We start from the raw sequence: 72,089 nt of genomic DNA, 5'->3' as shown, positions 1-72,089 counted from the left end.
TTTAAGTAATTTGGATATGTAGAAAAAAAAAAAATTCAAGCACGACCGTACATCCGTGATCGTCAGATTGGCCCTGATTCAATCTGGGTCGCTGGGCTCATATATTCATATGAGCTAGAGGCCATATATATATATATATATATATATATATATATATATATATATATATATATATATATATATATATATATCTATGAAAAACACTACGCAGCGCCTATCGGCAAAAAATGAACAGTGATTTCGCCCATGCGCAACACCGTCCAAAATTCGATCGCATGGTCATAGTTGTCCAATAGTGTTTTATTTTTAATTGTTTTTCATAAACTTGATTGATTTGAAAATTGGAGCGCACGTTCATCAAAAATAGGAGAATCTAATAAAAAATAAAAAAAATAATTCAAAAAATATAAATTGATTAAAATACCCCTGAAAAATTATAGGGGTATTTTGGTCAATTTATATTTTATGAATTATTGTTTTCATATTTTTATTAGATGCGCCTCACTAAGATGTACACATACTCCAAATTTTAGATTATTTTAATTTATATGAAAAAGAAAATGAAAATTGAAATACTATCAAACTCTTGTGAACCCATGGGCTCATGGAACAGTGTAAGCCCAGCGGCCCAGATTGAATCTAGACCGATCCAATGATCACAATTGTATTTCGTAATTGAATTTTACGTTTTTTTCAATATATCCAAGTTACTTGAAATTTGTAGCGTCTATTCCTCAAGAATAGTAGAATCTAATCAAAATATAAAAAATTAATTCATATAAATTAAATTGACCAAAATACCTCTGAAAATTTTCAAGGTAATTTGGTTAATTTATTTTATATGAATTTTTTTTATATATTTTTATTAAGTGCGCCTTGATGAGAAGAATTTATTATCCAAATTTCATAATATTTAGATTTATATAAAAAATATTAAAATTATATTATCGATATACGTCTTTGACCATCTAATTGGCCATAATTCAATCTTGGCTATTGGGCTTATACTATTCCATCAGCTAGTGGGCTCACCCTAGCATCTTCCCAATGCCTATAGGTGAAAGTTTATGAAGGTATTTTGATCAATTTATATTTTGTGAATTATTTTTTTTCATATTTTTGTTATGTGCGCCTTACTAAGATGTACGCATGCTCCAAATTTCAGGTCATTCGGATTAGTAAAAAAAAATGAAAATTGAAACACTACCGGACAACTGTGACTGTGCGATGAAGTTTGGATGGTGATGAGGGTAGGTGAAATCACTGATCATTTTCGCCTATAGGTGTTTTGTAGTTTATATATATATATATATATATATATATATATATATATATATATATAGCAGTAATTTCATGCAACCGTTGTATCATAGTATAATGCAATGACACTTCTAGAAAACCATGTTTGTGGTATTTGTATGATAAAAATTTTGCACACACACTCTCTTCATCTCAATAATCAATCTTCAAAAAAAAAAAGTTCAATTTGAACCCTAGATATGGTCAAAATGAGTTCCCTCCAAAAACGAATCTAGACCATCCATTTGGTGAATTTCAAGATCTTAGCCTTTATAAACTCAAAATCATTTTTTTCTTTTTCAACACTATTCATATGATGATAATAAAGCTATCTAAAAAAATTGGAAATGATAATATCATTCTAAGGCCTAGATCTAAGTATATTACCAAAGTGAACTGCCTATATCAATTGGGAGAAAAAAATATTTTTAAGTAATTCATTCTAATATTTATTTTTTTTTTATTGTTCATTAGAATGAAAAGAGTCTATATTTCAAATTTTGGATCAAACAAATAGCCATAACATGGTTTTTGAAAGTTGTTGCATCATATTACTATATAACAGTTGCATGAAATCATTGATTATATATATATATATATATAAATAAATAAATATATATATATATATATATATATATATATATATATATATATATATATATATATATATATATATATATATATATATATATATATATATATATATATAAAACATATGGTGCGCAGCCTAGTGTAGATAAGCTAAATGTACCAACGGTTCGGATTGAATCTGGGCAGATCTGACGATCATGGGTGCCCGGTAGTATCTAGTAGTGTTTGAATTTTATGTTGTTTTCTATAAATTCAAATCACTTGAAAGTTTAGATATGTGTCCTTAAAATATAGGTGAATCTATGAAAAATATTAAAAATTTTACGTGAAAAACATTGACCAAAATACCCCTACAAAGATTCAGGGGTAATTTGATCAATTTTTTCATGTAAAATATTTTTTTTTAATATTTTTTATAGATTCGCCTATTTTTGAAGAACACGCACCTAAAATTTTAAGTGATTTGGTTTTTTTAGAAAAAAAATTCAAATTCAAATTCTACGGGGCATCCGTGATCGTTAGCTCGGCCTCGATTCAATCTGGGTCGTTGGCGCATTTAGCTTATCTACATTAGGCTGCTCACTTTATCTTTTTCCATATATATATATATATATATATATATATATATATATATAGTAGATTTTGTCAGCCCACGGGCTGACTGCTACAGTGTCAGCCAATGGCCCAGATTCAATCAGGGCAGATCTGACGATTACAATCTTATTTCGTATTTGAATTTTTATTGTTTTTCTACAAATCCAAATTACTTGAAATTTTAAACTTTCATTCTTCTCATCAAGTCGCACTTAATAAATATATAAAAAATAATAATACACAAAATATATATTGACAAAAATTTTCCCGAATTGTTTAAGGTATTTTGGTTCATTTATATTTTATGAATTATTTTTTTATATATTTTTATTAAATTTTTCTATTTTTGAATAATATACGCTCCAAATTTCAAATGATTTGGATTTGTATAAAAAAAATAAAAATTCAAACCCAAAATGAGGTCGTGACTGTCAGATCGGCCCAGATTCAATCTAGGTCATTGGCTGACACTATAGCTATCAGCCTGTGGACTGACAAGATCTTTTCTCCTATATATATCAAGAAATTTTAAACTTCATAACCCTTTAAATTATAAAGGTTAAATATAGAGAGATTGTGAATGGTGGTTTTATTAATTTTGTAGTCTATTTTTTAAAAAAAAGTTACTTTTTGTGATATCTTCATCATTAAGTGAGAGCAATTTTGTAAATTTTACTAAATAATAACAAGGGGTACTTTTGCTATTTTCATAAGGCGTAAAGTTGAACTTTTTACTAAAAGAACGGGCACTCTACAAACAAAATTCGAGGACACTTAACTTCAAAACTGCCATTGTATATTTCTAAATTTTAAATTTGCCCCAGCTTAATAGTTATGTTACCTATTAAAATGATTTTTTAAACAAAAAATAATGATCTTTTTGATAATTACACCCATCACCCTTTTTAAATTTAATCTTTGTATTTTGAGGGGTTGTTAACTCTAGACAAACATATATATATATATATATATATATATATATATATATATATATATATATATATATATATATATATATATATATATATATATATATATATATATATATCGAATAGAAGAGATTAGCACACTAGTTCATGTGAACATATAAGCCCAACGGCCCAGATTTCATCTGGGTCGATCTGACGATCACGGATGTCTGATAGAGCATAAATTTTTTATTTTATTTTTATACAAATCCAAATCACTTGAAATTTTAGGTGTGTGTTCTTCTCATAATGGCACACCTAATAAAAATATAAAAAATTTATTCTAGCAAAGTAAAATGACCAAAATACCTCCTGAAACATTTCGATGGTATTTTGGTCAATTTATTTCATGTAAAATATTTTTTTGATATTTTTTCAAAGATTCATATATATTTTATAAACACGCGCCTAAAATTTCAAGTGATTTGGATATGTAGAAAAAAAAACTAAAACTCAAATACTATCTGACATCTATGATCTTCAGATCGGTCCAAATTTAATCAGGAACGTTGGGCTCATATGTTCAGATGAAGGAAAGATGAGATTAGCCCACTAGCTCATATGAATAAATGAGCCCAACGGCCCAGATTGAATTTGGGCCGATCTGACGATCACGTATGTCCGGTATTTCTTGAATTTTATTATTTTTTCTACGCATCTAAATTACTTAAAAATTTAGATGTGTTTTCTTCTCATCAAGGCGCACCTAATAAAAAATATATATATATATCCGTAAAAGTAAAATGACTAAAATCCCCCCAAAATATTTTGGGGGTATTTTGGTCAATTTATTTCATGTAAAATATGTTTTTGATATTTTTTCAGAGATTCATCTATTTTTTATAAACATAGGCCTTAAATTTCAAATGATTTGGATATGTAGAAAGAAAACTAAAATTTAAATACTATTGGACATCCGTGATCGTCAGATCGACCCAGATTCAATCTGAAACGTTGGGCTCATATGTTCAAATGAGCTAGTGGGCTAATCTCATCATTTCCTATATATATATATATATATATATATATATATATATATATATATATATATATATATATATATATATATATATATATATATATATATATATATATATATATATATATATATATATATATATATATATATATATATATATATATAAAGAGAGAGAGAAAGAGAGGAGATTCCAAATTTCCCTCTCAACTAAACAATGAACAAAAGCCCACGCAAAATTCTTTCATCTATGATCTCTCTTTCTAAAAGTGGGTTATGGGGGTAGATGAGGAGTAAAAAACAAGTTCTTGAGGTATTTGGTTAGGACTCTTTCAACTGGGGTTTCATTGTGGAGTTCTTTTCTCGTTGGGGTACCATGGTAATTTTCCCTCTAATTTTTTACTCCGATTTTCATAGAAGAGCTTGTATACAATGCTCTTGTACTCTGATTTCTTTGGAAGAGCTTGTATACAATACTCTTGTACTCTGATTTTTATGGAAGAGCTTGTATATAATGCTCCCACAAGAGCATTGTCTGCACCTACTCCCTCCGTCAGAACACCCACTTGGAGAATTTTTGTTTTTATCTGAAATTTTGGAAATTAATCAAGAACAAGTAGATGATTTTTATTTAAAAAAAAAAAATTGATTTTTGAGTTTTCTAACACTAAGATCTCATTCTCTAAAAATTGGATGGTCAGTGTTTAGTCTTGAAGAGGTTATATCCCCAAAATTTGGGATCCTAAAGTTTATATTAGATTGGGTTTAAGTCGAGGAGTAAATGATATCGTATATTCTAGTGGGAGTATAAAATCTTTCGACTTCATAGAATCTCACTTTGCTTTAGACCTATAACGGGGTTGTCTTGAGTGGGCACTAGAAGTAGTCTTGTAAATGCAAGAAACATGTCTCATTCATCTTGTGGTATAGTTGGCGACACGATGAGGGAAAGTAAACTTAAGTGGGCTAGCTATGTGCAGTACAACACCAGTTAGGAGATATAATTTGGTTCAAATAGAGAGAAAAACCTAAAAAGATATTGGTGGATATAATGAGAAAAGTTATAAGGACATATCCTGTCATAGAAGGTATGGTCCTTGCTAGAGTAAATTAGTAGAACAAGATTTATGTGGTCGATCCAAAATGATATGCGTATGATAACGATGATGATAAAGACTCATCTTGTCGGACAATGCTGCATGCATTCAAGACACAGTCACTATAGGGAGCACATTGATCTCTTGTCGGGAGAGAAGGCTGCATAGTAGAAGGGTGAGCATTGAGGGACTAAGGTTTTCATGTAAATGGACTTGAACATCTATATAAGTCATACGCGTTTCTTGTCTAATTCAAGCTAGTGACTCATATAAATAGATTTAAATGAAGAGCCCACAAGGAATTATTTCATGCATTGAGATTGTCCATCTACGAATTGATTAGCAACAGGTATTGAGCCTTTGGATGCCTTGATTCGAATGGTTCTGGGAGCCTCTAAATTCCTATAGGATTCGAAGTGAGATAATGATACTGGTGGCAACAGGTCCGGGTCCGGGTTCGGGTCCGACAACCCAGACTCGGACCTGATTAGATCCATAGTTATCGGATGCCGACCCAGACCCAAACCCAAACCCAAACGCAACCAGACCTGACCCAAAAATTAAAAAACATATATATGTAAATATATTTAAATATTGTGTTAAATATATACATGTATTATTTATATCATCATCATTTTAGCTTTTTTCCAATTAATTAGGATATGCTACACGAATCCTAGTTATCCATTTTACTCTATTAAAGGCTATTTCTTTAGTGAGGTCATAAGTCTTCATATATTTTCGGAGTACTTCTAACTACGTCCTTTTGGGCCTACCCCTTGCCATTTTTTAATCTTTCAACTTGAACTAACTCACACATCCCAACAAGTGTTGTACTTGGTAAGCGCCACACATGGCCAGCCCACCTAATCAACTCTCTCTCATTTTATCACCTATTGGTGCCACGCCTAAATTCTCTCAAATAGATTCATTTCGAATTATATCACTTCTTGTCTTACCACTCATCTATTTCAACATCCTCATCTCCCCAACACTAATTCTATGGGTATATTTTTTTTTTTTTTGCCCAACATTTTGTTCTATAGAGTAAAACTAGTCTTACCGTTGTCCTATAAAACTTACCTTTCAGCATCATTGATATGCGACGATCATATAAAATTTTAGTTGCACATCTCTACTTCGCCCACATAGCTCTAATTTTGTGTGCAACATCATTTTCAATCTTTTCATTTTCTTGGATTATCGACCCAAGATATCAAAGTGCGGTTTGTTTTGTACTTTCTAACCGTCAATCTAAATTACTTCATCGTCTCTACTCCTATTATTACTAAACTTGTACTGTACATATTATGTTTTAGTCCGACTAATTTTAAAACATTTGGATTTTAGAGCATCCATCCAAAGTTCTAACTTTGTGTTGACGCCTTTTCGGGTCTCATCAATCAAAACTATGACATTTGCGAACATGCACCACGATATCTCATCTTATATGTGCCTAGTTAAGTCGTCCATAACTAAGACAAAGAGCTACGAGCTTAATGATGACCCTTGTTGTAGACTTATAGTCACTAAAAACTCATTCATTTCTCTACTAGTTGTTCCTACACTAGTTAGAGCTCCATCTTACATGTCGATCACCAAGTTGATGTAATGTCTAGAGATACTTTTTTTTTCCAACACCCGCTAAATCAAATATCAAGGTACTATATCATAAGCTTTCTCTAAATCAATAAAGACCATGTAGAGGTCTTTTCCCTTCGCCATAAATTTTTCAATCAGTTGCCTAAATAGAAAAATAGCCTACGTTATTGACCATCCTAGCATAAAACCAAATTGGTTTTGAGATACACTCGTTTCATGCCTTAATCGTTGCTCAATAACTCTCTCCCAGAGCTTCATAGTAAGGCTCATAAGCTTAATCCCTCGATAATTTGCACAATTTTGTATGTCTCATTAGTTCTTGTAAGTACTACAATACTTTTCATCCATTCGTCTGACATTTTCATATGTATTATTTATATATTAGAACTAAAAAATTATATCTGAGAATGGGATTGGGGTCGTGGTGGTAGCTCCACTTGTGCCCCAGCTAAGGTTAGGCTTCCATTCTCACCTAACGCATTCACAAACCACTAACGATTTAAAAAACGGTTAGGGGCTCATCGTCCCCACTGAATTACCAAAAAAAATAAAAGAACTAAAAAATTATAGGAAAAGTTTATATAGAGTCGAACCTCTAAACAATCAAATTAGAGTCTACCTCAAAAATTTCACTAGAAGAGATTGTTTTGATGCTCAGATATCCTCAAATTTATCATCTTGACATCAAGATGCATGAACATAAGAAAAAAAATGGATTTCAAGTATTGAAAACAATGTATTTTGTAACAGATTTTTTGACTGTCAATTTTCAAAATTTTCAAGTTGTCATAGGTATGTTGATCTACACTATTTTTTAAGCTTTAAAATTTATAAATAAAGATGAAAATATATTTTTAAGCTATTACAAAGATTTCCAGTATTAAAACTACATTTTTCGACACTATTTGAAGGTAGGCTCTAATTTAAATCATACCCAAAAATTATATAGTTATCTTTATTTTTCACATGTATTATGTATATATTAGAACTAAAAAATTATGGGATTGTATACAATAAGACCGTTAATCTTTGATACAAGGTGGTCACAATTCCTTATAACCATTTGATGTAAAATTTGATAGCTTGGATGTGTCACAAAATTCGAGAAATTTTTATTTTAAGTTTGAGCTTGGTTAATGGAATAATTACAACCACTCAATTTCACATCCAATGGTCAAGATTAATGTGGCCACCTTGTATCTAAGATATGGTTTCATTCTATACTTTCTCAAAAATTATATAGTTATCTTTATTTAAGTAATAAAGATTATATATTGAGTACGATTTGAATTTTAAAACTATTCGAGTTGGATTCAGGTTTGGTTTACATGGACTTGGACCCGGACCCGGATGTCATTCGATTCCAAATCTTGGACCCGATCCAACCTGCCGGGTCCAAATCTTGGACCCGGATCGGGTCACGTCCGGTCGTTGGGTGCCAAGTTGGGTCTAGATCATTTGTCCCCTCTAGATAGTGAGAGTTGTTAGGTCCACCAAATTCCACGAGCAAATTGTGGTCTTTATGCTAGAAACGAGATTCTATAGTATTTTTCTGGGTTCAATTATAGTAAAGACACTATAATATTTGTGAGCATGAGTGCTTTAGAACACTTTCCATCTCTTGCTTTAGAACACTTTCCATCTCTTTACTCCATCTTTTTGGAAATAAACAATTAATTTAATTAATAAATTTCAGGAAAAGGGAAAATATTGAGAAATGATAGGCGAAAAACCTTGTCTTTAAAAGGAAAGTGAAAATGGAGATCATATGATTATTAATACAAAATAATAAAATATTGAGTTAAAAATATCCATCGCAATAAGTTGCATCATCTTTAAACTTCATTTTAACTATAAAATGGATATAATTGACAACAAATACAAAGACATAAGATATGTTTTCAAAATTTATATTTTCGATAAAATAACGAAAAACCATAATGCAATTATTTTTTGAAAACTGAAAGATCTCGATTTTAAGTAAATTTTAGTGATCTTTGAAATACTTTTGGGGCCAGATTGGCCGGTCAAACAATATGCCGATCCGACCAATTTTCATGATGAACAATCAGAGTCACCGATTCATATTTTTTAACATTGGGTTATATGTAATATCTTCTTATTGTGATGTCAATATTGCTTTTTTTTTTAATATTATGTATTTTTACTGCTCTAGAGAGACTACTACATTTTGCAATATTACACCCCTTTTGGCCAGACCATTTGCCAATTTGTTAGCCTCCCTATACGAATGCCTATCAGCCTGATTTGCAATAACACATCCATATAATCCTTCAAAAAAAATGGTCTCACCCTCATAGTTCCTCACAACTCATCCCAATCTTGCTAGTCCCTAATTTTCCAGAGAACTACCATCAAAATTTAACTTTTTTCCCATTGGCAACGGTGGTTCCCATCGTTCTTTCCCCTTCCTCATAATATAATTTTGCTCAATCAAACTAACGAAATTCAAATCCACATCTACCTTCGACACTTCCACCCTCTCCTTAATACTAGAAGACCAATTCTATACAGAATGTCCAATAGTTCAGCATTCAATCCCACCTTTTCAAAAGTTCTCCTATTCCTCTCTATCATATTTCTCACAAGATGGCAGCACAAAATATCTTCTAAATCACCTTCCCAACTTTTTATAAGCAGTCAAAGCTGAAATGCTCCAAAATATCCTTCTGACAATGTGGTATGACATATGCAATTCTTATCATTTGAAATTCCCAGCACCAAATACTACACGTAAATCTCTCAACAAGTTAACTGTAGTAAATTGTCATCCGAGACTATGTTATAGAAGCATCTAATATTCCAAAAACCTCTCGAACCCCTATTGCCATACAACTCATTTACTTTTGCCATATAATTCTGTGAAGAAAATAAGGAAAAATTATATGAGAAGAAAAAATAGATATGGAGAGAGGAATGTTGATGTGAAGCTTATAGATTACTGGAGAGATTAGCAGATGGCTCTGAGATTTTTGTGCATCCTAATTATTGGGTGAGTGCGACCATTAAAAGCCCCATAAGTACTATAAAATGAAAATATATAGTAGAACATGAACTCGGTGGGAGTGTGGTCCCATGTAGACCAGACTAAGAAAACATAGTTTGCTGATACTGGACTGTACTTGACGTGCTAAGTCGGTCTAGTTGATGAAAACCCATATTATCTGGGCATAAAGAAACAAACTGATGAAGGTTATATGGGTTATCCATTGATGAGATTAAAGTATGTCTGAATAAGTGAGCCGAGGGACTATGTGACCCTTGTGTGTGGTGGAGACCTTTAGAGACGGGGTCAAAACCTCATCATTTGTACCATTACACAGCATACACATCGATATCTGTTTTTGGGAAAGCATACCACATTTCAAGGTGAAATGTATGCGTGTACAAGAGATACCCCATGTGCACCATTGAATTATGGATTACATCATATCAGGATGACCTTGGTTTCGCCTCTAGGATGACCTAAAGTCCATATATTGGGACTGCGACTCCTTGCCTATTAGCTAGACTTTCATGACCCATTAATGATCCCCTGTATAGACTGTGGGTCATGGGCAACGCTGGGTCGATTTGAAAAAGAATGTGTGGTTCGTAGTTCGCGGTTGGACATGGAGTGCTCCAATAGGTATTTATTCATATACCATATTGAGCATTTTCTCATCAAAGTATTTAATTTTATTTATTTTAATAATATATTATTTTTAAAAATTTTATTATTATTTTTTTTAATATCTAGATATTTTATTTATCAAATTTGAATTTATGAAAACAATGATATTGCTTTTATAATAATTTAAATATTCAAATAATGATTTTATATTTTTAAATTATAAAAATAATATAATTGCATAGGAGTCTCAATAGATCATTTGGACCCACCATTGTATATTGGGTGGAGCCCATTATGTGAGCCAGTGGGTGGTACGTACCACCTATGGAGACTTTCTATTTTAAAACATCAAGCTCTAAAACCTTGTGGGATAAGATTGTGGTGTTTTAGAAAGTTTAAGTCTTGAGAAAATTTTAAATGAAATTTTGGTATATATGGGAAGGTTTATGTATAAAATAAAAATTGATAATATTATGATATATTAATTTTTTATTTGAACAAATCGATGGAAAAATGGTTTAGAAAGTAGGGGATTCTAGCACCTTTCATAGGATGTTGATGGCCTATTTATAGAATAGAGAGCTCATATATCTCATCCTACAAGTCACACAAGATCATTGGTGCATATTCAATCACATATGAGTGGCAAGCCAAATAAAAGCCTAAGAAATCCTATTATTGTTCAAGCACTATAAAAAAGGGTTGATCCCTACCCAAATCTCTACACTTCTGAATTTCCATATCTCTCTTTTAACCTACCAAAGGGGGCATGCCCCACTGAGAATATATCTCTCTCTCCATTAGAAACTTTCTCTCTCTCTCTTGAAAGACCTAAAGGGGGGCACTCCCCACTCTCTTTCATCCATGGTTTCTCTCATGGTGTCTCTCTCATGTTCTCTCATCTTGCTTTGAGGTTTAGATTATAGGGTTGTAGTAGAAAAGAGAAGCATCTCTTTCAAAGTAAGTTGCTAAGGATATTCACCTAAAGATTTAAGTTTATGATCTAAGGGTTCATGTTCCATTAGTGTGACTTGTCCAAAATTGTTTTCTCGATTGAGATTGAAGGTTCACTATTAAATCCCACGTCATTCGAAGGTAGTGACTCAGTGTGGGGCGTAAGAAGCCGGTTGAGGTAATCTCCAGCACCCTCTTTTGTTTCTTGCTTATTTGTTTTATTGCATTCTTCATTCACAAGCATTGGTTATGTCTTTTCTTTTGTTAATGAAAAGTATGGTTTTAAATAGCTTCAAGTTTTTGAGATCCTATTGTATTCTTTTCTTGTATTTTATTTTATTTGAAGTTATTATATTGTAAAATGGCTACTTGTGAGTGACCTAGACCGTGAAGAAAAGAAACGAATTGAAAAAGAAAGAAAAATTTATTATATACTCTAGATCAGTGTTTAAAAAAACGTCGAGTCGAACCGGACTCGCCCGGTTCGACTCGGGAATCGCCATGGACGGATCGAATCGGCGAAAAAAACGGGAATCGTCCGGTTCTAGAGAGAACCGGACGATTCTGCATAGTGACTCGCCGATTTAACTGTACGGAATCGGCGAGTCACGTAAGGATTTTTTTTTTTTTTTTTTTTTTTTTTTTTTTTTTTTTTTTTTTTTTTTTTTTTTTTTTTTTTTTTTTGATAATCCATGATAGATTTTTTTTTAATACTTGATCGATTTTTTTGTAATCCATGATCGAATTGTTTTTTTTTTTTTTTTGTAATCCATGATTGAATTTTTTGTTTTTTTTTTTTTTTGTAACCCATGATAGAATTTTTTGTAATCCATGATCGAATTTTTTGTAATCCATGATCGAAATGTTTGTTTTTTTTTCTTGTAATCCATGATCGAATTTTTTTTTTTTTTTTTTTTTTTTTGTAACCCATGATAGAATTTTTTGTAATCCATGATCGAATGTTTTGTAATCCATGATCTTTTTTGTAATCCATGATCGAAATGTTTGTTTTTTTTTTTGTAATCCATGATCGAATTTTTTGTTTTTTGTTTTTTTTGTAACCCATGATAGAGTTTTTTGTAATCCATGATTGAATTTTTTGTAATCCATGATCGAATTGTTTTTTTCTTTTTTTGTAATCCACGATCGAATTTTTTGTTTTTTTTTGTTTGTTTTTTTTTGTAATCCATGATCGAATTCTATGTAATCCATGATCGAATTTTATGTAATCCATGATCGAATTTTTTGTAATCCATGATTGAATTTTTTTAAAATTTGTGATTTTTTTTTTTTAATCCATGATCGAATTTTTTTTTGTAATCCATGATAGAATTTTTTGAAAATTTGTGATTTTTTTTTTAATCCATGATCGATTTTTTTTTTGTAATCCATGATAAAAATTTTTGAAAATTTGTGATTTTTTTTTTTTAATCCATGATCGATTTTTTTGAAAATTTGTTTTTTTTTTTTTTAATCCATATTATTCAAAGAGAAAATGAAAGAGATGATGATTCTGAGGCCACCCTATCCCAGCCATATTATTCACATATCGAGTCCCAACAACAACAGTGTAGGGATGAGCACAACAGTGCAGGTGAGCATGAAGGATGGTCAATTTTTAGGGATTTTAGATTGGGAACACAACAAAACACTAACACTCAGGGATTTGGGAATAGTTAGACGCCTACTAATATCGATGATTCGTTTTTAGATCGAATCAATGAATTGTTAAACGAATTCAATCAATGGCACCAGCGTGACCAAGAAGAGCAATAACGTCGTCTATCATTTTATTTTTAGATCATATGTTACTAATTTTATGCTTTATTGTAGTCCATGTATGTTGATATACTTATTCTATGATAATTCTATGTTTATCCTTTTGTGTGATGTAAATTAAATGCTGAATGGCGGTTCATGCAGGGAAAGAACATATCAATATTCGCATATTCAATCAAAAACATGGAAATTCTTAATGGAATACCCTCATTTCTTATTGAATTCCTAAAAAACAATATTTATAATGAATTTTAATATTTTTTTCGGATTTTTTTTAAGCTTTATTCTGACCGATTCACCCGATTCCCTATCCGGATCGTCGATTCGTCGATCCGGATCGGTTTTTTGGGAGCCCGATCCGGGTCACCGATCCGTTTTTTAAACCATTGCTCTGGATAGATCACGCGTGTTCTTCTTTCATTGGTATTAGAACTATTGATACTTGTTGTCATTACTAGTATTTTCTCTTTATTGCGTCCAGGTCTAACTTGGGAATAAGATATGGTTGTCTACACCTTTCTCTCCGAGATCCTAATATCTGAAAGGTTTGATAGGACCAACTATGTTTCTTGGAAAAGAAAGATGGGTATGTGCTCCATGATGAAAGCTTGCAAGAGAAACTCCATGAACAATCTCCTTTTAGTCCAAGTGACGACTCATCTCAAGAAATTAAAGATGTGTACACACTTGGAAGCACAAAAACATCAAGTGTGGAAACATCATTTTATGTGCAATGATCGACTCATACGCTTCCGAATATGAAATCTATGAGAGACTTGAAAGGGAGTTCCAGAAATGACGAAGATTAAGCAAATCTATAAACGTTCGAAAATCTTGAAAATAGACGATCCAGATAATGTGTTTGAAGATGAATTATTTTTAGGACTAAAAATCTCTCTTTTTTACATGCCTATGAATCTCAAGGTTGAGATAATCGATTTGAGGGTTTTCTAACTTATATAATCTTCTCTAATTGGTTTTTTAGGTGTACCTTAAGATTGACACCTTATATAAACTTTTTCCCATATTATAAATCTTGCTTATTCAACAATGATGGCTGTCTAGAAATTACCCAAAATAAACGTCTTTCTTTTTTAGATTTCACTATTAGTAAATCATGCAATTTTACTTCCAGTACAATGGGAGCCCTAGCAAAATGCATTACTACATCACTCCAACACTAAAGGATTCTTGGTTATAGATGCCATAGAACCTCCCATCTGTTTGGCCTGACCGGACTCATTCCTATATAATTTTTGCGTAGTTCCCAATGGTCGGAGTAATGACTCCAAAGTAGAAATTTCAATTCCAATGGGTGTGGTTTGTATAGAGCTGACGATCTAAACCATCAAAGTAAAATGCACCTTCAAATAGTGTCGAGAAATATGGTTTCAATCCAGAAATCTTTGTCATAGTCTTAAATTATATTTTCATCTTCAATTATAAAGTTTAAGGCTTCAAAAATAATGTAGATCGCGCAGATCTATGAAAACTTGAAAATCTTGAAAATTGCCTGTCAAGAAATGCGTTACAAGATGCATTATCTCTAAAACTTAAAATCAATTATTTTTTTCCATTTCCGTACATCTTGATGTCAAGATGATCAATTTGAGGATATTTGAGCATCAACACAACCTCTTCTAGTGAAGTTTTGAGGTGGGCCCTAATTTGATTGTTTAGAACCTCGGCTCTATATAAACTTTTTCCATTCCTAATATATATATTATACAAATGATGTCATCTATCATCATACTTGGCCATTTCCAAATCCTAAAACATCTAGGGCTGGCAATGGACCTGAATCCGACCCTGGACCCACCGGATATACTTGACACGGGTCCGAGGTTTGGACCCACGAGTATGGTCCGAGTCCTTCAAAATGGACCCAAAGATTTTCGGATACGGGTCTAAATATTAGTGGACAATATACGACCCAAGACCTGAAATTCCCCCTTGTGTTTTCTCACTCTAGCTATCCTTTGTTACCTCCACTCTCACCATCATCAAGGTAATGAAACTCAAGATTAAGTTCGCTGGCTTTCTCAGAAAACCCAATTCATTTGTCTACTTAATCTTCACCACTGTTTCAAATATTTCTCGGATAATCAGCCTTGAATGGAGCTCCTCAAACGGTTATATAAAAACCAAATCAGTTTTTTTCCACTCGACATTTTTGCTCCTATGCTCAGAGATTCCTCTGCAAATCCGTCATCAGTGAAGCTCCAAGTTGTTTATACAAAACCCCGCTTCCTTCTTTGCAAAAAAGGCAAGATTGGTCCCTTTTGTTCAAAGCTTCCCATGTAGCGGTGAGAAAAACTTGGAGTTAGATTTGAAACCCTTTTCGGACCGTATCTAGATCTGGGTATGGATCCAATTTTGGATCCAAAATCCAGTTTCAGATCAAAAGAATCAGGTCCAAATTGAAATTCGGATTGGATCCAGATACATGTGGATATGATTTGGATCCAACCCGATTTTTTTTAAAATAAGATATTTTTATTTTATATATATAATTTTTTTAAAGGGTCCGGTTTGTATAGAGTCGAGGCTCTTAACAATCAAAGTAAACCGCACCTTTAAATACTGTCGAAAAACATAGTTTCATATTTAATTATAAAATGGAAATCTTTGTGATAGCTTTGAAATATATTTCATATTTAATTATAAAATTTAAAACTTCAAAAATAGTGTAGACCAAGCATATCTATGAAAACTTGAAAATCTTGAAAATTGACGGTAAAAAGTGCGTTACAAGATGCACTATTTTCAAAACTTGAAATCCATGTTTTTCTCACGTCCATACATCTTGATGTCAAGATTATCAATTTGAGGATATTTGAGCATCAAAGCAATCTCTTCCCGTGAACTTCTTTGAGGTGGTCTCTAATTTGATTATTTAGAGCTTCAGCTCTATATAAACTCTCTTTTTCTAAAAAGTATACATATACACACACACATTAATTCAGATCCAGGTACGATGTATACTATTCAATCCCGAAATTGAATATTCAAGATCTAGATTTGGGTAGATACAACCCCAATCTGACCCATCTCATGACTATTCCCATGTAAATCCACCGTTAATGGAACTCTAAATTGTTCTAACAAAACCCAACGCATTTTCTACAACAGAACAAGATTGATTGCCTCTGTTCAAAAATTCCTCAAGAAAACTGCCATTATTGGAGCTCAGCTTCTCCGCAATGCAATCATTGTCTATGTTTTAGTCTTGCCAACTCATCATTGAAGTGTATAGAGACAGGGGATTAATCCCACAAGTGGTTTTTCAGATATAGGTACGGGTACTGGTGGACCTTAACCAGACCTTGATCTCCTCTCGAGTACGAGTATGGATACAATGGTTTTGGACCCGTTAGGTATGGGTTCGGGTGCAGGTCCACAAGTGGTTTTTCATATACAGGTTCGGGTACTAGTGGACCCGACCCATTGCTACCCCTAAAAACACCGCCACTTCCTGCAACTTCCAACAACCATGACCTTAAGAAAAATGCACATGATAAAACTTGTATAACAGTTAAATAAATAAATAAATAAATAAATAAATAAATATATATATATATATATATATATATATATATATATATATATATATATATATATATATATAAACGGTCATTATGAAATTTGATATATACCATCTTCTCATTGGGACACACCTATAAAAAATATTAAAAATAATTTTTCGATAAAATATAATAACCAAAAATAGTTTTTCAAAATATTTTTTTTATATTTTTCGCTAATGTGAATTTAATAGAAGAATGGACATCCAAAATTTAGTATCCAAATAGTTTATAAAAAATAAATTAAAAAAAAATAGTATAAAAAAATGACATTATGATTGAAACAATCTTAACCCTTCATTCAGAATAAACAGGATAAAAAGGAAAAGAGAACTTTGTTATATGGAAAGCTTGCCTTATAAATATAAATATATATATATATATATATATATAGAGAGAGAGAGAGAGAGAGAGAGAGAGGAAAATAGAAAACCATGAATGAAATTTGCGATTGAAACACCATTTTTCCATTGATATCTCTGTTCAAAATTCGACAGAACAAATGACCCCCGCATGCATAGTTTATGGATACGAAATAAGACAGCCTAAAGAACGAATCTGACAAGTGCGGGCAGAGAGACCCACTTTACCTTTACACCAACAAAAAAATAGAGACCCCTCTCTCTCCCCGCCATCTCTCTCTCTCTCTCTCTCTCTCTCTCTCTCTTTTCTGTACATTTTCATGACTTAATATTTGAAGACAGTACTACAAAAAGGAATGTAGACAAGGCTTCACTCTACTCAAGCCCACCAAAAAGAATCTTGTCTCAGCTACCATTTGGACCACGCCGTATAACACGGCACTTAGGAACAGCTTTTTGAAGCATTGAGGTCCCTTGAAAGACCATCATCTGGCGATCCTTTGTGTACCTAGACACCTGCAAGCAAGGCATGCTAAGCTCAGTAACCTAAAAGGAAAAAGAATGTATTATGCCAGAAAGCTATTTCTCAAATTTAGTTCCAACTCATCAAGCAAATCAAAGAAAAAGGACAACAATAAAATATTTATGCGCATGTGTGAACTTGAAATAAAGCTATGTAACAACCCATCCGCAATTCCTTGTGCGAACTCGAGAAAATTCTCGAGTCTTCTGGTTGGAAAAAGAACTTAAATTTGTCACAAGAACTCATAAAAGACTTGCCAAAAGAACTTATGAGATGATCAAATATACTTTTGAAGATTTTTAAAAGAATTCCAAATAAAAGAAGAGATTCTTAGATATTTTGTGTTAAATTTTTCTCTTAGAAGAGACGAGGAATCTAGTATGGAAAAACCACAACTTTTTCGGATTCACCAAGAACTGGTCTAGATATTGCCATAAAACACATTTTGGCACTTCGAGGCAGAATTTAGGTGGCACTGACCTCCTGGTTGAGTGGCTTCTATGAGTGCCACTTTAAAACACCAGTTTGGTGTGGGCAAACACTCGTGTGTTTTATTGAAATAAAATTTGAATATAGCAGTTTTCTCACACTTGCAAAATGATAGTCTTCTCTTTTGGACTCAAAACATACATTGATGAAAAAGTGTCTTCTTAAAAGAACATTTATGAACCAGTTCCTATATAAGAAGATTTTGTGGAGTTTTTTCTTTGTTGTGTATGGACTTGGGGGACCTTGGATATTTTAAAATGTCTCATGAGGATTCATGTAATTGAGGTTTCAAAAGGGAAACTTATCAAAATACACCAAACTTATCAACTGTTTAACATTCTACCAATTCTCAAATATTTGAATTCAGGACCATGCGTAATTTGATTGACTTTTTGAAATTAATGTAGAAATGGGTAAAATATTAAAAGTTCGATTACGTGCATTTTTATAAATTCCCTTTCAATTAAAGATGATGGCCACTACCTGGTCTTGACTCATCTTTGTGAACCCAAATTTCTCTGTCCAAATAGACTCAGCTTCATCAGCAGCTGGAAGCACAATATACTTGACATTCAAGAAGCCCAGCAATCTCTCAATGCACGAAAATAATGCCTGGAAGTACCCCTGATTACACAAGAACACGCGCAGCTTCATGCTTGATCTCAATCTTGAAGTCCAAACTCTAAATATCAGATAATGTTCAGATAAAGCAACAGCTGAAGGCTAAAAATGATAATAGCCATCCAAAAGGAAAAAGGTTAAATGGTAGCCACAAATTAAGTCTAAGTTGTTTCCATAATCTCAAAAAGGGTCTCATCAGTATGCCATGACCAGGTATTTCCTAGTATGCTGCAATCAATGGTGAATCCCATCATACTAAAAGACCAAATGCTTCCTAATACAAGGCATATAGTTGCATTTGAAAATTGCACCCAGAAAATAGAGAATAATGAACCTTGATGGCCCATAAAACAGATCAGTACCACGAATATTAACCACTTGTCAAACTCTCGACGTTAAGTTAATTTGGAATGTTCTTGCCCCAATGGTTCACTACAAGTTTCAAACATATCAAGGGCATAACTAGGACATCAAGATATAGGTAGACCATATCAACTTTCTTGCTCCAATGTAACATGAAATAGAGAAAAACAACATATGCAATAATACTAGATTCCAGTTAACAAATAAAACCCAGTATGCCGTGTTCAACCTGTCCTTGACAATCAAGACTTGTAGCAACTAAGGGAAGTTCGGCAACTTCCTGTCCAAAAATTCTGAGAATTCCAGCAGATACAACTGATGAGCTGCATTATGCAGAAGAAAGCCAAAACTTTAGCAAAAACTTCAAAAAAATTAAGTGAAGATAAGAACAAAATTGAATGCCAACACAGTCAACTTGTTCATACTTTACAGTTAACACAGCACAATAATTTCCGCTGAACTCTTGGTCTCTCATGCTCCTTCTGCAGATGTTGATCACAGAAAGAGGTTATTTTGTGGAGTAGAGTTGTGTTAAGAGAAGAATACAAAGCATAATCATGGTACAAATGGTGGAAAGAAGTAAATTAAGAAGTGAATAGCAATTGCATCTTTCCTCACCCAAAGACCATAGTTGGAATCAAGTCACGGCCTGTTGTTATCTCAAGGATAGGATCAAAGCAGTCCTGCAAGTACATGTACATAGACAGTAAGCAGAAAAAGCATTGTTCATTTTAGATTTCCGAGTACATGGCACCTCAATATGAACAACTAAATAAAATAAAAAAAAAGGAACAAACACAATAATAAAACTCCGCTCCATAAATCTCATATGGCAGCTTCTAAGGGCAAATAACGTAAAACATAAATTGGTGGAAGCACATACTATAAAATTTGATAACAGTGTCCCAAAAAGCACCAGCTTCGGGCCCCTCAAGGCAGTGCAGATTCCTAGGTGCATCGCCAATTGCAAGGCAGACCACCTAGGTGAGACAACCAAGGAGGGTGTCTAGCTCTCATGGATGCACCTAGCACCTCAGCTGAGGCACCCACTTTAAGCTACCATATGCCCGCAGCCATAGGAATTTTGGTCAATCCCCCATATCAATGGGGGAAAGGACATTTGATTTTGGTGGGAGGGTATTTGCACCGCACCCATTGCTCCCTAACTACTTCCGATGAAATGAATATAAAAAAAAAACCATATTTTTTTAGAAGATATGAACTTTGAGAAATCATATGAGATACAACTTTTTTGGATTTCATTCTTTGTGAAATATCAAAAGAGGTTAATAGAGGCAATTTTGGCTATTCAACATTTACCTAGTTAATTTCAAACTTAGGATTTCTACTATCATTCAAATTTTTAATGTTTTTATGAGACTAATATATACTTTACAGTTTATAGTAAAATAAATAGTTTGTTAATTATTACATATTTACCTGCATTATATGTAATTTAGTTACAGACTTAAAGTCATAATATATAGCATCATGTCCTACATACATATACATGCACTGGGGATCTCGAAACCTAAGTGCCTGCCTAGGCTGCCACAATGTGCCTAGGCAGCCAGCATTATTCCCCCCCACCCCCCCACTCCCAAATGCTGCAAAATAACAAATAAAAAGATTAAACCCAAAGAATCCCACAGGAGCATGGGACACTCTGGGACTCAGGGTACCTGTGTTTATTTGCATATTTGATTGATTATCATTTAAGGCTTCAGCCATAAAACATCATATAGCACCCATTTCTCACTTCTTATGAGCTCCATATAATGTGAACATGTCCCCTTTGAGTCCTATTTTTTATCACATAAGTGTTCATGGCTTTGTTGCAGCTCTAGGCTCCAAGTCATTGCCCTAAGCTTCTAACCCTGCAGACTCTCAGATGACTATACCATTTTGAAGCTCACCTAAGCCTCGCGAAAAAAACTCATTCCTCACCTCCAGACAAACTGGTTCAAAAGAAAATTCCAAACAAATCTCTAGCCAAGATTTGGAAAGTCTCACACCCCACAATTACATAAGTAATTTGGCTAGAAATTGGAGGGCTAAAGAAGATGCGAGCAATCCTTCCAAAGTGTTCCAAGGGACATCCCTGAAAATATGCTTATTCCTCTACAAAATGAAACAAGAGAACCATTTATAGAAGATGGGAAGTAGTATCTCCCAAACCCACTTGAGTGACAAGTGGTGATGACCTCATGTACCTAAGAATAGAGTGCAATATAGAGGCCAATATAATCAGAACATATAAGAGACCAATATAATTATATACACTGGGTGGGGACCCACAAAAACCCCTTGCAAGTTTAAAGGGAAAAAAACAACTACTCTTCATCATGACTACCCCATTCCAACACACGTGTGACATCTGAAATAGCATTTCCTTCACAGCCATCCCATTGAAGAGGGATCTCCAAATACGTGAAAAAAATTTCCATCAATAAAAGATTAGCACCTCAAGTTCCTCTAATTGGCCTAGTCAAAGACTGAAATTTGGCTAACGCAAGGATAGTAATTTACTCCAGCTCCCCAACCATGTTTGCTAAACTATAAATCAATTCGTAAGGACTGTCATCCAATGGTAGAAACATTCCCATTCTTAAGAAAACCCTTGACAGTGCCTATTGAGAGACGACCTCACCTTTTCCTAACAATAATCAATCAGCAAACTACAGAACAAGGAACATTCGATGCAAAATACAATGCAGGTAAAAAAAAAATTTACTCAAGCCGTTACAGGCAACTCGGGTTTCCAGTCACTATTTTGTCCAAATGCCTCTAGGCTGACAACTGGGAGCCAAGGAGGAGGCTTTTGATCTACAATGCTTCAATATGGTCTGGATAGTGAAGCCAAAGAGTTCAACCTTACTGGCTAAGAGAGAAGCATTTCTTGTCACTCCACTTAACTATCACTATATATTAAGTGTTACAATATATCTTTCTGCAGTTCTAGAATAGTGAAAACCCCTGATGTACAGACACATGACATACATTGAGAAACAATTCAATCCTCTTGATTATAATTTTAAGAAAACAGAAAGGTCTGCCCAGTAGAAAATGACGCCATTTGAGTCTGCATCTCCATATAGTAATTCATCAACATTGAAGTTGTAAACATGAAATGGAAGCTATGAAGGTCATAAGACAATCCAGTATCTCAGTTTAACTAAGGGAACACTCACATGAAACAGAGCAACAGCTTTAGAGAGTAATGCTCTGCTATCAGAGGAAGCAATTTTTCCACTAAGAAGCCTCCATCTAATGTCACCAAGACCTTCTGTACTTGGGCCTTTTTCTTTGTGCTTCTTCTTTATAATATCTGTAAGCGAAGTTGGAAGACTCTCGTCCCCATGAACAATCAACTTCTGCAAAGCAGCACGAATCCTACTGCAACCTGCAGAGCAGAACCATTCGCCTTTCGGCAATTCCTGTTACAGAGAAAACAATGAGTGCCAAGTGAATTATATATTCAAAATGGGAACTTAAATCATCTTTGTATAATTGCATGTTGCAAGCACTAAACTGCAATCAACTACCCTGACAGGAGATAGCACAAAGTAATACCTTCAGATCACTCATTCCATGATCCTTCAAACAACCAACATGATATTCCTTCTCACACTGAAAAAGTCATACAAAGGTTGTAAGAAAGTGAAGTGCACCAACCTCTAAACAGTTGACATAAACAAGGCAACAAAAACATACTTGGTCACAGAGAATAACAGTCCGAGGACCAAAGCCGGTTTTGTTAAAATCATGAGCCCTGATCCAAAACAAGAACAAACACACAACTGATGAAACTTTGCCCAGGGACAAGGCACCGATTACTGTTTACTATAGATAGATCCAGAAAAAGATTATACTAGCAACTCAAAATATGATAACAATAAAAAATTACGAAGATTCAGATTTCAGATTTTTTAGAATCTTAAACTGGGAACTGTCTTGTTGAACTTATTAAGTTCAATTTACACAGTTCAATCAAACGATCTTACACATACATGCACATAAGGTTTGAAGACCTGAATGTATTCAAGAGGGTAGAATATTTCATCCTTAATGTAAAGTACTGTAACAACAACCTGCACAAGACACAGCCACCCACTTCTGTTGCAGCTGTCTTCACTACTCGTCTGCAACGCTCAGTTGTCTGATCTATAGACTTGCAGTCCAACGAGTTCTTCTCACAATAGGCACAGTACCAATCACCCCTGGGGATGCATGGCAAGCCCACACAGTCTGTAGCAAACATTAATGTTAATTCAATTTATGGAGAAACTCAAATCAACATTTGAAAGAATCATCACAAGAATCAGAAACAGTATAGAAAATTCTTTCATCAGCAAGCACAAGCATGCCTGAATCATCAATGACAGAATTAATCTCAAGGTGAAAACAGATTCCTCATAAAAATAGAAGTAAAAAGATAAAAAAAAATTATAAAAAAAAAATGTATGAACCCAAAGTTGCATAGCAACAGAAAAACATAGACATGGCAGCATAATGAATCCAGAAACACCATAAAAAAATCGTATGAACCCAAAGTTGCTATAGCAAACCTATTGAAAAGTATACTACAATCCAATGGACTACAGAGAACCATAATCACTTGGATCAAGACCACCCATCAACTTAAAATGGCCTCTGATTTTCTCCGCAGTCCCCAAGAGGATGGTATACTTTCTAGCACATTGGCAGACTAGACAAAATAAGCACTTTATTCACAATGTCACAAGATAGAGACATACTAAATATAAAGCCTTTGATAGTCTTGAAAAAGCAATGTGGTGCGTATATGTTTATTAATACCTATCAATATATGGATAAATAAGTATGAAAATGCAATTTTAGATAGGAGATTATTCCAAAACACCTATGACACAAACTTAAACGCAACTTCCAATTGTTTAGGGTGCTTTGATTCTTGTGCTACACATTAAAGCACTCGCTCTGCTAGGGGGCGGCAAAGCACTCTCAAACTTTTGCTTCGCAAGAGCAAAAAACCAGTAAACTACAGCTCGAAAGCAAGAAGCAACGGCTAGCGCAGGGCTAACACACATCTGTTTTCTTGCTTGTCTTCCCGCCTACGTGCGTGCTAGCACACTGTAGTTTTCTTCGCAGCTAGTGCACCCAGCAAACTACAGCTCGAAAGCAAGAAGCAATGGCTAGCGCGGCGCTAACGCGAATCCATTTTCTTGCTGGAGTGCGCTAGTGCGCCCTGAAGTTTTCTCACACGCATCGCATCGTCCCGTTTTCTTCACAACCAAAGAGAGCCATCGTATGAAATAATTAAGTAAATTCCGCCTAAAACAAATAATTCAGTATAAAGACTCATGGAAATAGGACTCATGGAAATAGGACAAAAACTTAACCAAAGAGGGCCATCGTATGAAATAATTAAGCAAATTCTGCCTAAAACAAATAATTCAGTATAAAGACTCATGAAAATTGTTTACATGTATAACTAATTAAAAACGTCGAAAGCCACATTTCAAGAAGTATACTAAAAGTCGGCCCTACTCAATGTAAGCAGCCTAATACAAATAAGCCCCAACATTATCTAACAGCATGGAGCAGCAACATTGTCTAACTGCTTTCAACTGTGAGAACCTCGTGCAACAAAGCAGAAGTAGACAAACTCTAAAAAATGACATCCAATCTTCAAGAATGCTGCATTGTCAAACAAAACTCAACCAATTCCAAGATCCAATTTGTTCAGCATTAAGCTCAATAGTAGCCTTTCACATCTCCCTAAACTAATGAATCCAAATTTATCATCATCTGAATTGTCAAATCATTGATCTCAAGCATCCAATTATCACTCCATTTGCAAGAAAAATTCAAGGAACACTGCCAGTAACCTCAACTATCTCATGTAGCATTTTCATCTCTCTCTCCATCTCTCAGCATGTCTGCGTGAAATATATTAAGGAAGAAGGATGAAAAGAAGAAGTGGACGTGATCACGAAAATTCATATCATACATTGGATCAACCGCCAAGAAATGATAACAACCCCCCCCCCCAAAAAAAAATAAAATAAATAAATAAATAAATAAGAAAAAAACAAGGGCTGACCATATAGAATCACTACATATCTCTGCATTTGCATGTGCTAGTCCTTAGCTATAACGAATGGAATGTAATCTCTTTTAATAAAAGATTCTAACCCCATGTAGCACAAATCCTCATGCTTCTCAGAAGCACTGGAAAAGATTAACTGAGGGCATTCAAGCATCAAGTCCACAGAGAACAGAGATTGTGATCATCACCTACGGCAGCGCCCTGCAATTCGGCCAAGGCCTTCATGAAAGAATGGATGCAAGCCTATTTACAATCTAAGAAGATTTCTATTCAGTCTTTCCTCCACAGGAAGCCTTTAATAAACCTTCCTAAGTGGGAAGCAACGCTATTCCATGAAAACAATTGCTCAAAAATTAATTAACAAAAAACAATTATGAGAACATAAGCAAATGTAGAGACGGCACTTTATAAAAATAACTAAAAATAAAAAATCGCGGTCACCTGGATGAAAGGATCTTGGGCATCCATCACAGAGTAGGAGGTTGCCACCATCCCAACAAAATGTGCAAAGATCATCATTATCAACATTAGAAAATTTCCGATCTCGTGACAAGGAAACAGCAAGTGAGTGAAGGGAAACTCCATCGGAAGTGTATATGTGTAGGTAGCTGCATAAACATAAACGAGCTCTTTTATCAGACAACATTAAAACAACTAACAACACAAATGACTTGGCTCATGCTCTTTTATCATACAAAATTAAAATAACTAACAACACAAATGACTTGGATCATGCTTGAAATACTAAGCAACAAAAAACAATCGCTTAGATCATGCTTGAAATACTAAGCACACAAAATGAACTACCAGGAATTTGGAATAGAACTTACGGTTTCCGTCGTGAAGCCCATCCAGCATGTGCTTCAAAAGTTGAAGGGCTGACCTGGTCATCAAATTTAAGAAAATCAAGTTCTAGCTCCATAAGAACCAAGAATTGCAGCATAATGCACAAAACTTCAGCTGCATACCTCAGTTCGACAACACAAACAGAAAATGCCATTCTCTGTCTTATAACCATCGAGCAACCGCTGTTTAAGTAAAAGGATGGTATTCATCATAAGATTACAGAATAAGATTTAAAACATGTATCAACTGAGAAGTCTACTTTTTTGCTATAAGAGGCAACCTCTCCTTGTGCATAGTAAGCTAGCTCCGCTCCATTGGGTAGCACATTCGGCTCAAAGACCAACTTATGAAGACCCAAATCCCTGTGAAAAGAAAATGAAGCAGGTGAAAGGGCGGCAAAAAGACCTGAAAAAAAAATTAAAATGCTCCAGGAGCAATGCACGCAATAACTAGCAAGAGCAAAATTGATTTTGCAAAAGGAAAAGAATACCAACTTTTTTGTCAGCTTCGGTCGTCCATTATGTTGCTTTTGCAGCACGACATCCTTTGCAGTACTTTCAGGACTCTCAGACATCTCATGAAGACCAAAACTTCTATAAAAAGAAATGCAAAGCAAGTGAGAGCAATGCATGCAATAACTTACAAGAGCAAAGTTAATTTGCAAAAAGGAAAAAAATACCAACTTTTTTGCCAGCTTTGGCCGTCCGTTATGCTGCTTTTGCGGCACGATATCCTTTGCAATACTTTCAGGACTCTCAGACATCGCATGAAAACCAAAATCCCTATAGAAAGAAAAATGAAGCAAGTGAGAGCAATGCATCCAATAAAGAGCAAGAACAAAATTAATTTGGCAAAAAGACAAAGAATACAACTTTTTAGTCAGTTTTGGCCGTCCATTAAGTTGCTTTTGCCACACGATATCCTCTCCGGTACTTTCAGAACCCTCAGACAAATGAAGACCGAAATCCCTATAAAACAAAAACTGAGCAAGCGAGAGGGCACAAAAAAACCAAAGGAACATGCTCCAGGACGATATATTTATGCACACATTAACTAGCAACAACAAACTAAAAAGAAAAGAGTACCAACCTTTTAATCAGCTTTGGACGTCCCCTACATTTCTTTTGCAGTACGATATCCTTTGAGGTACTTTCAGGAGTGTCAGACGTCATAATAGGCTTGGATGGACTGAAGACACCCCATACAAAGAATAAAAACAAGAACGCTTCCGAAATGGAATCTTTGTTTTTTAGTGAAGAGAAATGGAATCAATAAAGAAATATTTAGGGTGAGGTGCAAGCATTATGTAAGAGTAAGATATCTACCAGATTTTACAATCAAATACAAAAAATTGAGGCATTTTAAGCTTAAATGATGCAAGTGTTACTCCTGGCGCATATTGGCAATCAAAGAGAAGATCTTTTTGAGGGCCCACATATACCCAATGGTGTGGCCAGCAATTAGCCACTTCTTATGACCTTTGTATCTCCCTCCCTTTCCCTTTTTTTTTAATCTATCTCCCTAGCATGCCCGTGACCGACTCCATTTGTATGCTCCTTTGAGCAACATGAAGTGATTGGTTATGTTGTCATTTAGACATGTAAACTCTTTCAAAAAACAAAAAGAAAAGCTGCTAGAGAACTCTTTTGTTGTACTGGTTTTAGGTTTAGTAGCTTTATTGGTCACTGATAATGTTTGAAGGATGTCTATTGTATGTCACAAGTATGCGCTGTTGCAAAAACTTCGCATCGTACCAAAAGGCACCTTAATTGCATTTGATATAGTTGCTAATGCATCATATATTGGTATTTAAAACATAAATTTATTCAAATGTAAATTTTCTCAGGAAAAAACATGAAATTATTTTAAGGAAATAAATTAGCCGAAAAGCATCATTCTCACTAGGGGTGCAAATCCGGTCAGGACAGCCTAGCAAATCTGAATCTGGACACGAGAAGTGGACATGGGGGGTGGGACCAGAGTCCCAAAAAATGGGGACCCGAGAGGGTCTGGATCTAGCCAAGAACTATCCATGGGATTAGGCCCGGGTCCGATCAACCTAGAGCCAGCCAAGTTCAAGTCTAGCAGGGACACTCAAGGGTCGGACCTAGGTAGGGGTAAACTCGACCCCAATGGCAGCCATAATTGTTGCAAGCCCAATCTACATGTGGAGGATAAGAGGTACAAGCTGTATGTCTAACCTACACAAGAGCAATATGCTTTTTGCTTTTCAGCACAACAAAATCCCACAAGACTCAATTAGTTGCAATTATAGAACAAACAACTCCACTCTGGAAAATACATTAGGCGGACGCAGGCCATGAGAAGGGTTTGGGTGCCTAGGCAGGCACCCAAGGTTTGAGGAGCCCTAACAGCAATATATACATATACGTGCGCACTCCAAATACACATATATGCATATATTTGTTTCATATACGTTTATTTAAGAATCTATATTCTCATTTACCACGTACATTTTTGCAATAATTCATTAATCACTTAATAATTTAAGATTAAATTAACTCAGAGTAAAAGTCTAAAAGATATACCATTGATATTTACATTTCCACAAAGTAATAGAAGTACCCAAATTCTGAATAACCGAAATGAGAGTCCATAAACTAGAGTCCATCGTTCATAGACTCAAATCTCCATACAATTCCCAAATCCAAAGTTCCAATGCCCCCAAGCCACAATATAGTCGAAGTCATAAAAGTAAAGTGACACTAAAGAAACAGGAATGCAGCTAGGCCTAGTGTTGCTACTGCCTGGCCCGCCTGGGCCTACATAGGAGGGGTAACTGCCTAAGCATCAGGCGGCGCCTTGCTTTCTAAACATTGTCTATCATGATATGTTCAAGCATCAGTAAACCATGCCATAATTCAGAGCTTCTTTGTTTGAAAAATACAGCAAAGGACAACTAAATGCCATCAATGGATTCATTGTTCATCAAATGATCAAATGAAGCTACGGACATTAATGTTTGTTGGAGAAACTAAGCACCAAGGTGTTGACATTAAGAACCAATATTATCAGATTTGTATTGGAGGCTTCTTCGGTTGGGCTAGGAAAGGCAAGCGCTCCGATACTTCAACCTATTCAGAGGGAAAATTCAGGTTGTTTTTAATATTAAAATAAATTACAATATCCATTGAAAAGTATAAAATTAAGAAAACTATCAAAAAATTGCGAAAAAGGGGAACTTTGATAGTATTAAATGTTTATGATGAAACCATTATCACTCACAATCCATAAAAATAACAATCTTCATATCTCATAGTCATCATTTTAATTTTAATTTTCACTGAAACAATGAAAATATAAATTTGTAAACATCCACCATGTATACTAAAGCTAAGGCTTTGACGTTCAACGATGAAAAAACCCTAAAAAAAATCTGACAAACAAAGCTGTACTTTCTTTGAACCTTTAAGTTTAAAGAAACAAGGGACATTTTAATACTTTTTAAATTCTTATAGGTTTCTCTTTCAGTTTTGCTTGCCTTTTGTGATTCAGAAGCCAAAAACAGCCATTTTCCAGTCGAAGCAAGCCAAAGACACCCGAACAAATTATGGAAAGCATTTTCAGATTCACTTTGCTTCAGTTTGGCCATAAATTCAAAGACTTTGGCATCTTCAGTCAAGTTGAAGCTAATCTTATAACAATGTTCACAATATCATTCTTGTAGACAAGCTACAAATCAATGGCACCAAATGACTGGAAAGAGAAGAAGATCTTCTCATGGAAGTGGCTGTGTGTGGTGAAACTGTAGCATTCAGATAATGGCTGTCATTTGAGCCACATAAATACGATGACCAAGTGAATGGGGAAATGTCACAGGTATAGTTGTTAGAAACGCCTGAGGTTCCTAATCGTTTAAAGAATCAGAATCACGAGATCATTATTGACTAGAAGATTCATGTTTTCAGAATCAATGTCCATACAAGGGGAATCGCAGGAAACGGGATTTCTATTTTATAGGAATCGAGATTTGACCCAAATAGAATCGAGATCCTTATATGTCTAGAATCGTGATCCTTACATGTATGGAATCGAGTTTCTAACCTCTTTGGAATCGAGCTTCTCACCTATTTGCATCCACGGACCGTGGTACTTGATGTTTGGGAAGCTAGATTCGAAAGCAATTGAATCGAGTATCATTATATGTAGAATCTAGATTCAAAGAATGTTGAATCGAGTACCAATAATTACGGCATCAAGAATCAATACATACTAGAAATAAGTTCTACATGTATTGGAATTGAGATTCCTTATTCTGGACTTAACAAAAACGAATTTTATGAAGATTCCTTGCCAAAATCGCCAAATTGGGATTCCAAATTGGAATTACGACCTTGGCGAGAGATTCCGGTAACTATGGTTGCAAGTATGAACACAACTGTTGGGGGCAAGAGCGGGAGTTGGTGAGGGAACCTAAGTAGGCTCGCGAGTCTAGGATTAACCCATGCCTAAAAGCTCCCTACTTTGGAAGCGGCTAGGAGCATTGTATGGGAAGGAGCCTGATATATGTACTATGCATGTGTGAGGTGCTTGATGCAAACCACAACCATGAAACAGAAAACAAAAGTGTTTGACACATGGTCCCTAGCTATTGTTATAAGGGAAAAAATCAGCAGAAAGTCAAAGATATTGGATTCATTCAGAATTCAAAAACTTTTGAAATGCCCGGGGTCATAATCAGGCTTCCATAAGTATCAAGATCCCTTTTAGTCAATGATCGAGATCCCCATAAGATAGGGATCGAGATCCTTGATGAGGGGAGCGACCTCGGATCGGGCTCCCTAAAGATTCTGAAGTGAGATTCATAAGGGGGATCTCCACCCCCTAAAAAAAAAAAAAAAAGAGGAAAAGGGTAAAAAGGGGAAAAAAGAAACTGCACTTATGGGTATAAATGTGTCTTCAAAAAGAAGTTTAACCCTGTCTAGAATTGGAGTAGTGGTTGAGCCATGAAGTTAGGGTAGCATCCTCCCTCAAGAGCCTCGAAGACCTCCCACTTCTTAAACTTAATACCGCATCCATTTCTTCCCCAATCCTTCTAAGTAATAGATCTTCATGCTCTTTCTTCCACAAACTCTCCCATGTCCTGCATCTATAGGTGGAAAGAAGCACTAAAGATAAAATTGCTTGGCGAGGAACCCTAGAGAGGGGGTTTCTAAGTCCACAAGGATTGGCATGGGAACATATGTTGACTCTTGGTTACTAGAAAATAGGATCACACATGAGCACATGTTTACTTTTTTCAAATTCAGTAACTTAAGAATTACAAAGGAGCAGCAGTATTAGGATTGGCGAACCCACCATGGAGAGGATTCCTACCATAAGGTGTTGAATGTTCCACTTAAGAAATTGCAAACAAGCCTAGTAGGTGTTGTGAATGACATACTAAAGTTCTAACCAGAATAGACTAATAGAGTTTTTTTTTGGGGGGGTAATTCAGTGGGGATGACGAGCCCCTACCAGTTTTTTTAAATCGATAGTGATTTTTTGATTGCGTTAGGTGAGAATGGAAGCCTAGACCTTACCTGGGGCACAAGTGATGCTACCACCACGACCCCAACCCCATTCTCAAAAGACTAATAGAGTTCAAATCCAATAAAATGATAATACGAGCAGGTTTCAACAGTATGGCAACAAAAAATAAGATTCAGAGCAAAATAGGCCAGTCGAGGAACTGATTATTTACTGTCCTATGACAGCTATGTTCGATGGAAGGAGGAAAATTTTTCTTTTTTTTGGGTGGGTTGGGGTGGTCGGGTTGAATTAAGAATCAAACAGAACACCAAGCTCACAAATCTCTTCATCCACTGCCATCCTTCTACATAAGGACAATGAAACATTTTATATCCCTCCTCTCCCAACAGTCCCTTTCCAAAATACCTAAAAGGTAAGCTGAGCTACCTGATTGAGAAGAGACATTCAAAGCCACTGCACTAAGACAAATTAGATCAGACCTGCACTTTGCTATTATCGTTTCTTCGCTGCAGCAAGAGGTTTGAGAGGGTACCTGACCCTCTGTATTAGTATGTGAAATAAGTACAAAGTGCATACACAAGGACTGAAATAAGGAGCTCACAAGAGGCCAAAACCCTAAATTCCATAGACCTCAATTCCCAGGTCTCAGATTGACCAGTAATTTCTATTGTGCCACATGTTGCCACAAAATACCTAGAGAGTAACACAGGGTCCTCCCTAGAAATCCAATAACCATCGTCCAAATAACTAAATAAACATCAGCCATCTATATGTAGACCAATTAACAAATGGAATCAAATAAAATAAGAAAATGATCCATATACAAGCTATCTTACTGCCTCCCTTCCGCTCAAAAGAGAATCTCAACACACGGATGCCCCCCCCCAAGCAATAAAGTAGCTAAAACAACTTCTAACAGCTTCAAAGTCTTGACTCCTAAGGCAATTTGGACCATACAGGGTTGATACGATGGCAATTAACATTCTATGATAAAACGGACAAATAAATACAGAACAATCCCTAATAACAGGCTCACTCTCTTAGCCCAACATCCATGGCAAAGGAAACTAATGCCACTTGTTGTCTCCCTTACTGGTATTGTAGCTCTCTCTTCCTGGCTCTGAAGCAGAAGATCCCTTGATACCACATTATCGACCTTGTCCCACAGAACTTCTAGATGAAGAAGACGACATTTTATTTAACATGACAAAAATCAATATTCTATAGAAAGATCTTCACCGACATCCAATTTATAACTATATCATAAGCTGCCATCATCTAAATCAGTGTTTTAAAATGCGGGATGCAACCGAAAGAGGTGGGTGGGCCAATGCGACGATGTGGCTCGATGTTGTACAAATGCGAGTGGATCACGGCGATGCGGTCAATAAATATAAAAAAATCTAAAAAATAAGTTAATGCATAGAAAAAAAAATGGAGGTGATATATGTCATAGTAGGTATTTAGTTTATTCATTAACTCCAAAAGTAATAGTTGTCGGAGATTCTGTATCCACTATCCCTTGATAAAAACAGAACTTGAAACTAGCTTCATAAAATATTCAACAATCAACAACCATAAGCACAAATTTGCAACCACAAACTCTAAAGTTACAAAATACTACAAACCAAAAGTCCATGAAGATTAAAGAATTTTAAAGTCAAGCTCAAGAAGAGTCAATACAATTTGTCGATTTCTCTACGGCCTTTGAAACCCACAATTTGTCATCACAAGTTTGCCTAAACTTCCTCAAATCAACACCCAAAAGGCAAGGCACAAATCAATAACCAAGTATCAACAAATGCACAAGTCGAAGAACTTCAACGAAAAAAATTTCCCAAATTTTTCTTTTGATCCAATCGATCACAAAAAAGCCATGAATGTGGCTGAAAGCTGTTGTTTGGGATATTTAATACCCTGCAAACCCTTTCCACCAAATTTCAAAGGTCAAAAAGACCACTTTACCCATCCCCGAGGGGTACTGTTTTGAAAAAAATTGCAGAAAATTATGCGGCCTGATGCGGTGTATGCGCTATGCGGCTCTAATGTGGAGAGATGCGGGCGCATCTCTCCAAATCGCATATGCGGTCAATTTTGATGTGATGCCCAGCGCATAGCGCCTGATGCGGCCGCATTTTAAAACACTGACCTAAATGCATTTAAAAAAACCAGCTTGACTCTTTTCTCACTACATCAAGGAAGCCAATTTCAAAACACATTCAAAAAGACCAACTGGGCACAGCTCTTTAAGTTAATCAAGAAAGCCAAATTTCAAACACACAGTTTTGGGGGCAGAAACACCTGCAAAGTACAAAGTCACTGGAACTAATATCCCCAATTTTATCTTCATCGTAAGCTGAGGAATTATTGCTATACCTGGCCTCGAATGCTTTCCATGCTGCCACCAAAGACTTCAGGCCCTTCCTCCACCAAGGTGCACACATACTGCTATGGGATATGAGGACTGAGGATACTACTTACAGTTCAGTAATCCAAGACACCATGCTGGGATGCAAGTCATATCTGACTCAATGGTGAATCCGTATGACAGCTTATAGAGTGCATAAATATATGCATTGATAAATACACACATCATATTAACTGAATACATACACAACACATGCTCATGTTAAATTTCTTTTCTAAACACCACCTAGTTCAGTATATTCTTCATATTCATGTTTATATCAAGTATCCTTGAAGTATTCAAGAATCAATATCAGTTTCTTATCACAAAACCAGCACAAAAAGGATAAACAAGTATGGAGCATCATAGTTTCTTAATATTGTTTCCTCATAGTTTTGAGGATTATAAATTCTTCAACCCCCTACAACTTCTTCCCTGATATCCTTCCCTATCCTCAAGGGATTTCAACACAATTTATTATCTTTGTCCTCCTACATATTATAAGTTCGATAGTGAAAACTGCTTGCCCCCCACAGCTCAACCCTCCTAAGCGACAAAAAAATTGCAGAATTTGATGCCATCAGCAGATCGTCTTTTTGCCCATCCACAAAGGAATTCCCTAAAAGTAGAGATATTCCAGGTAGGAAAGCTTGTAGTAGCTCATTGGTCAAGCTCCATGTTCCCGACAGGCCAAGACACCATTAAACCATAGTTACCAAGATCACTCAACCTAGTTACGATTCCGCTCTAATCTCACTCTAGTGCTTTGGGAGAGTGAACTTCAAGGGATCACGATTTTCTAACTTCAAGATATTGATCCCTGCTGTAAAGTATCGAGATCACAAAAGGCCAGGGGGCAATTCTAACCTTTTGAGGATTAACTTTTGGATCTTGATCATACATTTTAATCTATTTAAAAAAATTAAACATGGTAGTCCTAAACTAGTTCAATTTCTCAAGTTACACTATCTAGTTTTAGTTCTCAGTGAAGATTGGAAATTAGTGTAGTCGTAATCTCTTGCGCAATGCCATAAGGTTGGGAACGATTCCATAAAGAATGGGATCAAGATCCAAAAAAAGTCAGATCAAGATCCCTACAATATGCATTATTTAGGCAGCAGTCCCTATCACAGGCCTCTTCTAGCCCTTCACAATCCCCAATTCTCAATGCCTAAATCACTCCTAATCATCATCATCGTCAAAGCCTTTTTACTAAATCACCCATGATCCTGCTCTCAATTCTAATAACTATGTATTGAACGCCACAAAAGAAACATAATACAACATTTTTCAGAACTCAATTTAAAACGCAAACATCCCTTTTTAGTACTACAGCTGTAAATGGCATAAGCATCCACCAAAATGCTCCCAACTTCCATCTCATGGTCCGCCAAACTCATGTCCTAGACAAATTAACTTTCATGTTGTAGGCATCAACCTCTTGATCAGCTCACAACCTGACATTACTCCTTCAGTACAGTCTTACATATGTAGCCTACCAAAAACCCTTGCAGTGCAACAAAGATATGTCTCCTCTTGTTTCTTAATAAACATTTTGTCAACACCCAGAAAAAATTCAAACAACCTACAACAATGCTACACTTAAAAAATTAAAAACAAAAACAAAAGCTACAAAGCCACAACTACCCAGTACCCATGGATGCACAAACAACATCTTCCAAAACTACCTATGGTAGAATAACACTTCTTTAGATGAAAAATGTTGTCCAATGGCTGCCTTCCCTTACCCAAAATCTGATCTTGAGCATCCAGTAACTTTGAACAAGACCCCAGACTTCTGACTTCACCATACAGGATTCTGCAACCCTTCAGTACTTACAAAAAGTGCACAACAAAGCCAAACCTTGTAAACTCCTAAACAGTTGTGCATAAAAAAAACACAACAAAGTAAAGGAGCTTAGAATCATAGACTAGGTAGCTATAGCAAAGATTAAGAAGACAGAAAAACAGCTTCTCATTTTTGCAATCAAGAATACAACCTCCACAATTTCCTAAGTTTGAAGGGAGAGGAAGGGGCCTTGAGCAAAAGAAATGTACCTCAAATTCACCTGAATCTCAGGTTTAATTCTTGGAGATTTTCGCAAAGGAAAATGCTTCTTGCTAGTTGTTGGCAATCCTAGGCCCGATGCATGAACTGATCCAACATATAAAATAAACAAATAAATCACTATGAGTCGCAGCAAAATGGATTGTGGCCCAATAAGCATAAGTTACCACTTATGATTTCTCTAGTAAAGTTCATCATACTATATTGATTCAAAACAATACAAATAGCATGTATGCTTATGCCGACTGTCCAAGATTCATAACCAGGATATCTTACAACCCTCGACATCTTAAAGCCAGGAGAAAATATGCAGAAACTGTATAGTTGTCAAAATTCACAGAGGTTGAGTTTACCTTGGAACTCCTTGCAGCTGGAAGATGAGCCAATAGCATTTTGAATGGTTACTTCCAGCATGTCCCTTGGAGAGAAGCTAATTTCTTTCAATACATCACGAAAAGACTTACCATTGTCCAAGAAGATAAACTCAGAGCAACGCTTGTGTAAGCTACCAGCATGGATCTCAAATTGAAAAGAGTTCACAATCTGTTAACCAACAATTTCATAGTTTGAGCAGGTCGAAAGCAAATCCATTGATAATGAGAAAAGCTAAGTACACGAGAAAAAGTTCAAAAACAAAAAAAAGGGAAGAATAATTAGCTCACTTTATTGCCATTGCACGATGAACAGTAACACAAAATTCCACCTTCTTTAATAGTCCCACGAAGCCGCTCCTAATAAAGGGAGTAAATACATAAGCACAAAAAGGTATTTAACTACAATAACAATGAATTACAACAACAACAAAAAAAGACATGGATAAGTATTCAAAGAAATGATGGCCGTATTTAACCAATAAAGAAACAAATAAGAATAGCACAAAAAGTTACCCCTTTCCCACGAAATATATAGTGAACAGTGCATCCTTCAAGCAAACCAGTTGCAAGCAACTCCCTGGCATTAGAGGGAAACTTGGTAAGGGCTATCTTCTTAGACATCTTCAGCTCGAGCTTCTTTCTAGCCGAGCTTCTCAATGAACTGCTTGCTTTAGTCGAAGAACCAGGAGCATCGCTAGACATCTCTCTATCCATGCTAGTGCCCACTTCGTCTTTGCTATCATTCAACAAAATAATACTTTTTGATTCATTAGCAGGAGTTCTTGAAACATTTTCAACCTCTTCTCCCTGAATACCGGAGTCCAAGTCCATAGCTCCTTCACTTTGTTGTACCACACAATTTTTAGTCTCAAAAGCAACCACATCATTTTCTCGAGAAACTCCATCTTCAAAAATCTCAGAATTTGAAATTGAGGTCTCGGACTTTTCAACATCATTTGGTCGAGCAACCACATCTTCACATATCTTAGAATTCAAAATCTGAGGCTCGGTCTTTTCACCATCATTTTGTCTTCGGGCAATCCCATCTTCACATTCAGAAAGCAAAGTTGCAGGTTGCGTCTTTTCAATATCATTCTTTCCAGAAACCCCTTCACAAATTTCAGAATCCAAAATAGGGGTTTCGCATTTTAAAACATCATTTTCTTGAGGAACCCCATCTGTACAAATCTCAGACTTCAAAAATTTTGGTTCGCGCTTTCCAACATCATTTTGTCGAGCGACCCCTTCTTCACAAATCTCAGATTTCACAACTAGGGGTTCCCCATTATCAACATCGCCAACTTCAGTAATGGGTCTTGCTGGTTCTTGAGTTCCTACCACTTCTTTCATATCACTAGCTGAAGAATTAACCGGAGAGCAACAAACAGGTTCCCCAATCAATTCCATCTGTGTTGGTTTATCTTTGCAGCCTTCTAACAGATTGCTCTCTGATTCCAATGATTCTTTTCGTTCACTATTCATTAATTTATTCATTGAATCGTCAATCAGTTTTCCCTCAAATCCCTTGTTTCCCTGTTCCCGAGTCCATCTTCTTCTCTTGAAAACCTGAATGCCTTCAGGGCCTTCAATCTTCATTTCGAGAGAGGATATTTCAGGCAAAGAGAAGGCAGCAGCATTCGCACGAGAAATTGAACGAGTGATTCTCTTTCTAAGAGTTTGAGGAGGAGAAGCACCAAGAATTTCTACCTCATGCTCTGTTGACGCATTCCCTATTAAAGAAGCTTGGCCAATTTCCTGTGAACTATTATTGCCCTTGTCGTTAGGTTCCTTGATAGGGCTTTGGTCTGAACCATCTTTAGAACTATAATTTCCCTTATTGTTAGGTTCCTTGATAGGGCTTTGGCCTGAATCATCTTTTGTAGATCCCCGCCTTTTGCCAAGAGAAGCAGAAATCTCCGATTGAACCCTTCTGGCGAATTCATATTCACGTTTCAGGCCACTTCGAGGGCTTGTACCAATAACAAAACGCTCAAAGAACTGCTCCCTTTCACTAGGGTTAGGGCTTCCACACATCATTCCTTTTGCCATGCAATGCGAAACCTAAAATCTCAAATGACCAATAGAGGATTAAAGGACCTTAACAAACCAGAACCTGAAAGGAGCAGATTCTAGGTATAAACAACTTCTAGAAATATGATAGGAAAAGGAAGGCATGGATGCAAAGAGAGAGACAGAGAGAGAAGGGGAAACGATGATCAAGTCGCAAAAACCCTCGTTTTCCCAGGATCAATAGGTAGCTAAAAGGGCCTTAACTTATAAACTAAAACCAGAAAGGGGAACAATGGTGGTATAAATGAGTAATTCATGGCAATCTCATCGGAAAATGAAGTCAGACATTGAAAGAACAGAGAGAAAACGGTGAATAGAGAAAGAAATTAAAGAAACCCTAGATTGTCAAAGGTCCTGAACCTCTAACCAGAAAAGGGGAAGATTGGTGGTATAAATAATTTGAAAATCTTATAGGAAAACGAAAGCATGCATGTCAATGAAGAGAGAGAGGCAAAAACCCTAATTTTAATGCCAAGAGAGAGAAGGCTAGATCTGAGAGCTTACTGGTTTGGCGTGAGAAAAGAAGAAGGAGATTTTTGGACTTCGTCGCCTCTGATCCACACCAAGAAGATGCCCTATCTAACGACGAGAGAGAGCGAGATTTTAAGAGAGAGAAAGATTTATAGGAATAGAGAGAGAATATGTTTTTTATTGTTAAGAAGAGAGAGAATAGGTTATAGAGAAGACCTCGCCATGGCTTAGGAGAAGCAAAGCGCCTTGGGCTCTGAGAACGCAGAGAGAGAAAGAGATGAGGCTTAGACAAAAGGCGAGAGAAAATATTCATAGCGAATGACGAAAAAAACTCGCGCTATGCTCCAAATATCAAGTAAGTCAATTTATATTGAAAATGACGAAACTACCCGTCTTCTAGTTTGTAAGTTTTGCTTGCCCTTTCACATGCACAAGCACAATGATAAATATTGAAGAAAAAATAAAACACAGAGTAAAAACCGATTGAAATTTATTAAAAATGTTAGGAACCATCAACATAAGTCCAATATTACACCTACAACACAAAAATAATACATCCAATTCTCATATAGAGGAAGACTAAGAGATGCATTGCCAGATGCACTACTTTAAAAATTTGAAATCCATTTCTTTTTCTCATGTCCATGCATCTTGATGTTGAGATGATCAATTTGAAGATATTTGGACATCAAAATTACCTCTTCTAGTGAAATTTTTTAGGTGGCTCTAATTTGATTGTTTAGAACCTTGACTCTATATAAACTTTTTCCATGTATAAACATTTTCTAACCAAACTGGTTTTACTTGCATCTAATATCATTGCATCTTCAAATTTCTATAAGATCAATGTTTATCACTATTGTGAATGTGACTATAGAAAAACTTCAAGGGTGTAGCATATGCTATGTGAGACATTTTGATTTAAATTAGATGAAAAATGTAATTGATATCATACCCTTGATGTTTGAATGGCAAGAACTTAGGATAGTGTTAATGATATGACCAAGGTTTAAATACAAGGTTCAAGTGACCCAGAGTGTCCATCTGGAAAACTAGTCCAAAACAACAGATCAGATGTCCAAAACAACAGATCGGATATCCAAATCGGTGATTTAGCCTAGTGAACTGGTGAATGAAAATTTTAAAAAATTAGACAACAAAAAATAAAAAAAGTGTTAAAAATTAGAATGGGATTGGTTCTTTGATAGAACCGGCTAGAATCAGTTAGTTCCAGAGAGCAACCGGCATGTTCTTAATACTTTGACAAAACCAAACCAGCCCGACCAATTTCCGATCTGAATCGGCCTGTTCTAATCTAGTATGCAGTTTTTAAAGCATTGGATATGACAGACTTTACTCAAGAAGTAAGCTGAACTACTGCACAATACTAGGGTTAACAACGACATGGGGGTAATATGGTCACTCACAATGAGCAAGGGAAATATGGCCTTTAAGGAAATAATCCAAAAATTTGGTCTTTAAGTAGAAGGGAAGACAAATGGGCGCCTCACCCCACTAAATTTTGAAGGACAAAAGGGCCGGCCCTCCTTTTCCCGCTTCCCCTCCAAATTGCTAACGTGGGAGCCCTTCGCTGACGTGGTCCAATATAGTGCTCTCTTTGGAGGGCCAATCATCGGTTTGTGGGCCTTGAGGATGCCACATCATGATATTCTGGGTCCCACCTTTAAGGATGTGAGCACCCATTTTGGTTTTCTTTGTAACATAATAAGAGGCTCTTAGTAAAGAGTAGAGAGTTGATCATTGAGCTAGGAAGGACGCGCGAGAGAGAGAGAGAGACGACAGAGAGCTTGAGAGTTAAAAGATGGGATCAATATTATAACATCAGCTTGGTTCGGCCGAAGAGGCTAAATTCTTTGGATTTTGGGCCTAGATCAAAGTGAAGCGAAGCTTTGGTATATCTGTTTTGGCTTACTTCGGCCCTTTTCGGTTTGATTCAGCCATTTTGGCCGACACGCTTCGATTTGATTGGTCTCTTGGGCCGAAGCATATAATTGTCATTTTTAAGGATGAGGTTTTTATAAGGCCTAGTTTTATAAAAACAAAATAAAGCCTCTCCTCAAATCCTTGTCCTGAAAGCACCTTTGGCAACAAAAAATTTCCATGATGGCTCTAAAATCAATTTCCAACACTGATAATGAAATTTGAAACTCGAAAAATGATACAAATCTTGTGGATATATGAACAAGGACGATCTAGATAATCTATTACAACATACATTATTTTTAGAAGTTGAAATCCTTGTTTTTTTCAAAATGATAATGTTCAAGCTATGAAGATTAATGTAAAGGTTTTTTAATGCTTAAATTGTAATTTTCGATGAGTTATGAGGTGAGATTTTACTTGTTTTGATAGAGCTACAGCCTCTATCAAACTATTTTTTAAAAAAAAAACAATTTGAATTTTTTATTTTCAAAATATTTTTTATTTTAATATTTTTTTATATATAAATATATACTTTATTTACATTATTATTTTTTATTCCAAAATCTTTCTCTAAATCGGTTGAAACACCAAATTACTTTGTTTTTCCAACAAAACCCAAGGCTCTGAAGTGAATCCAACAATACTGAGCAGGATGATTGACCTAGAGAGAGAGAGAGAGAGAGAGAGAGAGAGAGAGAGAGGGAGAGGGAGAGGACATTGAGGTTTCGGCCCTAAGAGAAGGGAATTCATAGTTGGATTTTTTTTGGGATGATTCTAAAATAGGTGATTTAGTCCGTTATTCACTCTTGTGAGAAATAAAAGTATTCTAAATTTGAGAGAGTTCAGTTCTGACTTTGAGCTTGTGCCCCATGCTCTTTAGTAGAGTCCAATTTTGCTACGGATTGCAAAAAGAGGCATGGAACATTCTCTCGTGGAAGGGGACAGAAGCCTTCAGAGGCATCACCCTCTCTCTCTCTATAGAGGCATCACCCTCTCTCTCTCATTCATTAATCTCTCTTTCTTTTAGAAAATATCAATCTCAACCTTTTGTTCTTAATATATTCCAAACTTTACATCTTTAGAGAAAATGTCAACTAGACCAAAGAAAGTTTTAGAGCCTGATGACCATCAAAATTGAGCTCCTCTTTAGTCTTCTTCCATGTTGCACTCTCTTAGTCTCCAATTTCATCATAATTAATATAAATCACCATAGAAATCGCAAACTCCGCATTGCAATATTTAATAATACTACACGAATCTCCTTCAATGATGAAGTCTCAGTGGATTGTAGACGAGGTGCTTGTAAAAGTGCCATTCCTTTTGCTTCATTTGTTGTGGAAGTACCACTTGCTTCACAAACGAATTTACAAACTTGTAAAATAATTACACACTCAAATGGCGCAACACAAGAAATTGTTTTTTAACCAATACATTGTATCTTATCACTTCAATTAAAAAACGATAGCATCTTGCATGCAGTATCACTTATATTAGCTTCATAAAATCATATGCATCATTCAAAACTCAAATGATCAAAGTATTATTTGGGCAAGACTTGGAACCTGGGAATGTATTGGTAACAACATTAAGCTTAATGGAGTTTAAAGAACTCAACAAATTAATCATAAAACATAAAGCACGTTGTGCATACCCACCACAAAAAGTAGTGTTTCAACTTATAGTAGTTCAGAAGTAAACAACTGGTTGATATACATACAATCCATAGACAAAAAAATATTTGAGGTGCTGAAATGCACAAACATAACCCAAACATAGCGGCAATATGATACAAATAACTAGTATAATTTTACTTTATTTTTTTAAAAAAGAGCAAAATCGAAGCACATCCATGAAAATCAAAAGTAGCAGCTGAAATGGGGTTTATCTGTGAGTTAATTCACTAATTTAGGGCTTATGAGAAAAATAGTAGCAAAAAAAATTACTTGCTAATTTTGAGTTTATCAGTAAGTAAACTCACTGATTTGGGGTTTATTAGGCAAAATAGTAGCAAAAATAGAAATTGAACACCCTGATTTGAGGTTTATCAGTGAGTTAATCGTTGGGTGTATTTTTTAGTTACCATGAAAGACTAAGTACATTTTGATGGAACCCAATTAATTGGAGGAGTGAAAGTGAGATAAGTATTTAACCAACGCCTGATAAATATCTTAACAGCGATGGGTAGGATATGCAAGCTCAATGAGCATGATTTTTGAAGATATTTGCAAAGATATACCCCTTGATATGATATGAAGGATATGATATGTCCAAGAGGGCCCCAATATGCCTTTAGAGCCATATTCGTCAGTCAACCAATATATGTCTTGAAATACGACTAATAATAATGAGACGAGTCAAACCATCTCAATGTTAGACAAATTCTATGATACATATACTCCCAAGGCTTATATATGCCTCTTCATATGATATTGGAGGAATTTGATGTACAATGACATGCTTTCTAATCTAACGTCAATCAAGTGTGTATATCTTGATTAATGATTGATGATTGAAGCTATCAAACCATCTCAACGAGAGACGGATTCTAAGATATATATACTCTTAGAGCCCTTATATGCCTCTCCATATGACAATTGGAGGAATCTGATGTGGAATGATATGCTTCCTAACCCATCGTTTATTATACATGTGCATAGTGATTAACAATCGATGATAAGGGATCATCAGACTATCTCAACATGAGACAAACTCTGGGATACATGTACTCACATGACTCGTATATGCCCATGAACTATATACGCCTCCTCATATGATATTGGAGGAGTTTGATGCGGTTCGATACTCTTTTTTAATCTATCGGTCAATGATAAAGTGCTTGACAGATGGAACATAAGGAAAACCTCACCATATGATATCACAATGAGGTATATCTATATTCCATGAGGTCTCGTATGACTTAGTCCAAGAATTATACAAATTAGGCATCATTCGGAATTGGCTTAACCCCAACATCAATATTCATTGATAGTTAAGATATACCTTGACCGAGACACCTCCCAACTTTTATGTTTGGGATTGATTTGAAAATTTTTAGGAATTTATATTTGAGGCATTATATTGCTAACCCTGAAGTTTCACATCATTCGGAGTTGGTTTAACCTATCTTCTGTATCCACTGGCGGTGAAGAGCCTTATGCCTTGTTTGTCAGATAAGAGCTAAGATGATCCTCAGCAACCAAAATTGAGATTTTCTCTTTCCACGAGAAATTTTTATATGAGACCAGGACCATTGGATTCCTAACTCAATGTCATATCACCCTTAAAAGTTGCGACATCATATTATTCTCTTAAGAGACAACGGCAAGCTCTACAACAGTCATCTGCGTAGAAAGGTTGACGGACAGTAGAATCTCCCAATATGTAGGGAGTCTTGAGCCCACATTTTGTGGAGGTGTGTATCATGACCCCCACTACAAGATTTTCATATTTCCATGGTCTATAATCTCATGTGGTGGAAGTAGTTGTACTCGCAATCCTCTTATTCGGTTGATGTAATTTTTAGCAGAGAATGATCGATTTCGGTGAATCATATATCTCTCATATGTGGACCATTTGAAGCGAGACCTTAAATATTGTGTTCGTCTCTTAGTTTTCTATCATCTTTACAAATTTCGTAATCAAAGGATTCATCATTAGGAAGCGGTAGAAGAAATACAAAGACATGGTAGAATTGTGTTACAACTGCTTGATTGACGATGGATAAAAAGCAAAAGAATCCCTTAATTTTCTCTGTGGTATCTTGGAGCTGCAAGTTCAAAATTCGAACATCAAATGGATAGACAATGGCCAGAGATAATCATCTATGAGTGCATTCAAATTTAAACGAAGCTACATGGTTATTATATGGAGACTAAATCATAAAAGATAAAAGTGTGTGGTCAACAAATGGATAGATATCAAAACCTTTTATGATTATCAACTCATGAATGTTTATATAAACCTCATTTCTCGATGAGGAAAGGGATGGATGGGTCAATCAGAGAGAGACTGAGATATACACATTACTTTGTGTGACCCATGTACGAAAAAAGAAAGTGACTGTATTCATTGTTAATTAAGAAGCAATCCACTAATATTGCTGCTTTCTAAATTATAATGTAAGGATTCGATTGAGAGAGAGAAGTTATTGAATTTAGACTCACTTGAGGCTCGATATTGAAAAAGGAACAGATCACACGGATAATACCCAGGCATTCAGTTCAGGTATATGGCTTATGTTATCCTTGATATTGATTTGGTTTTTGCGAGTTTGTTTATTTTCCTTCCTTAGAATCATATGTATAGGCTTTAAGACCCGATTCAGTGGTATTCGCCCTAGTTTTTAAGCCGATCTAAATTGTAAGAGAGATTTAACCCTCTGGAATTCTTCCGTACCAGGTAATATATGTAAGAGAAATTTATGTACGGACACTATTGAGGGGGGTTGGTTTCAATTATAAAATAGGATCACATTTGTCCCAAATTACGAGTGACGCCCCACTCCCACAACTTTTTTTTTTTTTTAAGTTGCCCTCATATACGGCAATGCAAATACTGGCAAGAGAGCTATTTTTTTTTCAAAAGAAAAAGAGTTGCCCAATGTTCAAAATACCAAACAACTCTCTGGGATATTGAGGCTAAACTAGATAAGAATGTTCAGTATAAGAGAAATAGAGAGGTTGGTACTTGGGAGAGGGAGAAGTCAGGCGAGAAAGAAAGGGTATTCATAGCATAGAAAAGCTTGAGAGAGAGGGAAACGTGCAGAGGTAGAGAGAGGTTGGAGCTTGAGAGAGGAGTTTTAAAGAGAGAAGGGTTTTTTTTTTTTGCAGGTGGGGAATACTGTTATTGTTGCCCCCTTTGTGCCTCTATGAAAGACTCATTTCAGAGGGGCGTTTTAGAGAGAAAGAGAGAAAGGTGTTTGAGAGAGAGAGAGGATTTTTGGAGGTGACAGAAAGCTTCATCTCCTTGCCCAACCAATCCATTTAGGACATCAATCCCAATCTGAAGACATATGATTTTAGAGAGAGAAAAGTGTTTTCATTTTATCTTGGCAGGTAAGAAGCTCCTCCTCTTGTCCCACTAAGTGGTTTCTACTAATCAATCCTCATAGAGAAGAAACAATATAATCACCACTGACTTCTATCTTCAGTTTCTTTCCTCTATCTTGTCCCTTTCTCTCTCTCTCTTCATTCTCCTTTACTGGGAGGAAAAAACACCACCTATTTTTTCTCTATAAGCCTTTTCCTTGTTTTCTCTCTCCAATCTCTTCTCTTATGGGCCAACTTTTGTGTCTTAACGTCTTTTCTCTCTTCTCTTCTATAATGAGAGAAGGAAGAAGAAAATCCTCTGACTTTTTGTTGTTAGTTTTTTTATCGCATTGTTTCTATATCTTTTGTTTTTAGGATTTTATTTCTTTTGCTTTTTTGAGGGGCCTTTTGGGAGGGTGAACCAAGGGTCTGCATTCTCTCTAACTGTAACACATTGTGGAATGGATGGGGTGCGGGATTTGCGTTGGTGGTAACTGAAAAGCATAGCACGCATTAAAAAGTGGGGTTTTTTTTGTTCAATGTATTTAGAGAGATGCCTCTTTCTCTCTCTAACTCTATCCTAGGCATATAGAGCTGTCCGGTACATCTTTTTTTATTTTGAAAAAAAAAAAATCCCTCCTTATGTTCGGTATTTACAGTGCCAGGCAGGAGCGCAACTTAGGAAAAAAAAATAGCCATAGTAGGGGGGTGCTGCCCGGAATTTGAGACAAACATGAACCCATTTTGTAATTGACAACCCTCCCCCCCCCCCCCCAAATTCACATTTTGTAATTTGGGACAAACTGATTTTGGGTTTATTTGCAAAAATCGACAAAAAAAATAAAAATATTACAACAGTCATTTGGGGTTATCATTATAATAGACAACAAAAACAAACAAACAAAACTCACTAATTTGGGCTTCCTGCTCTGTCATGATGGTGATAGAGCGAGCGACTGTTGTGAGTGAGTCCCTTGCTCTTCTTCAAACTAGAGTTTGCAAAGCAACAACTATGAGTGTGAATTTTCTTCTTCTCTGCGAGTAGTTTTTATAAAAGGGCTTCACGGGGTCCAACTTTCCCTACGTTGCGTGTTATCACATGGGTGAAAGAAATAGTTTGGGTGAAAGTACACCACTTTCACCCCTTGAGACCTTTATCAAATGCTAAATTAAACTCACCGATAATATGTGAGACGGGGTTACTTGGCAGAGTTACTTGGCCAAGTCCTAACACACTTTACTACATGTGAATTGGTATCCTTGTGTACTAATTGGGAGAAGACTTGATCCTCCTGTAAAAGCTACAATAATGAGGAATCTTGTGACAAAAAGTTTCTATTTCAGATAAACATTTTCTCCACATCAAGAGTTTTATTCCCAGCATGCTAATATGTTCAAAACATAAAAAGAAAAACTATAGGCGGCTATCTCATACTCTTCTTTAAGCTTGATATTTTTGCCTTTGAAAGACTTAGTGGCTACCCAATTTGGGCCATGTTGAAGCTTAGAAATTTTTATTTTTGTTTATTGTAGGAATGCTTGGAGCACCTTTGATTCTTCAGAGGCTGCCCCATTTCTAACATGGTTAAGCTCAAAATGATACTTTGCTTCTTATTACGATGGCTTGGAGACTGCCCCATTTTTTTTTTCCTGTTGAGCTTAGTTATTCTAATTATCTTATTTTCTTTCAGAAAATCTTGTGACATTTCGATCGTTGTTTCTTAGCTTACATTGTTGTCTTGCTTCATTTTAGTTACTATTGATGCATTTCAATCATTCTTCAATTCAAATATTCTCGATGTCCTAATTATTTTAGGAGAGATTTATGTATGAACAGTTTTTCTACCCAGATACTATGGTATACATGTAAAATAGAAAAAATGATTTCTTTAATTGGATTATATACTATAGGACAATTCATTTGTAGTACAATGAGGTCATAGTCATCTTTAGCCACTGGATATGAAATCCTATTACTTAGGTGTGTCACATATTTCAAGAAAATTTATTTTGGGTTTTGTGTACAATCAATCACACACCCTAGCTGTCAATTTCACATTTAATGATCAATAATGATTGTGATCTCCTTGTGCTAAAAATAATTTGTCTTATTGTATAGTTTCCTTATTTAACTAGCTTCAATTTTGAAGGATAGTAACACTAATTTTTCACGGGTATGTAGTTTGCTCTATATTCATGGTATTCCTCTCTCTAACAATAGCTGGAAATGAGTCAGGGGCCTGGCCCCCACCCTAAAATAAGAGGATCTTTGGCCCAAGGGCTGTGATAGGTCGAAATTAGGACCGACCTTTTTTTTTGTTTTATTGTTTTTTCTTCAATTCTGTCTTCATTTGTTTGGGACTGGCTTTGCCCCGACCTGACCCTAATAGGGTTTGGGTTGGGCGGGATGGCTCCAAGGGACAAGGGATAGGCCTAGGTGAAGAGCGGCCTGGGTCGTTGCCACTCTTAATCTCTAAATAATCCGTGCACTATTAGATAGTTTTCTAGCTTACACTCCTTAAGAAATTTTCCCCTTCTAGTAACTAGTTTTCGCGTGATACTATTAACGATGTAAGGTTTTGAAGACTTTACTACAAACTCCTTCAAGCACAAACTTTCCATATCTAATATATTGTTTGCCTTGTATTTTCCTTGTTTCTTATCCATCGTGCAATGTTGAATTATAAAAGGTTATATAAGGTTGTGACTTTGTTTTATAGAAATATGGTGCACCCAAAAATATGATAAAAAAGAGGGGCAGCGATCTAATACAACGGTTGTATCATAGTATAATACAACTACACTTCTAGAAAACCATGTTTGTGGTATTTGTATGGCCCAAAATTTTGTACACACACTCTTTTCATCTCAATAATCAATCCCCAAAAACAAAAGTTCAATTTGAACCCTATAAATGGTTAAAATGAGTCCCCTTCAACAACGAATCTTAGACCATTCATTTGGTGAATTTCAAGATCTTGGCTTTTAAAAACTCAAAATCATTGTTTTCTTTTTTAACATTATTCATCTAATGATAATAAATCCATCTAAAAAAATTGGAAAAGAAAAAATCTTCTTAAGGCCTAGAACTAAACATCTTATCAAAATGAATGACCTATGTTAATTGGGCTAAAAAAATACTTTCTAAGTTGTGTTTTCAAAATTTTCCTTTTTGTGATTGTTCATTAGAATGAAAAGAGTGTATATTTTAAAATTTCAATCAAACAAATAGCCCTAACATGATTTTTGAAGATTGTTACATTATATTACTATACAAGTGTGGCATAAAATCACTACTAAAAAAAGATTTCTCTAAAGTTGGAAAACCTTCTAATTGATTATCTCGACCACAAGATGTGTGGATATAAAGAGAAAAAGAATTTTTATTCCTAAAAATAGCAAATCTTATAATAATTTATTTGGATGATCTATTTTCAATATTTTCAAGTGTTTATAGATTTGCTCTAATTTGAAATTTTAACTTTCATGATTAGGTTTCAACATTTTCAAGCTATCATAAGGTTTCAGACATCTGAACTTCTTCTTTCATTTGAATATTGAAAATCCTTGTGATGGCAAAAAAAAAATTTGATTTTCATAGCTAATTATGAAATTTAAAGCTTCAAAAAATAGTATAGATTGGGTAGATTTATGAGTACTTGAAAATGAACTGCCCCAATAATGTATTTCATAATGCACCATATTTTGGATTGAAATTATTTTGTTTTTCAAATTCCCTTATCTCGAGGTCCAGATGATCAATTAAAGGGTCTTATAGCTTGGAACAACCTTTTATGGTAAGTTTTTGAAGTGTGCCTTAATTATATAGTATATGGTTGACACTCTATATCTTTTTCCATCTATATATATATTGATTAATGATGAAACTTATAAGAACTGTGCTAAGGATATCTCTCTCCCTGGTGGCTCTCTCTTTCTTTTTATGTTATTTTAGGCATTATCTCTCTCATTTTGACATGAGAAGATTTTAAAAACATTAAAAAACCATGGAGCACAATTTCTTTCTTTTCTTTTTTCCCCCACTTTTCCTCAACTGTCCATTGCATTAATAAAACTTTTTTTCCCCAATCCCATACATATTCAATGAAAATTAGGTGGTCTTTTAGTCACGTGATTTCGCTCTCACTTTCTCTCTACCTCTCTCTCTACCCACCCTTTCTCTTTCTCCCTCTCTCTCCACTCGACATCTCTCACTCTACTCGCTCTCTCTCTTTCTCTCTCTACTCGCTCTCTCTCATCTCTCTGTCTTTTCTCCTCTCTCCTCCCTTCATCTCTCTCTACTCGCCCCTTCTCTCTCTCTCATTCTGTCTTTTTCTCTCTAAAGCTGCGCAGAAGGGGACCCCTCTCAATTGCGAGGAAGTCTTTATCTCTCTCTATCTACAAATCTCTACAATTTCGAATTGATTTCATGGGTATCGAGTTTTGTTTTAGTTTTTTCTCTTGTTGGAACAAACTTTTTGTCGAGAAGTAGCCCAAGTCTCTAGGATTGCCAAGTTAGGTTTTCCGATTAAGTTTTCGAATACTTTATTCCAATCAGAAATGGTGGATCCTAGAATTGATGATAAAGCAACATATTTCCAAGTCATTACAGGAGTTGTGGACCTCGCTCTATGATAGAGATATTTGAAGCCCATGGTTGGGATCTTGAGCTCGCTGTTTACTCATTTACTTATAACTCTGAGCTCTCTGTTACTCCCTCTGGTTTGGATGGAGAGCCCTCAATATTAGGATTTTAAGAGCCAGAATTCAGGGGTGAAGCTAGGGTTTCCGACAATGGAGAAATATAATTTGTTTCATATCTTAATTCTCTTGGTATTTCATGGAAGGTTATACTGCTTTTATTTTTCTTATGGAGTTTAGGATTAGCGGCAGGGCCCAATGTTATGGGCAGCAAGTGGGGCGTTCTCATACTCCATAGGTGCTCTTTGATGGATTTTGGGGAGTCAAGGGAATGAGAGACATGAGGAGAATTTATCTAGAAAGTGGCATATTTGGTGAAAGGGAAAATCTAATATAGAACTTAGTAGTTGAATCTTCGGGTTCAAAAAGATAAGAAGGGATTTCTATTGATTTTTTCATGACATATTTTATCATCTCGAATAATTTTAGAAAGAGACAGAGAATAAGAGAAAGAGGGAGAGTAGAAGGGAAAAAAGACAAAGAGAGAATTGTAGGGTTCTTGGGAGCCTTTTTCTTGTGGAACCGAGAATCCCAAATACTGGGATCTTACCTAAGATCGCGTACATGATTGACTAAATGCGAAATAGATGATTATGACTATAAATCGAGTGTGAGAAATAAAGCAAACATAAAAAGCACACCACCACAACACATGATTTATGTGGCTCATCCCGTAGGTCTACATCTATGGCCTCGGCAAATAGAAATCCACTATCACAATGAATATTAAAATTTTGGATTACAAGAGATTATACATATCTCTAAACATTAGTAAAAAAACTCTCACCGATCTTCCCTTCTAACCTCGCACTCTTGATCAAGCAACACCGTCGATCAATATTTTCCCATTGCTATACTGCTATTAGAAAGAATACATTGAGAGCAACCCAGAGACTTTCTCTCTCTAAAAGTGGAAACTTAAACAACCCAAAATCTCATGGGGATGCCGCCTCTCTCTTGGAGGCCCAAAATCTCATGGGGATGCCGCCTCTCTCTTGGAGGCTATGTCTATCTCTCTTGGAGACCCATCTCCAACTCGAATATCCCATCCCATAGACTCCAAAGTGGTGATCCTCAAAAGGATGGGTGCCTTCTTTGATTTTCTTATATAGATATTACTTTCTTACTTCTTAAGAAAGTCTCATTTCTTTTTACCATAATAACCTTAATTTTTAGAAGAAAATATGAGTATGGCGATTTGGACTATCACCAAACCTAACAATTTCCACTTTGATAGCAAAATCATCAAATTCATCTTGTCAATCTTTCATTAAATAGATTCTTGATTTCTTCATACTTACCTCTATTGTGGAATTTTCACGAACCTTTTGCTTCTATTGTGAAATTTTCACAAACATTTTTCCTCAATATTTCTCCACCTCAAATTATGTATCCATTAAACTCCACTATCCATCTTTTTCTTGATATACTCCTTAGCCCCGTACACACCTTGTGCTTTGATACTAATTGTAGGGTTCTTGGAAACTCTTTGCTGGCAGACCCGAGAATCCAAATGTCGGGATCTCACCCAATGCAAAGTAGATAAATACAATTATAAATCAAGTGTAAGAAATGAAGTAAACATGAAAGCACACCACCACAACACATGATTTACATGGCTTACCCCGTAGGGCTACATCCACGACCTCGGCAAATAGAAATCATCTATCATAATGAATAGTTCAATTTTGAGTTATAAAAGATAGTACTTCTCTCTAAACATCGGTAAAAAAACCCTCACTGATCTTCCCTTCTAAACCTGCTTTTTCGATTGAGCAATACGGTCGATCAACATCTTTCCCACCTTTATACTGCTATCGGAAAAAACACCTTGAGAGCAGCTAAGATACCTTTTCTCTCTAGAAGAGGAAACTTAAAGAAAATCCCATAAAGATGCCGCCTCGCTCTTGGAGACTATGTCTCTCTCTCTTAGAGGCCATGTCTCTCTCTCTTAGAGGCCTATCTCCATGTTAAAAATCCATCCCATAACTCCTAAAGGGGTTATCTTCAAAAGGATGTGTATTATGTCTTCCTTGATTCTCTTATATAGATATTACTTTCTTGTTTCTAAAAAAAATCCATTTTCTTTTTACCATATTACCCTTAATTTTTAGAAAAAAATATGCGTGTGGTAATTTTGACTCTCACCTAACTTAACAAGAATGAGAGAGAGAGAGAAGGCAAGTAGAGAGAGATGGTGGGTAGAGAGAGGGAGAAAAAGACTGAGAACGAGAGAGGGCGAGTAGAGAGAGATGGCGGGTGGAGAGGGAGAAAAAGACAGAGAGAGAATGAGAGAGAGAGGGCGGGTAGAGAGAGAGAATAAGAGAGGGCAAGTAAAGCGAGAGATGGTGGATAGAGAGAGGGAGAAAGAGAGAAGGTAGGTAGAGAGAAAAAGAGAGAGGGCGGGTGGAAAGAAAGAGATAGAGAGAGAGAGTGAGAGAGATAACATGTAACCAAAAAATTGAAAAGGGGAAGAGAGAGGAAAATGATATTTTTTTCTCAAATTCATTGACTCTTTTATTGGAGTAATAATAATAATAATAAATACTATTGTAGTCTAGGGTGTAATATAAAAAATAATGGAGGCTAGGATGTCTAGAAAGTTGATTTTCGAGGGTATCTATAATTTTCCATGAAAAAAAAAGGATTTCGAAAAAATATATATAACATGGGTATTTTAGAAATAAACCCAAAAGATGGCAAGTATTTATGGCCAAAAACACTTTTCAATCCTTGCCAAAATGATAGAAAACATAAAAATATATATTAATTTTTTTGGATTATATATAGGAAAAGTATACAACAAGACCATTTGCCATTGGGATAGTTACTTGCTTAAAGCTTGTTCGTTCCACCAAAATCAAAGATTGTATAAAATGCAGAAGTTGTAGGGTTCCGGCGCTATGATGCCGCAATCTGACATAAGTTGCATGCAGTCCGGCCGTTAATGTGGTATGAGTTTCGGTCCAGCAGTAATATGTGCTGGGCTCTCTTTGGTGATTGAGCATCTACGGGAATGTGGCACCTTCATGTTCTAGCAAGAGTATTTTTGTCCTCCAACTATGACTTTTTTTAGTGCGGGGTTAGGGGTTTGGTCTTTGCTATAAAAATCAGTTTTGGGGTAAAAGTTGCCATAAAAAAATTGGTTTGAAGAAGGTTGTAAAGAAAGTTTAGTCAATGGGGGTTTTTTGTAAATTTCCTTATTTTTAAACAGCCCAAACAAATATTTCACATTGTTGTTGCTCCAATTTGAATATGATAGTTATTGCTCCAATTTGTGAATATGCATGACCAAAAAAACAGGACCATCTAACCAGTAACTGCCTGGTTAGATCGGAACCGGCTCCTTGCCGGTTAAGGTTTTGGACGGTCTTGGTGATCAACCGATATTTAAAAGAAAATTCAAAAAATATATATAAAACCTCAAAAATAAGGCATTTGATTTGTAATATATTTTTTAATATTCTTTACATTATGGTAAAATTTTAAAATTTTTTTGGACATTAATACTCACTTTTATATTTTCCTATCTTTTTCGAAAAAAATTTAAAATACCCCTAGGCACAAATCTATTCTTTAAATCTATTTTTTTTAATTAACTTTCAATTTCATTTGAATGTATTTTGTTTTAATCATTATTTATATGCTTTTCATATTTTAGTAGATTTTTTTTGTGTATGTTTTTTATTTTTTCAACAATTTTTTGAACGCCCGGGACTTGTCCGGTTAGAACATTTGAATCAGCAGATTAACCGGTTAGGCCGATTAAACTGCTTCCGTCCCCATATCCGATTAACCGTTCTGGTTCGATTTTTGCGTCTACTGCGCATAACTAATGTGACTTGATGTTAAGAATAGGACTTGAGCGTGAGTAATTAGCAGTTGATATTACCATTGCTACATTTGAAATTTATTTAGTACTGCTTAAACAAAAACAAATTACTATTTAATGCCATTGATTTGAAACCACCCTTCACCCAAGACCACATGAAAGCTCGTAAAATCCATCTACCATCGCTGTGAGGTTATTGTTGAGTTGCAGAAGATGGCTAATAAAGCAATGGCTTCCACCTCTTTCATTCTTACCCCATGGCTTTAATAACGTGCGTATTAGCGATTCTAAGCACACTCCCAAACACAACCTTATCAAGATAAGGAATGGAAATCAAATATAACATGTCATTGGCACAAGCCCCCTTTCTAAAGTACTGATTTTAGAGGCAATCGTTCTATGAACGATGATCGTCAGAGAAAGAGAGCGAAAAAAAAAAAAAAGTTCACAACTTCTAAATAGGGGGAAAGGTTTCTATACTTCCCCATATTTATGCTTTCCCTGCCATCCAGCGGTCCAATTTTCATCAAGAGAGCTACTCACTATTTGATCTTAGATCCGACATCTCAAAGCATTTTATTTTTTAGTTTTTTTTATACAAATTGTATGAATATAAAAGTTGGTACGTGCCATATTTTCAGTGGGGTGCACCTATAAAAATATTAAAAATAATTTTTTGATAAAATATAATGATCAAAATACCCTTCGAAACTTTCGGGGTGTTGTTTTGGTTATTTTATTTTATTGAAAATATTGTTTTGTATTTTTCTCTAGTGTGAGTTTAAGAGAGGATTGGACGTACAAAATTTAGTGTCAAAAAAGTTTATAGAGAAAAAAATTAAAAATAAAATAGTGTAAAGATGTGACATTGTGATCGGAGCAATCTTAACCCTCCATTCAGAATGGACGGTTGGATAAGGGGAAATATATAACTTTTATGTTGTAGGAGAAGCATAGAAAGCTTGCCCTTAAATAGGTTATCATACTGTAAGTAAATGGAAGGAAGATAACTTAACCTGAAATGCTTTCACCTATAGTCTGAGAAGGCATGGCAGCCTCTTGGGTGGAATTGTGAGGTGTCTACAAACCCGGGATCATAAATGGATTTGGGTACCATTCTGATAGCCTCTTTCATGATCTTTTCTATAAGTAGAAAAAATACATGGTCCTCAACTTTATATATTCATACTGTAAAAGGGAGCAAAGCTTGTGTTTTTCTCCCTCATTAATAGGTCTGGGACTCTCTTGCCGTCGTGGACGAAACGAACTAGAGAAGTGCATAAACACGGAGCGAGCCAAAGAGTGGGCGGTACAAAAACCCTTATTCTTATTGGGCGCTACAAAGGACGCCTAATAAAATTGTGGATTAACACATTACCCCCCACTTTTGGCAATTACTTCTAGCAACAATATTGTTTTTCCTTGTTTTTATTTGGATGATTAGAAGCTAAATTCACCGCAAGACTGCATATTCAAATATACAAGATTATTCCCCATTCTCATATATTCACCATAGTCGACAAGTCTGAAATTGCATAAAAGAAATAACAAAATAGACAAAGATGAGAATAGAATAGTTGATGGTTTTTTTTTTTTTATTAATATTATTTTAGTTTCACTATAGGAATCGAATTTGAGATGTAACATTACTAAGTATTCTTTACATCTTCGGGCCCGAAAAAATTAAACCCCAAGGACACATGACACTATAAAAAATAAACCATTACACTTCAATTAAGAGAGAGAGGTTCAAAGATATACAAACTCCTCATCAAAATCAAGCACCAACAAACCAAAACATAAATCAAATCCAATCCAATCCACTAAACCATAAATCTCAAAAAAAAAAAAAAAAAAAAAAAAAAAAAAAAAAAACCTCAAATATCTACGTTGCATTCTGACCCCTGAAACGCCTTTGAGGCGACTACCGGCACCGTCGACATGCAGGAAACCCTCAACTTATAATTCCTGGATTTCCATTTTCCCACCTTAAATTGAACTTTGCCTCTCACATTCACCTCCAATTCAACCTGTCCTGATCTTTTCTCCAGTCTCAAATCGCGTCCTGTGCCATCCTGCACCCAAACACCCTCTCCTCCAGCTTGCATTCGTATTTCGGTCTCGTTTCGCTGTGGTTGGAAGAACCCGCTTATGGTTCCCCAAGCTATGGTGTGGCCCTCGAACGACACAGACACCTCTAAGGTGTCGTAGTAAACTGAGACCCTCTTGTTGGGGTTATCTGCTCTCATTACGAAATCGAAGCTCGAGTTGAGCCTGTCATGCTTGAGCCCGAAACGCTGGGCTGACGCACTTTCAAGAGAGTAGGTGAGAGTTGCAGGTCTTATGATGAGCCACACCGTGAGCACCGATATGCCAAGCGCCACAACTACTGCTAGTAGTGCTAGCGCGCAGCATCGCACCATCCTACCTCGCCCACCTCGTGGTTTATCCCCAGCATCCACTGGCATCATCTCTCTAGCTCTTGCTCTCTCCCTCACCCTGGTTCTGTACTCTATAGCTCTTGCTCTCTCACTCTCCCTGGTTCTGTACTCTATGACTTGTATCTATCTCAGGATGTATGTATATGCAGCACTCTTTCTTGTTCTTTGTTTTTTTTGTGCTTCTCTCTTTTTTTTTCTTTTTTCTTTGAGAGAATAAGTGCGTTTTTTTTTTTTTTTTTTAAGAGAATAAGTGCTTCTTTTTCTCTCCTCTCAGTCTTAGATGTTTGTTGGCGTGCAAGTTCTTCTATATAGGAAGCTCTAAAGGTGAATATACGAAACTTGCCATTGGAGGGATTTCTTGTTTAAAGCTTGGCTGTCCACCAAAAGCAGAGATTGTATAAAATGCAGAAGTTGGCCATCACTTTTCCTTTGTGCGTGTGTCCTTGTTATATCTATATCCTTAAGAGAAACCCATTTAGGGAATAGGAGAAGGATGCGGTATTAATGAATGATCAATATTTTGGACCTTATGTTAATGTTTTAATTTTTTTAAAGAATTTTTCCCTGCCTGTTTTATCTTTAATTCGATAGTCTTTCTTGTAAGCCCAAATAAATATTTTACATAGTTCTGTAGTTGGACTTTCAAACTACCTAAATACGTCAGTCTTTATGTATTTTGGGTGTTTCAAAAATCATAAATTTAACTTTCAAAAGGTAATTTATAGACTTTGTAGTCATATATCATCTTTGATTCATAAATCAGGTCTATAGTAACAATGCTTTTTTGCTCATGATTGTTAATTTTTATTTTTGGATTGGTGATGGCACGTATAACTTATTGGCATTATGATAGATTCTCAAAGAGCGGGCATCATTTTGATCGACGTCAGCTCTAGAACAAGCTCCTGGGATCGTAAAAGGGGATGTGTGCCAATGAATCTCAACCCTTCTTTCTAAATCTCTTCTCAAGAAAATGGGAAACTAATTGTTAAAAAAAAAGAAAAGAAAATTAAAAACTAAAAACAGCCATATCAAAAACGAAAAACATGTTAATTCTATTTCATAAAATAGCTTCTCACGTGAGAGAAGGGAATAAACACAATGGAGTATTTTATAGGCTTCCAATGCCCGCTTTATTTAGCTTGGGTTTTACTTTTCCTTTATTCTTTTTTCTTTTTCCTCTTTCCTCTTTCTATATATTAATATTCACAGTTAAATAAGGATCTTTGTAGGAACATTTTTCTCCTTTAATTGGATTGGCGTGCAAGCCATCCCTCTCTCACCTTCTAGTTCACAACCAACTAATTTATGTCCCACTTTTCAACTTTTATTTTTTTGAAATTTGCTTTTGTCTTGTTCAAGAATGTAGGGTTCATCCTTACCTATATTTCTACTTTTCTGATTCATATCCTTAGATGTTTTCTTCATGGCTAGCAATTTAAAACAAAATTTTTGAAGGATAGTCTATTTTTCATTTAAAATGTTTTAAAATGCATAATATTGGATATGACCACAAGAAAATAAAGTTTTGAAGAAAGCAAAATATTACTATACTTTATCATTCCTATAAAAACATTTCCTAAAGACTTAAAATTAGTAGTTTTCTTTGTTAGTTTTATCAATTTGCAATTGGATGTAACTCCACTTGAGCAACAACAAGGTATTAATTCTGGTTTATTAGTTGTTTACCTACATGGTTAAGTGAAATTGTTTGTTTTACATTATAAGTAAATATTTTCCACTTTAATATAAACAGACACATATATTCTAATTCTTATGCTTTTAAAATTATTATTGAACGTTGAGAGATGTAATTTTGAATCTTTACATGTTAGAAGAAATTAATGTCACTCAATTTTTTTTTTTTCAACGTAATCTTCGTTAGTGCAGTAGTACGATTGCGAAAACATATTTTGTATAATCCTCTATAGTCCCCGTTCCTTTTTCCTTTCTTCCCCTTTGCTGTTTTTTCAAAATTGTTGGGGAAACTTATATTTTCACTAAGGAAGTTATGTGCTTTAAAACTTGTTGTGACCGAATTCTCATATTGTTTTTTTTGAAAGAAGGACTTGTGTGATCTAACCAGAGTATATAATAATTTATTTATTTTTCAATATTTTTTCTTCTCTTCACGATCTAGATCACGCACAAGTAGTCATTTTACAATATACTAAGTTCAAAAAAAAGAAAAAAAAAAGAGAAGAAGAATACTATAGGAGCTTGAAGCTATTCAAAACCCACTTTTCATTAACAAAGAAAATATACAAGAGAAAGCTATAAACAAATAACCAAGAAACAAAAGAGGGTGCCGAATATTACTTCAACCGGGTTTCTTACACCCCACACCGAGTCACCATCTTCCGATGGCGCATGATCTAATGGGCAACCTTCAATTTCACTCAGGAAAGCAAGTTTGGACAAGCCACACCAATGGAAACATGAGATGAGAGAGAGATGAGAGATAATGAGAGACCACATGAGAGAAAACATGAGATGAGAGAGAGTGGGGTGTACCCCCCTTTTAAGTCTTTCAAGAGAGAGTGAAACTTTCTTAAAAGAGAGAGAAATTGCTTAGAGTGGGGTGTGCCCCCTATGGGAGTTTTAGGGGAGAGGGATAGAAAGTTATGAGGTGTAGAGATAAGGTGTAGAGATTTTGGGCAGGGTACTTTCCTTTTTATAGTGCTTAAATAGAATTAGGGTTTCTTAGGGTTTTCCTTGACTTGCCACTCATGTGAGATTGAATATACACCATTGATCTTGAGTGACTTGTGAGATGAGAGATATGAGCTCTTCATTCTATATATAGGCCATCACTATCCCATAGAAGGTGCTAGACCATTATCTTCCACTTCCTAAACCATTTCCCCATCAATTAATTCAAATAAAAAATTAACATATTATAATATTATACTTTCTTATTTTATGCATAGGCCTTCTCATACATATCAAAATATCATTCAAAATTTCCTCAAGTCTCAAGCTTACTTAAAACAACATATACTTATCTATCAAGCTTTAGAGCTTGATCTCCACAAAATAGAAGGTTTCTATAGGAGGGGCATGCCATCTATTTGGGCACATAATGGGCCCCGTCCAAGTTGCAATGGTGGGCCCAAAAGACCTATGGGGTCTTCTATGCAATTATGCTATTTTTATATTTTTTAAAAATACAAAAAATTATTATTTGAATAATGAAATCATTATAAAATCAATATATATGTTTTTGTAAATCCAAATTTGATAAATAAAATATCCAAAGATTTAGAAAAATGTAAATAACAATTATAAAAATCAATATTATTAAAATAAATAAAATTAAATACTTTGATGGGAAAATGATCAATATGGTTTAGGAATAAATATCTGTTGGGGCACTCCATGTCCAACCGCGAACTACGAACCATATATGCTTTCTCAAACCGACTCAGCGATGTCCATGACCCACAATCCATGCAGGACATCATTAGTGGGTCACCAAAGTCTAGCTAATGGACAAGGGGTTGCAATCCCAGTATATGGATTTCAGGTTCCCCTATAGACAAAATCAAAGTCATCCTAACTTGATGCAATCCATAGCTCGATGGTGCACAAATGAGTATCTCTCGCACATATACACTCTTCATTATGAAACGTGGTACACTTTTCCGAAAACAACTATCGATGTGTATGCCGTGTCATGGTACAAATAATGAGGGTTTGGCTCTATCTCTTAAGGCCTCTATCACACACGAGGGTCATATAGTCCATTGGCTCCTTCATCAGGGCATACTCCGACCTCATCAAGGAATAACCCATATAATCATCATCGGTTTGTTCCTCTTAGCCCAAGTAACATGGGTTTTCTCGAGAACCAGACCGACCTAGCACGTCAAGTATAATCCAGTATCAACAAACATCGTTTGCTTAGTATAGTCCACAAATGACTATACTCCCACTAAATTCATGTTCTACTATATAATTTCATTTTACAAGCACTTATAAGGCCTTTAACGACCACACTCACCAAACATTTTCTTCATTCACTTTTTAGTATTTAAAATTGTTGTACTCTTTACAAAAACGGAAAACGAATACCATTGTTCTTAATATATTTTATATTTTGTGTGATTTTGTTATGCTTTTTGAAAATGTGAGGCAGCTTCAAGTATAGATGCGATCCTTTCATTGTAATGTGCATTGAAGTTTTCTATTTCAACCTAAATTGAAGTGTTGTTTTCCAACAAAATTATTGAATTTTCATAGTGCGCTATTCAGATTTTTTATTTATGTAATAGAATTTTATTTTTTGTTTTTTTCCTAAAAATGATTTTTTTAAAAAAAAGATTATACCGACCTTGTACTGTAAAGTGTACCTTAAAACTATGTCAAAAATGCAGTTTCTGCACCGCAAAATCTTGCAATGATATAAAAATCTATTGTTTTCTACAATTATAAAATGGGAAAGTATACAATGAGACCATTTACCGTTGGTACAAGGTGCTCGCATTAATCTTGACCATTGGATGTAAATTTGGGTGGCTACAATTATTACATTGACCAAATTCAAATTTCAAAAGAAATTTTCTTGAATTTTGTGACACATCTAAGCTATCAAATTTCACATCAGATGGTTGTAAATAATTGTGACTACCTTAAACAAAAGGTAAATAGTCTCATTGTATACAATTCCGAAAGAAAATTTAAAATTCTAAAAATAGTGACGATCAAGCAGATCTATAAACACTTTGAAAATCTTGAAAATGGATAGTCCAGATAATGTGTTAGAAGATGAACTAGTTTTAGGACTAGAGTACAGTAACAAGTATCTAAGATTGGTAATGGCCAAGTGGCCCTACCCTATTATATGATATCTTTGACATGGGCCACAAAATTCGGCTAGAAGGGCGACCGAGCTTGAAAGGCGGGTTGGGGCTCTGTTCAATCGTCCCGCTCATCCTAGCCCAACCCGTCTTGGGTTTATTTTTCTTTAGGAAAACTTTACTTTGTAAATTGGCTTAACCCTGTCTGATCCTCACCATTAACATAGCTAGGCTGGGCAAGGCCACCAAGCCAAGACCCAGGCCAGGGGCCCTTTAGCCAAGACCCGGGCACGCAATGCATCTAGGGTCCCACGGCAAGTGCAGGTCCAGCCGTATAACCACCCCTTTACCATGTGCCACTTACCTCTTTTCCTGCTTCCTTCTGTCCCTATTTCCCCAATCCTCGCATAACTCTTTCTCTCTCCCTCACTCCATGTAAATCTCTCAATATTAAATTAAAATGGAGCATCTACTATGATCGTGTAGGACCAAACTATTCATTTGCTACCCCGCCTGAAAAATGTAGTTAGAAAGATCTGGATCTGAAAATTTGTGATCTATTTAAATATCCTCAGAAAATTATTTAAAAAAGTAAATTAGATTTTGAGCTCTTTAACATTTAGATCTTGCAATCCACAAATTGGATGATGCTCATTCAATTTTGGAACATTATTTTTTAGTCTCATAGAGTATGTACATAGAGTACGTATTTGAAAATTTTGATTTTGAGTGTTTGTTTTTTTGTGAGGGGTGGGGGGAGGGGGGATTATCGTGTAGGTAGTGGAGGATACATCCCCAAAGTTTGGGGGTCCTAAAAGTACCCCTAATTTGGTATTTGTTAGTGGGAGTAAATGGACAGTTTGCTGGGGCAATAAAATCAGTTGGCCTTAAAACTGGTATTTTATCCGCATCCCTAATTTTTGGTATTTGCTTATGTTGTCTACATAAATATTTTTTTTTCCCTTTTTTTTTTTTGGGACAAGAATTATCACTTCCTTTCTTTTATTCAATCAACGAGAAACAAAGACAACCAATTTACGTTTTCAACTTACACATCGCAACCTAAACTCGAAAAAAACGTCTATCTAAGGTGCACCTCAAAAACCCAACCCGCTCAAAGAGGTTGTTTCTACACCGGAAAACTTTCCGATTGATCTTGACTTTGAAGTATGGATATGGGAAAAAAGTATCCCGAGTATAAAAAATAGGGCATCTCGTAACATATTATCTAGACCATTAATTTTTAAGACTTTCAAGTGTTCATATATCTACTTGATGTACTTTTTTTTTGGAACGATAAACAAAAAATATATTTCAAGCCATTGAAGGTGTTTCGGACAATGAAACTGCGTCTTTTGGCATGTTTTGGAGGTGCGCCTTACTTGCGATTGTGTAAGGTTACACCTTATACAAGTCCCATCCAAAGGAAAACAATTACAGCCTTGTATCTAATGAACCTTTTGAAAAAAAAACCTATGTGATATTTTTATGAGAAATAATATTTTTTTTTTATTTCACCCCTTTTGTTTTGGTGATAGAGTACTTAACGTGAACCTTAAAATAAAATCAACATAATAATAAAACCAAGATCTTAAAACTTGATGCCATTGAAACAACAATGCAGAGAATAAAAAATAAGATTGCAAGAAATAAAAGGAAAAACGCTGGAGATTACCTCAATCGGGCTTATTATACCTCACACCGAGTCACCACCATCTGATGGCGCAGGATTAACGGTCTAGCTTTAATCTCGAACCGAGAAAGCAAATTCCGGCCAAACTATTTCAAATAACCCTTTTTGTAAATTATAATATTATAACAAACATGATTAAAAATTATTAGAAAATAATTCCCTATAATATGATTAAAAAAATAAAACCCCCAATAAATTTTAATATTATGGCAATAAAAAAAATTCAAAAAAATATTTACCCTAAAAAATGGAAAATAAAGATATTAAAATCTAAAAAATTTTAAAATGGCATGTTCATTACCCTACGTTGCCAACCCCACTCCAAGCATGTTTATTATGGCAATAAAAAAAATTCAAAAAAACTTTTACCCTAAAAAATGGAAAATAACTATATTAAAATTTCAAAAATAAAAAATGGCATGTTCATCCCCCTACGTTGCTCCACTCCAAGCATGTTTATTGTTGTAAAAAAACAAAAAAAATGGCATAAAATAGAAAAGCTAGCTAGAGAGAGAAAACTATTTTGTCGTGTATTATGTGATTATGGATCGTCAAAATGAGCAGTGTATTAAATGCACACTCCCTGTTCACACTTGAAAAGATTAAGGAATTATCCAAGATCGCACCATTGGAGTGTAAAATGGGCAAGGCATGACCTTTACCTCATGCGCAAGAGCTTGATGACTTCATGGGGAGGCTGACAACAAGTGCTTCTTACTGGCTACATGTGTAGTGGGCCCCGGGTGCCAATGATGTTGACAGAACTCTAGGAGTGTAATTTTTATTAAAATAATGTAGAAAAACCTTGTTCTATTGAATCCCGATATCTTTTGAGATCCGAATTTCTTTAGATGATTTTCGATCTTGATCGGGTGATTTCGATCTGGATCAACGATTTTTCAAACACTGCTCATACATGACAAAAAAACGCCTCCATTTTACCAAAAAAATCTTTGACCTCCTCCCATAAGCTCTTCATTGAGCATAGAACATTTATTTCTTACACCACAAAATAACATTCATCAAATCCCCTTATATGATGATCTATTGAGCTACACCTTTCACTACCTTTAAGCCTTAGGTTAGTGACCTCAATTTTGCTTCGTCCGCTATCACAATACCAAAGCTCGCCAACTACATTGAGCCATTACAGACCCATTACGACTCCTAGCTAAGCCTTCAATTCATGCCCTTCTGGGTTCCCCAAAAACATCCATTGAAGATCTGGTGGAGACTGGATACCACTACCCCACTCTTATTTGTGTCGTTGAATGAAGTTCATTTATATCGATAATTGAATATCCTTAAACTTCCTTTCTTACTAGCATCCACATACAAATACCACAAACATGATTTTCTAAAAGTGTCGTTGCATTATACTATAATACAACCGTTACATTAGATCATTGCCCAATCCTATTTCCTTCTATCTATATTTGCCATTAGACAATACAATTTTTTTTACTAAATGCAAAGATTGGGGTTCAATTCTAGGCATCGGATATAGTGTTGAATGACATCTGATTGCCTATTATATGTACACCTTATCTCCCACTGCATAGCGTGCCCTGATCGAAAAACCATACCTTTTTAACTTTGCATTTTTCGAATTCACTTTCTCTTACAGCTCTATTTCTATTTCTTCCCACCAACGACCTTTAACTTCTAATAAACAACTCTTGATGCCCAACAATATCCATACAAATCAATGAAAGTAAAGCATTATTCATGAGTCTTAACTGCTAATAAACAACTCTTAATTTGCAACCAAATTAATTTCCAGATCCTAACCATATTTTTCTTTCATAATAAACCTCCAAAACCGTTTGCTCTCCATAGCACACCTTCACTATCATGCAGGAAGTAAAGCATTATTCATGAGTCTTAGCTGTTTTATTCTCATACCTCCAACGTTTCATGGTATTGTGCGCCATGAAACTAAATTTCATTCAGCAGTTTCCTGCAATAAAAACTTTCTCATTAGACCTTCTAATTGCTTTACAACAAAACTCGGCACTCTAAACAAAGACATATAGTACAATAGAATATTAAATAGTGTGGATTTAATCAATGGCCCACCGATTGCTAGGAATTTAGACTGCCACAAATCAAACCTGTATTGGAGTCTTTGCATGACTACATCTTAGATAGATCTTGGGGCTCTCATATCGGTAAACGGAATCATCGTCATTATTATTATCATCAGATCTTTTTTCCAACTATTTGGGACCGGCTACATGAATACTGATCCGCCATCTGCTCTATCAATGGCCATATCCTTATTGAGGCTATATGTCCTCATATTTTTTCTCCTAACCTGTTTCTCTTCACAAGTTGCCCCTACTAGTTTGTTTTTTCCATGTATAATTTTTCGCATGGTAACAATCTCATAACAAACAAAATATTCTTCTTCACATAAGAAAAAATCATAGTGTTGTCTGCATACTTCATAAGTGACATTTATTCGTCCCTCCACTACCTGAAAGTCATTGAACAACCCTGATGCATCTACTAATTTTAGCATTACACTAAAAAGCGTTTGCAATACTAATACAAAACGAAAAAGAGATAGGGAATCTCCTTGCCTAACAATTCTAAGGGCCTTGAAAGAAAAACTTTTAGTGCTAGTTTGAATGTAACCAAAATTGCAATATTTTTGGATTGCAATCCAAAAATCTTGTGAAATAGATTTGGACCATTTGGACAACCACAAGATTTTACTAGATTTTTAGATTAAAATAAAAAATTCGGCAGTATCAAGGAAAAAGTTACTGTAAAAAAAAAAATCAAGTTAGACTTGAATTTTTTATTCATGAAAGTGCGGCTCTCTCACCCCTTGCAAACCCCACCTTGTGACCCAACAACCCACACTGTGAAACTTCAGAAATCCCAAATCAACTTTCTCTCTTTCTCTACCTCAAAAACCCTTAATCTGCTTTCTCTACCTTAGAAACCCCAAATCTAGTCTCTTTCTCTACATCATAAACCCCAAATCTAGTCTCTTTCTCTACATCATAAATCTCAAATCTACTATCTCTCTTTCTCTACCTTAGAAACCCCAAATCTACTTTCTCTCTCTACCTCAGAAAATCTACTTTCTCTCGACCTTATAAACCCCAAATCTACCCTTTCTCTTTCTAAACTATTTCAACTCAAAATCTTCAAAGGAAAATCAACTGTCAAAAAGAAATTATGAAGGAAGCAGCCACTCTATTTGCCCACAGAAGTTCCATAGCAGGCTCGAGTTTCTGTTTACTCTCTCTCTCTACTTCATAAACTCCAAATCTACTCTCTATCTCTAAAGCCTATTTATTTCTCTCGAGAATGACTAAGCTCCTCTCCTCTCTCTCTCTCTCTCTCACTCGCTTTTTTTCTTTTCTAAAACCAGGGGCAGACTCTCATCATACCTCCAAAACAGAGGTAAAATATAAAGCTCAAATAAGGCAGAAAAGATGAGAGAAGAAGAACAACAATAATAGGCTTGGGTCTCTTGTCAAAGGGGAGAAGAGAAGATGGAAGCAATGATATCTTTAATTCATCATTAGAGTTTGCTAGCTTATGTCTCTTGTTAAAGGGGAGAAGAGAAAACAGAAGCAAAGAGATCTTTAATTCACTATTATGGTTTGCTCCATTCTTCTGTTCGTGGATTTGTGGTTGCATCAAGGTTAGAAGGAGATACATGCAGCAAGGTGAGAAAAAAAGCATTAATTGCGCAGTTATCCTATTCTTGTTGAGTGAGAGAATCGCAGAATAAAAAAAAGCTTGGCATTTTTTGCAATTGGTATTTGAAAAACTGTATTTTTATCGGATAAAAATTTCTTATTATTTGACATTCAAACTGGCACTTAGGTTTACCATTCACGAGTGTTGAGAAATGGGCTTTGGAAACGCAATTGTGAATCCAAATTTACATCTAGCCCAAAAATCCATGGCTTCAATTACCTTCATCATTACACATTGATCAAACTTGTGATAAGCCTTTTCCATATTAATTTTACATTGTCTCCTAACCTAAATTTGTTACTGTCTTTGGGTAGATACACTCTTGAGCCACCACAATACTATCTGTGCCTACCATTCAAAAAAGCAGACTGAAGACCTGAAATCACTAAAGCCAATACCTCTATGAGCCTTCAAGCAAGAAGGGATTTGGTGCTATTCAAAATCACCCACATTAGATATTCTCGTATTATATAGGAGTGAGATATTCTCATATTATGTGGGATTGAGATATTCCTATATTCTGTAGGATTGAGATTGATATTGATAAGTTTTCTAAAGGAAATAGAAATCCAAAAACATTAGGACTCTTGGATATATCTCTTTAGTTTAAGATATATGTAATGTCTATAGGAAGTTTCCTATTTTGTGTGGATTCCTAACTTAAATATATGAGATGAAAGTGCAGAGAATTTGTGTGCTCAATTTGGATCACCATATAGAAATGGTGGTTCCTCTAGAGAGAGAGGGAGGTAGAGCCTCTTGTACATAAGATGCAATTTTCTCTTAGAGAAGAGAGCTTCATATGAGGAGAAACAATGATGATGCCTCTTGCAAACTCATGCACAGTGAGATGTTGGTTTTTTATAGAGAAGTGGTTCCTATGATGATTTTTGGTTATTTCCCTTTCTAGTTAGAGAGAAAGTCAGTTTTTTGTTGCTCTTGTATCTCTTTCTGGTGTTGTCGGTAATGGTTGCCAAAAGTAAAGAAAAGAAAGGAAGAGTGATTTAAAAGAGTTTGTTCGACTTGGGTTTTTGTCAAGATTTAGAGAAATAACTGTATGTTCCAAAATCTTTGATGTAACTTTCATTGATATAATGTATTTCAATTTGCCGTGCCCATGAATGTAGCCCTTATGGGGTGAAACATGTAAATCTGTGTGTTCTTGTGGTATGTATTTCATGTTTTATTTCTTGTACTCTATTTGCCAAAAAATAACCTGTCGGGTTTAGAGCTTCCATGCACGACAGATCTTATACAAGCTTGTAAGTGGGTTTATTGGTCGGATACTATTAATAGTACTTATTGCCACCCTTTCTCGAATTAAAAACTATATACATAGCATTAACAACATTCTGCCCCTCTGGTAAAATTCCTTTACCATTGAAAAATGAAAATGCATCGTCTCTATCTGTCTACCAATAGTAAAGCACAAAGCGAAAGGAAATCCATCTGGCCCTTTTGTTCTATCATCCCCCAAGACTCAATATAGCTTATGCAATCTCTTGTCTATCAAAAGGCCTCTCCAAGGGCCCTATCTTGTTGCCTCCTATTTCCAGAAGCACAGGCAGATGATCTGACGGTAGCTTTGGCAAAACCAAAGGAAACTAATAAGCAAATACTAGGAAACTCTATTGGATTTTTGACAACAATTATTAGTCTAAGTAAGATGAGTCTCGACTTAGAGTAGATCCAAATGCATATTGTTAATAATAGTTTTGGCGCATTTTGAAGCAAAATAAATTACCAAGTGATAGTCGTTATGGCTGTGGAATACAGTACCCTGAGGAGGTGAATCCGCAGATTCCAACCTTCTAATGGCCTTTTTGTCGCTCTAAATTGGAGAAATAAAGACATAAGTTGAAATAATGGCTCGCCAGGTGAAACCCCCACAGACCATTAGCCAACTAAATACCTGACATGATCACTGTTGAAGTCCTCAAGGAACCACTAGAAATAACCACATTGGGTAAAAGCAGTCTCATAATCCAAAGTAAAAAATCTCTTTAATATGAAAAGAAGCTCGTTTCCAAAAATGAGAAAGATTTGAGCTCAATTACGCCCAATGAGTAATTGAACAATCCAGAATGTAGCGCATTCAAACTTGAGTCAAGCTGGATCGAAATCATAATTTGACCATTAGAGATCTTTAATCCAAGGAGCACTGTCCAAAAATCATTTGATCTAACATCAGATGACAAAGATATGACCAAGATAACTCAATTGTTTATTTTACAACATTGATATGAGCATTAGAACATTCAAATTAACAAGGAACCCCAAGAGTACGGCATTAAACATCATCAAATTCCTCGAGATGCAAGATTTCATGTCGAAAGGCTTAAGTGGGGTTTGTTTCAACACTCGATAAAGTAAGATAAAATGGCCCGAACATACTTGTTGAGTTAGAGGGAAGCTGCATTCGTTCGACTTTGAAATTTTACGAAATAGAGAGCATAAGTCCAAATTTGGAGCCTAACCTGATATCCAGAAGACCAGTTTTCAGGGTTATCAGGGCGGAGGACCATCGAGTATTATTGAGGGACCATACTTTAGAAGTGGTCCATCATCTTCATGGGAATTGCAGGAGGCCACGAAATGTTTTTGGCAAAAAATTGAGGGCGACATCTCCCAATGCCTATGGCCAAATGAGCTCAAAATTCGATATGTTGTTCCTCGCTATATCAGCTTCTCATCAATATGTGGCTCTATAGGTTTTTTCTACTCGGATCGAGCTCAAATCGAGCCAAAATGTTGGGAATTTGCAATATATGAATGCTTATCAATCCCCATAACCTCCGCTCACTCTCGGAGCAATATCTTGCTATCCATGCAGTAATTTGAGCCAAGCTTTTGCAGGGAGCTTTCCAACTTAAAAGACAAATGTATATATATACAACAATACAAGATCAAAAACCAAAAAAAAGGGTTTAATTCTAGATATAAAGCCAAAAAAATGAGACTACAGAATTTCCATTTTTGAAAAAGAAAAATTCCCACCACTGAACGAAACGACAATCATTTGAGCCGAAATTATCGTCAAATGATAGTATTAGGATTTCTCACAAAATTTTTTTGGCGGATCCTCAAATACTAGCCGAATAAAAGCATAATGAAAAGGCTTGGTAAACGGGACGAAAATTTTGCCAAAAAGTGGGAAACCAAAACTTAACATGATCATATCTCACTAAAACGGCCATAGTTTTTACTCAAATTTGTCGGGAAACAATAATGACGCTTCGCATTAAGATTTTATAGAAGAACTTCAATAAAAAATGGCCAAAACCTAATTCGAAAGTTTTTGGTGGATGATGGTGGGAGAAGGTTATTCAAAGATAAAACATTGAAAATCCACAAGTTTGGGTGTGTTTTTCGGTCATTAAAAATGATATCACAAAATAAGTTGGAAATATTAAGTACAAGTATACTCGTCCGAGGTTTGCAACATTGTATTGGTGCATTTTCGTAACAACTCAAGAGCCTCCCTTTTTTTTTTTTTTTGTTGTTTTTCTTGTTCCCCTAATTTGTCCAAAAATCCAAAAATGAGAACCTAGTACCCATAGACCTGTTTTTTATTTTGTGTGGGTACACAGGAGCGCAACCCATAGACCAGTTTTTCTATTTTATTGGCGGTGCAGGCAGTTAGATATTTCAAACCTCAAACAACTCTCAATATAGGATGTTCCTTTTCGGACCAGTCTACTTTGTGCATAACATCCCTCTTATTGTAGTATCGTCGAGCTCCATGATGAGTGCATAACATCCTGTAGTATCGCCGAGCTTCATGATGAGATCTTTGACGCCATTCTTACCAAAAAGGTTGGGGCCCAAATCCCCACTTTACTTATCCAAAAAAATCCGTGCTTATGTCACATTCCCAAATTTTTACTCTCACCAAATTCTCGCGACGACCCCAACTTATTTCGCCTGATCATTTTAACAAGAAAGTGTTAACTTTTGGATCTCTTTGAGGCCAAACTTTGAAAGATTTTCTAAACCGTTTGAGGCCAAACTTTAATTTGTACGTGGTGTACATTTACCTCATGGTAAGAAAAGGATATTGAAACTTCAGATTATTAATAGATTTATACATAAATAACAATTTTTTTGATAAATACTCTTTTTGTTTAATATGAAAGAAAATAAGTTACTCTAGAAGGATTAACCTGAGGCATCATTTAAAAAACAAAATTGTAGGAAATACGTTAGTTAATATTTTAAAATTGAAAAAAGTTCAACACTCCAAAATAGGGATATTGAAACTTTATAGGCATTACACAAAAAAAAAGAAAAGATAGATAAATAAATTTTTTTTTGATAAATTCCCGTTTTGTTTAATGTGAAAGAGAATAAATTCCCGTGTTTTTGATAAATTCCCGTTTTGTTTAATGTGATAAATTCCCGCTCAATTGTGATGCATCATTTAAAAAACAAAGTTGTAGGAAATATGCTAATTAATATTTTAAAATTAGAAAAGTTATATTTCCAAAAAGGTCAAAACCTATTTAAAAACAAGTTAAAAAATTAATATTTTTTTATTGTAAAAAAAAGTTAACACTCAATAAAATAAAATTAAACTTTAAGCTTACTCATTAGTCATTATAGTTTTACTTAATATTTTCTTAGATCTCTATAGTCTTATCCATATTTTTTTAAATAAAAGAAAACGATACTGC

General features: G+C 35.3%; 2 protein-coding genes across 2 annotated transcripts; both read right to left on the bottom strand.

Annotated features, from left to right (window-relative positions):
• Positions 1-17,522: 17,522 nt before the first annotated feature.
• On the bottom strand, positions 17,523-39,328 carry LOC18432921 (uncharacterized). Its single transcript, XM_020666467.2, has 22 exons — positions 39,290-39,328; positions 37,229-38,776; positions 37,004-37,072; positions 36,695-36,884; positions 36,332-36,428; positions 27,463-27,561; positions 27,246-27,341; positions 27,057-27,155; positions 26,868-26,966; positions 26,654-26,735; positions 26,496-26,555; positions 26,358-26,410; positions 25,969-26,135; positions 23,528-23,684; positions 23,151-23,208; positions 23,010-23,066; positions 22,628-22,873; positions 20,055-20,119; positions 19,862-19,918; positions 19,666-19,759; positions 18,936-19,076; positions 17,523-17,956 (listed from the first exon to the last, which is right to left on the bottom strand). Exons 2-22 carry the CDS (start codon positions 38,762-38,764, stop codon positions 17,846-17,848), a joined length of 3,633 nt encoding a protein of 1,210 aa, XP_020522126.1. The 5' UTR covers positions 38,765-38,776; positions 39,290-39,328; the 3' UTR covers positions 17,523-17,845.
• Positions 39,329-56,469: 17,141 nt separating this feature from the next.
• On the bottom strand, positions 56,470-57,460 carry LOC18432920 (Late embryogenesis abundant (LEA) hydroxyproline-rich glycoprotein family). The gene has a single exon (XM_006843019.3). It carries the CDS (start codon positions 57,229-57,231, stop codon positions 56,638-56,640), a length of 594 nt encoding a protein of 197 aa, XP_006843082.2. The 5' UTR covers positions 57,232-57,460; the 3' UTR covers positions 56,470-56,637.
• Between the last annotated feature and the right edge of the window lie 14,629 nt (positions 57,461-72,089).

This window comes from Amborella trichopoda, chromosome 7 (assembly GCF_054954075.1).
Source record: "Amborella trichopoda isolate Santa Cruz 75 chromosome 7, AtrichopodaSantaCruz75HAP2 v2.0, whole genome shotgun sequence".
Taxonomy (NCBI): Eukaryota; Viridiplantae; Streptophyta; class Magnoliopsida; order Amborellales; family Amborellaceae; genus Amborella; species Amborella trichopoda.
The sequence above is the reverse complement of the archived record's forward strand: the minus strand, read 5'-3'. Positions and strand labels throughout refer to the sequence as shown.

Coding starts and splice junctions, on each gene's coding strand:
- LOC18432921 (XM_020666467.2), bottom strand. CDS start 38,764: ATGGCAAAAGGAATGATGTGTGGAAGCCCTAACCCTAGTGAAAGGGAG. Junction 22,874..23,009: donor ATGGAATGAGTGATCTGAAG/GTATTACTTTGT, acceptor TCTCTGTAACAG/GAATTGCCGAAAGGCGAATG. Junction 20,120..22,627: donor AAGCTGTTGCTCTGTTTCAT/GTGAGTGTTCCC, acceptor ATGTACTTGCAG/GACTGCTTTGATCCTATCCT.
- LOC18432920 (XM_006843019.3), bottom strand. CDS start 57,231: ATGATGCCAGTGGATGCTGGGGATAAACCACGAGGTGGGCGAGGTAGG.